This window comes from Lycium ferocissimum, unplaced genomic scaffold (assembly GCF_029784015.1).
Source record: "Lycium ferocissimum isolate CSIRO_LF1 unplaced genomic scaffold, AGI_CSIRO_Lferr_CH_V1 ctg7645, whole genome shotgun sequence".
Taxonomy (NCBI): domain Eukaryota; kingdom Viridiplantae; phylum Streptophyta; class Magnoliopsida; order Solanales; family Solanaceae; genus Lycium; species Lycium ferocissimum.
Window position 1 is genome coordinate 1 of NW_026726883.1, and position 52,532 is coordinate 52,532.

Here is a 52,532-nt window from a genome sequence, read left to right on the forward strand (position 1 = left end):
GCGGCTTGATGGTGGCACGCGCGGGGGAGGCCGGGCCGAGCCGAGACACCGTGCCCCCTTATATATGCTTTAAAAAGAAAAGTCCAAGTTTTAGCACTGGACATGATTCGCCCCCAAGAATCACAATTGGCCTTTCTCAATGATTCGAACTCCAAATGAGGCGCCGTCTGTTCCTAACTCTTTCTCTTGACTTCCTTCACTCCTCCATGAAGTTTCATCTCATCCCCATGCTCGTGGAACGAGATATGGCCTTAGGGAGCTTTGACACTGACACTGCTCCTAGGCTAAATCAAGCCCTTAGGTAAATGATGTTCAAGTGACGCCAAACTTGGTAAGCACATTCAATAACATCCTAGGAAGGGTGTGTTCACCCGAAATCCCAAGATTCCATCCATAGCTCGAAAACGCTCGGGACTGACACTCAGGCTCGCACGGGGGTCGTGCGTCGACGACCCGTGGGCTCATCTCAGATCCTTGCTAAACTTCCTTGCTACACTTAAGATATGCAATGGAACATATCTATGATGATTGTGGGCTCCCGTCCGTCGGCACCCATGTTGGTGCACGTCGCCCGCACGGCTGACACTGCCTGCGAGGCTGACACTGCCTGTGGGCTGGCACTGCCTGTGCGGCTGGCACTGCCTGTGCGGCTGGTGACTGTGGGCTGGCACTGCCTGCGCGCTGGCACTCGTTTGGCCCGCTCGGGGCGTGCGGGGTGTCACGGGCCGCCTCCTTTATAGTGTCAGCGGTACACTAATGGCCCGTGCGGCGCCCGTAGTCCAGGCGGACTACGAGCCAGCCTAATGATAGTCCCAGGACTCATGGCACGACCTTGTGCCCATGGCATTGGAGGCTTAGCGTCAGCAGTGCCGCTGGGTCGATGTCAAGGCCTTGGCCTTGCCTTGCTTGTATGCCCCTGTGGCATGTTTCATATGTTGGGTCTTTGCCTGCACACACACCTGGGGTCGGCTATGGACATGGCAGTCCCTCGCCTGGTGCTGAGCGTCGCTGGTGCGCGCACAGTCCAATCCTCAAGCTTGACACTGGCCTGGTGCCGGCGCACCTGGCTGGTGCGACGCCCGAGTAAGGCAACTCCTGAATCCTTGGCCTGTGTCATGAGTGTCCTTTGTAGTATGCCTACGATGAGGCTTCGCTAAATGTGGCCCTCGAGGCATACTCCCATCTTGCATGGTGCAGCGTCGCCCTATGGTGCACGTCTAGGCCAACGGACCCTTGCTCGCTAGGCTGAACCTGAGCCAAGCTCACAAGTCAACACACGAGGCTCTCAGGAGAGGTGCCTCGAGTGTTCAATCGGCACGGAGGGTTTTCTTATTCTCAAGGATAGCCCGCAGGGCATGGTCGGTCCATACGTCAAGCCTCCGGCCCTCGTTGGGTGCCCAACGCTGGCCTGTGGCCGAGCGCCGCCCATAGAGTTGCGTAACTCGTATGGGTACCTAGGACCCTTTGGGGATGCCTAGGCAGGCCCTTGAGGTTGGCCCCCGGTTGCTCACTTGGTGCGGCTTGATGGTGGCACGCGCGGGGGAGGCCGGGTGAGCTGAGACACCTGTGCCCCCCTTATATATGCTTTAAAAAGAAAAGCCCAAGTTTTAGCACTGGACATGATTCTGCCCGAGAATCACAATTGGGCTTTCTCAATGATTCGAACTCCAAATGAAGCGCCGTCTGTTCCTAACTCTTTCTCTTGACTTCCTTCACTCCTCCATGAAGTTTCATCTCATTCCCATGCTCGTGGAACGAGATATGGCCTTAGGGAGCTTTGACACTGACACTGCTCCTTGGCTAAGTCACGCCCTTAGGTAAATGATGTTCCACTGACGCCAAACTTGGTAAGCACATTCAATAACATCCTAGGAAGGATGTGTTCACCCGAAATCCCAAGATTCCATCCATAGCTCGAAAACGCTCGGGACTGACACTCAGGCTCGCACGGGGGTCGTGCGTCGACGACCCGTGGGCTCATCTCAGATCCTTGCTAAACTTCCTTGCTGCTCTTAGGATATGCAATGGAGTCAATAAGCATCTAGAGATGCTCTATGGCATATTATAAGAGTGCCAAGGAAGATTAGCAAGGATCTGGGATGAGCCCATGGGCCGTCGGCGGACGAGGCCACGCGCGAGCCTGAGTGTCAGTCCTGTGCGTTTCCGAGCTATGTATGGAATCTTGGGATTTAGGGTGAGAGGACCCTTCCTAGGATGTTAAGGAATGTGCTTACCAAGTTTGACGTCATTTGAAGATCGTTTACCTAAGGGCTTGACTTAGCCAAGGAGCAGTGTCTGTATCAAAGCTCCCTAAGGCTATATCTCGTTCCACGAGTATGGAGATGAGATGAAACTTCATGGAGGAGTGAAGGAAGTCAAGAGAAAGAGTTAGGAACAGACGGCGCCTCATTTGGAGTTCGGGAGAGTGAGAAAGGCCTATTGTGATTCTCTGGCAAAATGATATCCAGTGCTAAAACTTGGGTTTTTCTTTTTAAAGCATATATAAGGGGGGCAGAGGTGTCTACAGCTCAGCCAGCCTCCCCCGTGCGTGCTGTCGGCCAGTCGCACCAAGTGAGCAACCTTGAGGGAGGACCTCAAGGGCCTGCCTAGGCATCTCATAGGAGTGTCCTAGGTATCCATACGAGTTAGGGGACTCTATGGACGACGTCGTGCCTGCGGCCCCGCGTTGGGCGCACAATGAGTGCCGGAGGCTTGACGTAGGAACTGATTATGCCCCGCGGGCTATCTTTATGGATGTTAAAGACCTCCGTGCCGATTGAGTACTCGAGGCACCACTCAAGAGCCTCGTGTATTGACTTGTGAGCTTGGCTTGGGTTCAGCCTTGCAAGCAAGGTTCCGTTGGCCTAGACGTGCAGTCGTGGGGTGACGCTGCACTACGAGGGATGGAAGTATGTTGCGAGGGCTATGTTTGCCAATGCCATGGGACAACCATAGGCACAGGAAAGAGGACCGCACCAGACAAAGGCCAAGGATTGAAAGTTGCCCTACTCGGGCGCGACACAAGGCAAGTGTCAAGCTTGAGGATAGGACTGTGCGCGCAGGAGCGACGCTCAGTGCCAGGCGAGGGACATGTATGTTCAGAGCCAACCCAAGGGGTGCGCATAGACGAGACCCAGCATATGAAATGCGCCACAAAAGTATGATAGCAAGACAAGGCTGAAGCCTTGACATCAAACGGGCGGCAGAAGGAAAGCTAAGCCTCTGAGGCAAAGCTTCACCATAGGCATGGGGTCGTGCCAAGAAAACCTGGGATAAGGAAAGGCTGGCTTGTAGTCAGGTGGGACTACGAGCGCCGCACGGGCTATTTGTGTGCCGCTGCTGCTTAGGAGGAGTCGGCCCGTGATATGAAACATGCCACAGGGGCATACAAGCAAGGCAAGGCAAGGCCAAGGCCTTGACATCGACCCAGCGGCACTGCTGACGCTAAGCCTCCAAAGCCATGAGCACAAGGTCGTGCCATGAGTCCTGGGACTATCATTAGGCTGGCTCGTAGTCTGCCTGGACTACGGGCACCGCACGGGCCATTAGTGTACCGCTGACACTATAAAGGAGGCGGCCCGTGACACCATGCTCGTGGAACGAGATATGGCCTTAGGGAGCTTTGACACCGACACTGTTCCTTGGCTAAGTCAAGCCCTTAGGTAAATGATGTTCAAGTGATGCCAAACTTGGTAAAAACATTCAATAACATCCTAGGAAGGGTGTGTTCACCCGAAATCCCAAGATTCCATCCATAGCTCAGAAACGCTCGGGACTGACACTCAGGCTAGCACGGGCTGCTCGTGTGTCGATGACCCGTGGGCTCATCTCAGATCCTTGCTAAACTTCCTTGCTACTTTTAGGATATGCAATGTAGCATATCTAAGATGATTGTGGACTCCCGTCCGACGGAACCCATGTTGGTGCAGGTCGCCTGCACGGCTGACGCTGCCTGCGGGGCTGACACTGCCTGTGGGCTGGCACTGCCTGTGGGCTGGCACTGCCTGTGCGGCTGACACTCGTTTGTCCTGCTCGGGGCGCGCGAGGTTACGGCAGCCAAGGCACAATGAAGGCAGCCCGTAACACACCATGCGTTGGGCTATGTCGCCGGGCGTATGCCACTATGTTACGGGCTGCCTTCATTGTGCCTTAGCGCCCGTAACCCCGCACGCCCCGAGCGGGCCAAACGAGTGCCAGCGCGCAGGCAGTGCCAGCCCACAGGCACCAGCCGCACAGGCAGTGCCAGCCGCACAGGCAGTGCCAGCCCACAGGCACCAGCCGCACAGGCAGTGCCAGCCCACAGGCAGTGTCAGCCCCGCAGGCAGTGTCAGCCGTGCGGGCGACGTGCACCAACATGGGTGCCGACGGACGGGAGCCCACAATCATCATAGATATGTTCCATTGCATATCCTAAGAGTAGCAAGGATCTGAGATGAGCCCACGGGTCGTCGACGCACGACCCCCGTGCGAGCCTGAGTGTCAGTCCCGAGCGTTTTCGAGCTATGGATGGAATCTTGGGATTTCGGGTGAACACACCCTTCCTAGGATGTTATTGAATGTGCTTACCAAGTTTGGCGTCACTTGAACATCATTTACCTAAGGGCTTGACTTAGCCAAGGAGCAGTGTCAGTGTCAAAGCTCCCTAAGGCCATATCTCGTTCCACGAGCATGGGGATGAGATGAAACTTCATGGAGGAGTGAAGGAAGTCAAGAGAAAGAGTTAGGAACAGACGGCGCCTCATTTGGAGTTCGAATCATTGAGAAAGGCCAATTGTGATTCTCGGGCAGAATCATGTCCAGTGCTAAAACTTGGGCTTTTCTTTTTAAAGCATATATAAGGGGGGCACAGGTGTCTCAGCTCAGCCAGCCTCCCCCGTGCGTGCCACCATCAAGCCGCACCAAGTGAGCAACCTTGGGGGCCAACCTCAAGGGCCTGCCTAGGCATCCCCAAAGGGTCCTAGGTACCCATACGAGTTACGCAACTCTATGGGCGGCGCCCGGCCACAGGCCAGCGTTGGGCGCCCAACGAGGGCCGGAGGCTTGACGTATGGACCGACCATGCCCTGCGGGCTATCCTTGAGAATAAGCGAACCCTCCGTGCCGATTGAACACTCGAGGCACCTCTCCTGAGAGCCTCGTGTGTTGACTTGTGAGCTTGGCTCAGGTTCAGCCTAGCGAGCAAGGGTCCGTTGGCCTAGACGTGCAGCCATAGGGCGACGCTGCACCATGCAAGATGGGAGTATGCCTCGAGGGCCACATTTAGCGAAGCCTCATCATAGGCATACTACAAAGGACACACATGACACAGGCCAAGGATTCAGGAGTTGCCCTACTCGGGCGTCGCACCAGCCAGGTGCACCGGCACCAGGCCAGTGTCAAGCTTGAGGATTGGACTGTGCGCGCACCAGCCGCTCGGCACGGACGAGGCATCATTTTTCACCCCGCCATGTCCATAGCCGACCCCTGTGTGTGTGTGCGGGCAAAGACCCAACATATGAAACATGCCCGGGGGCATTTTGTGTAAATATCTCTTTTGTTGTAAATATAGAATAGTTTACTTTATGTGTGCAGCAATCTTGAAACATGCCACAGGGGCATACAAGCAAGGCAAGGCCAAGGCCTTGACATCGACCCAGCGGCACTGCTGACGCTAAGCCTCCAATGCCATGGGCACAAGGTCGTGCCATGAGCTATCCAAGCTGCGGAATGCCTTGGTGACTACCAAGTGGAAGCTCGAAGGGATAGACCTCACCCACCAGTCCGTGGGGGATTCAAGGGGGGCCAAGCTCACCAGCGGCGGCCCCCGACGAAGTGGAGGAGGAGATCGTAGTGCAACCAAATCTAAAGGTTCCTCCTCAGGCAGCAATAGTCTTTGCGTCTCATAATAATGATCGGGGGCGGAAGCCCCCCGCAGGGTGTCGTCATTGCGGCGGACCACATTGGAACAACGAATGCCCACAGGCACAGATGAACGCCCATTAAATTCTGGATGATGGGACGGACGATGATGAGGATGATGCGGATCAGACAGAACCAATAGGTGCTTTCAATGCACTTGTTTGTTCCATTTCCAATGCTGTAGAGGGCACCAGTGCCGGCATATGCAAAGAGAAAGACCCAAGCTCAACTGCCAAGAAAGGAAAGACAAAGGCAGGCAACGGGCCTCCTCCCAGAAAGGAGAAGACCCTGATGTTTGTCGACTTGAGGGTAAATGGCAAACCTATTAAGGCCATGATAGACACAGGTGCTACGCATAACTATCTGGCCACCACAGAAGTAGAACGCCTTGGCCTAGTTGTGGGCAAGGGCAAGGGTCGTGTCAAAGCTATCAACTCACCGCCCCAATTGGTGGGTGGGATAGCCAAAGGAGTGCCGTGAAGATGGGTCCATATGAAGGCAAGTTCGACTTGCGGGTAGTGATCATTGACGACTTCGACTTGATAGTGGGGTTGGAATTCATGAGACAAACTAACATCATTCCCATACCCTATGCGGATGTCTTTGTGATGATGGGAGCAAACGGGGCCAAACCCTGCATTGTCCCATGCACAACCATAAAGATGGCCTCAGGAAATATCTCTGCACTGCAGCTGAAGAAGGGGGTCCATCGACAAGAACCCACGTTCCTAGCTACCCTCTGCATTGAAGAGATTGAGCGCTCCTCAGGCCCCATTCCAACGCCTGTGAAGGAGCTTATGAAGGAGTTTGAGGATGTCATGCCGCAAGACATGCCAAAGCGACTCCCGCCTAGGCGGACAGTCGATCATGAAATTGAACTGGTGCCGGGTGCGAAGCCACCTGCCCGAGCACCCTACAGAATGTCACAGCCCGAACTCACCGAGCTTCGGAGACAGTTGACGGAGATGCTGGACACGGGGATCATTGTGCCCTCCAAATCGCCTTATGGGTCACCTGTGCTATTCCAAAAGAAGCATGATGGTACCCTAAGGCTCTGTGTTGACTATCGGGCTCTCAACAAGATCACCGTGAAGAACAAATACCCCATACCATTGATGGCGGACTTGTTTGACAGATTGGGCGGTGCCACAGTGTTCACCAAAATAGACCTGAAGACAGGTTATTGGCAAGTCCGCATTGCTGAAGGAGACGAGTCCAAGACGACATGTGTGACAAGATATGGCTCGTTCGACTTCCTAGTCATGCCGTTCGGCTTGACCAATGCTCCAGCCACGTTTTGCACCCTAATGAACCAAGTCTTTCGAGAATACATTGATGAATTTGTGGTGGTATACCTAGATGACATTGTGGTGTACAGCAAAACGTTGGGCGAACACCTGGAGCACCTAAGGAAAGTCCTAACTCGGTTGCGAGAGCATGAATTGTACGTGAAGTTATCTAAATGCTCCTTTGCCCAAAAACAGATTGACTTCCTTGGGCATGTTGTTGAAGAGGGTCGCATCAAGATGGACCAACAAAAGATCAAGGCTGTCACAGATTGGCCGCCACCCAAGGACATCCATGCCTTGAGGGCGTTCCTTGGCCTATGCAACTTTTATCGACGGTTCGTCAAGAACTACTCCCTCATTGCATTACCGCTGACAGAGCTCCTCAAGAAGATCACACCTTGGGACTGGTCGCCAAAGAGAGCAGACGCCTTCAACTCACTAAAAGTGGCTATGTCTAGTAGCCCTGTTTTGGCCTTGCCCGACCTGGCCAAGCCATTCGAAGTGCAAACAGACGCCTCTGACTACGCCTTGGGCGGAGTCTTGCTACAAGAGGGGCACCCGGTGGCATACGAGAGTCGAAAGCTGAAGGATGCGGAACGGCGCTATGCCGCCCACGAGAAAGAATTATTGGCTGTCGTCCATTGCTTGCGCATTTGGAGGCACTATCTTCTGGGGTCCCCATTCGTGGTGAAGACGGACAACACGGCTGTCAGTCACTTCATGACCCAGCCAAAACTAAATGGCCGCCAGGCCAGATGGCAGGAACTCCTAGCGGAATTTCACTTCAATCTAGAATACCGAAGCGGGAAGACCAACCATGTTGCGGATGCATTAAGTCGAAGGGCTGATCTAGCATCGGTATGCCTGCTTGCCACCCTTAGGGGAAGTGAGGTGGCTACCACCATAAAAGATCAAATCCAGGACCTACTCACCAAGGACCCTTCTGCTCAGTACTTGGTCGACTTAGCAGGTCAAGGAAAAACCCGCCAGTTCTACATGGAGGATGGGTTCCTGAAGGCAAAAGGAAACCGCCTTTATGTTCCTAAGGGAGGAGATCTGCGGAGGACTCTCCTGATGGAATGTCACGACACTCTATGGGCAGGCCACCCAGGAGAAGAACGTACCATGGCACTGCTACGCCGTGCGTATTATTGGCCCCAGATGGCAGATGATGTTGCTCAGTATGTGAAGACGTGCCTAGTATGCCAGAAAGACAAGTCTGACCGCTTAACACAAGCGGGCCTGCTGGAGCCATTACCTGTCCCAAAGAGGCCTTGGGAAAGCGTTTCATTGGATTTCATCACCGGCTTGCCCAAGGTTGGAGATCTCACGACAATCTTGGTCGTGGTTGATCGGTTCTCTAAGTACGCCACTTTGATTGCGGCACCCAAGTATATATCAGCAGAGGAGACAGCTCGACTCTTCTTCGCCCATGTTGTCAAATATTGGGGTCTGCCCAAGGACATTGTTAGTGATCGCGACTCTCGCTTCACCAGCAACTTTTGGACCCAGCTCTTTAAGTGCTTAGGGTCTAAACTGAGTCACAGCTCGAGTTTTCACCCGCAATCTGATGGTCAGACGGAGCGGTTCAATGGCATGTTGGAGGAATATCTGCGGCACTTTGTTACCGGCTCGCAGAAGAATTGGGTGAAGCTATTGGATGCGGCCCAACTGTGTTTCAACTCTCAGAAGAGCTCTAGCACAAACAAGAGCGCTTTTGAAATTGTTACCGGACAGCAACCGCTACTCCCACACACTGTGAATGCCCCAAACATGGCAAAATCTCCACGAGCAGCTAGCTTCTCGAAAGAATGGAAGCAGAATTTGGAGATAGTGCGGAGCTATCTGGTGAAGGCACAAAAGCGGATGAAGAGACATGCCGATCAGAATCGTCGCTTTGTGGAATATCAGGTTGGGGACAAGGTGATGGTGAAGATCCCAAAGAGATATCTATTTGCAGGGGTCCATGACCCCCGCCTGTTACAGAAATATATTGGACCTCTGTCCATTGAGAGGCGCATTGGAAAGGTAGCATACCGGGTGGATACCCCAGCTTGGTGGAAGATTCATCTTGTGTTCCATGTCAGTCTTTTAAAGTCTTTTCGAGAAGACACAGAAGACCCTTCACGAAGCCAACTCACAATACCCAGCATTCGAGGCCCACAAGCAACTGGGAAAAGGGTAGTAGAAGCCATCCTCAACGATCGAATCATACATGCCTCAAGGAAAGATCACCAAGAGTTCCTAGTGAAATGGTTGGGATGTGATGCAGAAGAGAATACGTGGGAGAGGGGCACCAGCCTCAAAGCCTACAAGCACCTGATCGATGACTATCTTGCAAGTAAGGCGCCGAGGACGTCGCCAACTCAGGTGGGGGAGAATGTCATGGGCGGCTTTCCAGCCATGCCCCATGACCCTTTGGACGCGGCGCCCCATGGTGCCATGACAAGCCTCTTAGCGCCTAACGCCATAGACGGCCCCGTGGTCTCGGATGCCCCAAGTGACAAGGTTGCTTCTGCCTATGTCACCCCATCAATGTCCCTCGCTCGCGCCCCTGCGCTGGCCGTGCCCCAACGCGTGCCCAGCGCCCAGTGACAGTGCAGCCCTGCTACAGTGCCAGCGCCCAGCGCCCAGTGCCCGCGCCCCAGTGTGCGCGCGCCCTGTGCCCTGCGCGCCAGCGCCCAGTGCCTGCACCCCAGTGTGCGCGCGCCCTGTGCCCTGCGCGCACGACAGTGCCACGACCGAGGGTGCACATGGACCTGCTCTAGTTAGGTCTCTTTTGTTGTAAATATCTCTTTTGTTGTAAATATAGAATAGTTTACTTTATGTATTTTTGGTTGTGATTCTCTAGCAAAGTTATGTCTAGTCCTGTAACTTGGGTTTTTATTTTTAAAGCATTATTAGGGGGGATCAAGCAATCAAAACTTTCAAGCAAGCAATCAATTCTCTGTACTGGTGTCTCTCCCCCTCGACACCGCTTGCTCTCATTGTAATAGCTTTCATTAATGCAAACAAGCTCTCTTTCTTTCTCATTCTCAATTCACTTTTCTGTTCTCTCAATTGCTTTTGACATCGGTTTTCCCGCACGGCACTGACAGTCTCGTCTAGCGTGCGGAGGGGACCCCGGTTGGCGGACAGTAACCTTGGAATCATCGGTTGCTTAGCCTTACGTCGCCCTTCCAAGAAGTCTCAGGAAGGCGCCGCGTAACAGTTATTGTGCAACTTCATTAGTACCACACAACACACATCGTAAGAGAAATGTTACTATAAAATTAGTTTGTTGAAGTGTGCAAACATATTTAAATTTTGTAGTTTGTGACATATTGCTTGTGTTAATATTTGGTTGATGCTTTTAATTATTTTTCTTTTTAAACAAATAACGAGACTCTTATTTTAGAATGAAATACCATTAATGTTTTGATTTAATTTGCTATTTTTATATTTTATTGTTAATTTTTAGCTTGATTAATCGTCAAGTCTGAAAAATCAATTTTATAGATCATTATTATAGATGTTCTTCTCAGTACCACATGGTACCAAACATACGAGTTGCCGAAGATGCCATAGTGCAGCATGGTCATTCTAGAGGCCATATTATATGCAGATTGGTTTAGAGCTGAGCTTCAAGCAGCCACCAATGCTAGGGAATAAGCAAGTCGTTATGTCAGTCACAATTTGTCCACCAGGACATTGGCTTAAATTGCAAGTCACTCCGAGTCATAATATCAGTACTTGACCTTGCTTCTATATCCAACAAGGTGAGTTGTCCACAAGAAGGGGTCCCTAACAGCATGGTTGGCGAGAGAGCCACACCAAGGGATACCCACAATGGCCATCAGGCTGTCATCAACCACACAAGCCATCAGGCTATCATCACGATATTGGTGCCACACCAAGGGATGCTCATATGGGTCACTGTATAGTCGTTCTCAATCTAGGTTGGCAACCGTCATCAGATCATTAACAGACATATGATCATCAGATCATCGGCAGACATATGGTCATCAGGTCATCGGCCAATATGCCGTTCTCACATCATCGGCCAGCAGGTCGTCCTCACATCATCGGCCATCAGGCCGCCATCATCTTTCATCGCCCACTAAGGGCGCCATTGCTAGTGTGTCTCCAAGAGATGAGGACATCTTGGAACATCGGCATCAGCATCTCAGTACTGCCGCCACCCATGTGGGGGAGTATTCGCCCTTTGCGACAGCATTGGGTCCATGCATTTCCAATTAGAGAAAAATCTTCGACAAGCAAAGCAAAGAGACTGCACCAAACATAGTGGGGTTGAAAGAAACATAGAAAGGTAAGGGAGATGCAAGAAGATGATAATTGGGTATTAAACTTTAATGGAAGCGTTGAGAATAAACTCGGGGACTAGAAGATGCATATGCCCTAAGGTCTTGGTTGGACACATTTAAACCAAGAAACATGGCTTGATTTTCCGTAGCGTATGTTCTGTTACAGGCTGCCTTTGTTGTGCCTTGGTGCCCATAATCCCTGCGCCCCAGAGGGCCAAGCGAGTGTCAATCGAGCAGGATACATGCGCAGATGAGTGTCAGCCGCGCGCAGGCAGTGTCAGCCGCGCGCGAGCGACATGCATTGACAAGGGGCTCCGGCGGGCGAGAGTCAATAAGCATCTAGAGATGCTCTATGGCATATTATAAGAGTGCCAAGGAAGTTTAGCAAGGATCTGGGATGAGCCCATGGTCCGTCGGCGGACGAGGCCACGCGCGAGCCTTGTTACGGGCTACCTTCATTGTGCCTTGGCACCCGTAACCTCACGCGCCCCGAGCGGGCCAAACGAGTGTCAACCGCACATGCAGTGCCAGCCCACAGGCAGTGCCAGCCGCACAGGCAGTGCCAGCCCACAGGCAGTGTTAGCCCCGCAAGCAGTGTCAGCCGTGCGGGCGACGTGCACCAACACGGGTTCCGACGTACGGGAGTCCACAATCTTCTTAGATATGCTCCATTGCATATCCTAAGAGTAGCAAGGAAGTTTACCAAGGATCTGAGATGAGCCCACGGGTTGTAGACGCACGAGCGGCCCCGTGCGAGCCTGAGTGTCAGTCTCGAGCGTTTCCGAGCTATGGATGGAATCTTGGGATTTCGGGTGAACACACCCTTCGTAGGATGTTATTGAATGTGCTCGCCAAGGAGCAGTGTCAGTGTCAAAGCTCCCTAAGGTCATATCTCGTTCCACGAGCATGGGGATGAGATGAAACTTCATGGAGGAGTGAAGGAAGTCAAGAGAAAGAGTTAAGAACAGACGGCGCCTCATTTGGAGTTCGAATCATTGAGAAAAGCCAAGTGTGATTCTCGGGCAGAATCATGTCCAGTGCTAAAACTTGGGCTTTTCTTTTTAAAGCATATATAAGGGGGGCACAGGTATCTCAGCTCAGCCAGCCTCCCCCCGTGCGTGCCACCATCAAGCCGCCCCAAGTGAGCAGCCTTGGGGGCCAACCTCAAGGGCCTACCTAGACATCCCCAAAGGGTTCTAGGTACCCATACGAGTTATGCAACTCTATGGGTGGCGCTCGGCCACAGGCCAGCGTTGGGCGCCCAACGAGGGCCGACCATGCCCTGCGGGCTATCCTTGAGAATGAGAAAGTCCTCCGTGCTGATTGAACACTCGAGGCACCTCTCCTAAAAGCCTCGTGTGTTGACTTGTGAGCTTGGCTCAAGTTCAGCCTAGCGAGCAAGGGTCCGTTGGCCTAGACGTGCAGTCGTAGGGCGACGCTGCACCATGCAAGATGGAAGTATGTCGGGAGGGCTACATTTAGCAAAGCCTCATCATAGGCATACTACAAAGGACAAACATGACACAGGCCAAGGATTCAGGAGTTGCCCTACTCAAGCGTCGCACTAGTCAGGTGCACAGGCACCAGACCAGTGTCAAGCCTGAGGAATGGACTGTGCGTGCACCAGCGACGCTCAGCACCAGGCAAGGGATTGTCATGTCCGTAGCCAACCCCAGGTGTGTGTGCAGGAAAAGACCCAACATATGAAACATGCCACAGGGGCATACCAGCAAGGCAAGGCCAAGGCCTTGACATCAACCCAGCGGCACCGCTGAAGCTAACCCTCCAAATCTAAGGGTACAAAGTCGTGCCATGAGTCCTGGGACTATCATTAGGCTGGCTCGTAGTCCGCCTGGACTACGGGCGCCGCACGAGCCATTAGTGTACCGCTGACACTATGAAGGAGGCGGCCCGTGACAGCCTGCGTGTCAGTGTCTGAGCTATGGATGGAATCTTGGGATTTAGGGTGAGAGGACCCTTCCCAGGATGTTATGGAATGTGCTTGCCAAGTTTGGCGTCATTTGAAGATCGTTCACTTAAGGGCTTGATCCCGAAGGCTATATCTCGATCCACGAGTATGGGAATGAGATGAAACTTCATTGAGGAGTGAAGGAAGTCAAAAGAAAGAGTTAGGAACAGATGGCGCCTCATTTGGAGTTCCGAAGAGTGAGAAAGGCCAAGTCCGATTCTCTAGAAAAATGATGTCCAGTCCTAGAACTTGGGTTGTTCTTTTTAAAGCATATATAAGGGGGGCAGAGGTGTCTACAACTCAGCCAGCCTCCCCCGTGCGTGCTGTCGGCCAGTCGCACTAAGTGAGCAACCTTGAGGGAGGACCTCAGGGGCCTGCCTAGGCATCTCATAGGAGTGTCCTAGGTATCCATACGAGTTAGGGGACTCTATGGACGGCGCCGTGCCTGCAGGCCCGCGTTGGGCGCGCAACGAGTGCCAGAGGCTTGACGTAGGAACTGATTATGCCCCGCGGGCTATCTTTATGGATGTTAAAGACCTCCGTGCTGATTGAGTACTCGAGGCACCACACAAGAGCCTCGTGTATTGACTTGTGAGCTTGGCCTGGGTTCAGCCTTGCAAGCAAGGGTCCGTTGGCCTAGTTGTGCAGTCGTGGGGTGACGCTGCACTACGAGGGATAGAAGTATGTTACGAGGGCTATGTTTTCCAATGCCATGGAACAACCATAGGTACATAGAAGAGGACTGCACCTGACGAAGGCTAAGGATTGGAAGTTGCCCTACTCGGGCACGACACAAGGCAAGTGTTAAGCTTGAGGAGAGGACTGTGCGCGCAGGAGCGACGCACAGTGCCAGGATATGGACATGCATGTCCGTAGCCAACCTAAGGGGTGTCCATAGACGAGACCCAGCATATGAAATGTGCCACGAGGGGATGCTAGCAAGAGAAGGTTGAAGCCTTGACATCAAACGGGCGCCACAAGGAACGCTAAGCCTCTGAGGCAAAGCTTCATCATAGGCATGGGGTCGTTCCAAGAAAACCTGGGATAAGGAAAGGCTGGCTTGTAGTCAGGTGGGACTACGGGCGCCGCAAGGGCTATTTGTGTGCCGCTGCCGCTTAGGAGGAGTCGGCCCGTGACAGTTCTTTTGAGTTTTTTGCATGGAATGAGTGAATGTATGTTGTCAACCCGAGGACACGTGCATTGGTACATCGACGGATGGTGATGTGGTGCGCGACCCATGGTGAAGTGGTGCAAACCGGATGGTCCCGTGCCATGCCATGTGTTAGCCCCGTGCATTGCCTTGCCCTTGCCTTGTCATGACCATGCCTATGCCCCATGGTCTTGCTATGTCTTTATACCTAAGCCACACGCCATAGTGCCGCACCCCATGTCTTGCCCGCACACGCCAGCGCCCATGACGGGCAGTGTGGCCACACGCCTACGCCCATGTCGGCCAATCTGGCTTCATGCCCACGCCCGTGTCGGCCAATCTGGCCATACGCCCATGAGCGTGTCGGGCAGTCTGGCCACATGCCCATACTGGTGTCGGGCAGCCTGGCCGCTACATGATCCTAAAACCGTCATAGCGTCATGCAAGGGTCCATCATGTAAATCCCTTAACACGCCCATCCCATGTTTGATCAACTAAGCCGAGGGGCTATGTCGCTGGACGTGGCCTAGTGTCCTTGGGTGCTGGCCGATGTCGCTGGGCAGTGGCCTAAGCCACTGTCCATTGGGGAATGCCGATGGGCGGTGACCTCTGTGCGTTGGGCTATGTCCTTTGGGCAGTGGTCTAAGCCACTGTCCGTTGGGGTATGTCGACAGACGGTGACCTTTATGCGTTGGGCTATGTCGCTGCGCAGTGGCCTATGCCACTGTACCCTTGGGCTATGTCGCTAGACGGTGGCCACTGTGCGTTGGGCTATGTGGCTGAGCAGTGGCCTATGCAACTGTGCGTTGGGCTATGTCGCTGGGCAAAGGCTTATGCCACTGTTCGTTGGCCTATGTCGCTGGGCGATGGCCACTGTGCGTTGGGCTATATCGCTGGGCAGTGGCCTATGCCACCTGTCACGGGCTGCCTCCTTCATAGTGTCAGTGGTACACTAATGGCCCGTGCGGCTCCCGTAGTCCAGGCGGACTACGAGCCAGCCTAGTGATAGTCGCAGGACTCATGGCACGACCTTGTGCCCGTGGCTTTGGAGGCTTAGCTTCAGCGGCGCCACTGGGTCGATGTCAAGGCCTTGGCCTTGCCTTGCTAGTATGCCCCTGTGGCATGTTTCATATGTTGTGTCTTTGCCTGCACACACACCTGGGGTGTCTTTGCCTGCACACACACCTGGGGTTGGCTACGGACATGACAGTCCCTCGCCTGTTGCTGAGCGTCGCTGGTGCGCGCACAGTCCAATCCTCAGGCTTGACACTGGTCTGGTGCCTGTGCACCTGACCAGTGCGACACTCGAGTACAGTGTTGCTGGGTCGATGTCAAGGCCTTAGACTTGCCTTGCTTGTATGCCCCTGTGGCATGTTTCATATGTTGGGTCTTTGCCTGCACACACACCTGGGGTCGGCTATGGACATGATAGTCCCTCGCCTGGTGCTGAGCGTCGCTGGCGCGCGCACAGTCCAATCCTCAAGCTTGACACTGGCCTGGTGCCGGTGCACCTGGCTGGTGCGACGCCCGAGTAGGGAAACTGCTGAATCCTTGGCCTGTGTCATGTGCGTCATGTTACGGGCTCCTTCATTGTGCCTTAGCGCCCGTAACCCCGCACGCCCCGAGCGGGCCAAACGAGTGCCAGCGCGCAGGCAGTGCCAGCCCACAGGCACCAGCCGCACAGGCAGTGCCAGCCCACAGGCAGTGTCAGCCCCGCAGGCAGTGTCAGCCGTGCGGGCGACGTGCACCAACATGGGTGCCGACGGACGGGTGCCCACAATCATCATAGATATGTTCCATTGCATATCTTAAGTGTAGCAAGGAAGTTTAGCAAGGATCTGAGATGATCCCACGGGTCGTCGACGCACGACCCCCGTGCGAGCCTGAGTGTCAGTCCCGAGCGTTTTCGAGCTATGGATGGAATCTTGGGATTTCGGGTGAGCACACCCTTCCTAGGATGTTATTGAATGTGCTTACCAATTTTGGCGTCACTTGAACATCATTTACCTAAGGGCTTGACTTAGCCAAGGAGCAGTGTCAGTGTCAAAGCTCCCTAAGGCCATATCTCGTTCCACGAGCATGGGGATGAGATGAAACTTCATGGAGGAGTGAAGGAAGTCAAGAGAAAGAGTTAGGAACAGACGGCGCCTCATTTGGAGTTCGAATCATTGAGAAAGGCCAATTGTGATTCTCGGGCAGAATCATGTCCAGTGCTAAAACTTGGGCTTTTCTTTTTTAAAGCATATATAAGGGGGGCACAGGTGTCTCAGCTCAGCCAGCCTCCCCCGTGCGTGCCACCATCAAGCCGCACCAAGTGAGCAACCTTGGGGGCCAACCTCAAGGGCCTGCCTAGGCATCCCCAAAGGGTCCTAGGTACCCATACGAGTTACGCAACTCTATGGGCGGCGCTCGGCCACAGGCCAGCGTTGGGCGCCCAACGAGGGCCGGAGGCTTGACATATGGACCGACTATGCCCTGCGGGCTATCCTTGAGAATAAGAAAGCCCTCCGTGCCGATTGAACACTCGAGGCACCCCTCCTAAGAGCCTCGTGTGTTGACTTGTGAGCTTGGCTCAGGTTCAGCCTAGCGAGCAAGGGTCCGTTGGCCTAGACGTGCAGCCATAGGGCGACGCTGCACCATGCAAGATGGGAGTATGCCTCGAGGGCCACATTTAGCGAAGCCTCATCATAGGCATACTACAAAGGACACACGTGACACAGGCCAAGGATTCAGGAGTTGCCCTACTCGGGCGTCGCACCAGCCAGGTGCACCGGCACCAGGCCAGTGTCAAGCTTGAGGATTGGACTGTGCGCGCACCAGCGACGCTCAGCACCAGGCGAGGGACTGCCATGTCCATAGCCGACCCCAGGTGTGTGTGCAGGCAAAGACCCAACATATGAAACATGCCACAGGGGCATACAAGCAAGGCAAGGCCAAGGCCTTGACATCGACCCAGCGGCACTGCTGACGCTAAGCCTCCAATGCCATGGGCACAAGGTCGTGCCATGAGTCCTGGGACTATCATTAGGCTGGCTCGTAGTCCGCCTGGACTACGGGCGCCGCACGGGCCATTAGTGTACCGCTGACACTATAAAGGAGGCGGCCCGTGACAGTTGGTATCAGAGCACAGAGATCATATCATCAGTGCATTATTGAATGTCAGTGCAGAGTTCCTATCAAGGAAGGAAGCGATGTTCTTAATGCCAATCAAGTCAGCGAACCAGATGCCACTGACTAAAAAGGATTGGTTGTATTCAGTTTCCGCTAAAATTTTCTTCATCAACCATGAACCACATTTTTCATAATCATGTCATGCCACAACCGTTGTTTCCGCCATCGGTTGCATAGGGTGATTTCAGGTTGAAACATTTGAATCCATCGACGTACTTTCAAGGATGGCTCTCACACAAGAAGCACCAACCTCAGAGGGATTCTATTGAGACGCGTCTGGTCAACAGGCAGCACCATTGGGCTATGCTACTGGGGATATGTCCACAATCCATCAGTGTTATAAACACCCTGTTGGCAGTCGGTTAGCAGCTTTATTCAGCGAATCATGGACTCGCTAAATCATCAGAAGGTAGAGATGGTGAGTGCATCAAAACTTGCCAGTCAAGGTCTCTGGTCCATGTACACAACAGCTGCATCTTTTCGAGTATCCTCCCTGAAGGGTAGACCCCAAGCATTGCCTGAAGGCACACAATTGCGGGAATTATTACATTGGACGTCTAGCCATCATAAAGGTCGCAAGCAATAGAAGGCGAGTTCCTCAACAACCATGTCTACATCCAGTGGGCTTATACTTCCCAAAGCAAGGGGCAAGTTCTAGCGTGCGATCATCAAGGCTACGTGTTACGAGAGGCGAGCTACCGCCAATAATCTACCATCATACCTATCATCATGGAGGGAGAGCAATCTCCAGTTTTGAGCTCTAGCCATTGGGTGATACCGAGCTAGAGCGAGGCGCGCCAATGAGCCGCGACAACGTAAGGAAGGACCTGTGAGCAGGCTTCTTTGCGGGGAGTTCATATGTCACAATCAGCAGGTGGAACCATCCACCACATTTGTAATGGAATGCCAAACCAGTTAAATGGGGAGGCAGAATCAGGAAGCAGCCGACCTACCACGTAGGGAGGCAATGTCATTAAAGAGCCGAACCACTGAACGTGGGGAGGCCCATGTCGCATACTTGTGTTGTTAAGCCAGCACACGAAACAACACCAAAATCAGGCTGATCGCATGGCGATAAAATCATCGATCCATGACGCGTGGGTTAGGCATTTCATCATACTGAATCACCGAGGTGAGGAGGCAAAGATCAAGGTTAAACATAAGAGTGGGGAATAGTTAAGCTCCAAGTTCGAGAATGTGATCTATACAAAGGGATACCGAACAACCAGGACGGTAACACAGGTACCCACCTCTGGAGAATCAGGCATCAAGCATGGGAGGATCAATTTGAGAACAAAGACCTAGGGTCACACATGTATGAAGCTATCTCCCTTCGAGCAGAAAAATCAAGTACCCACCAGGTGTGAGTTCTAAGAGTTCTTCTCAGTACCACATGGTACCAAGCATAACAGTTACCGAAGATGCCATGGTGCAGCATGGTCTTCCAGAGGCCATATTCGTTGCAGCTTGGGTTAGAGTTGAACTTCAAGCAACCACCAATGCCAGGGAATAAACAACGTCATGTCAGTCGCAATTTGCCACCCGGGCATCGGCTCAAATTGCAAGTCACTCTGAGTCATCACATTGGTACTTGACCTTGCTTATACACCCACCAAGGCGAGTTGCCCAAAAGAGAAAAGGGGCCCTTAACAGCATGGTTGGCGAGAGAGCCACAACCAGGGATGCCCACAATAGCCATCAGGCTATCATCACGATATTGGCGCCACAACAAGGGATGCCCACAATAGCCATCAGGCTATCATCACGATATTGGTGCCACACCAAGGGATGCGCACACGATATGGGTGCCATACCAAGGGATGCGCTTATGAATCATCAGATCATCAGCAGACATATGGTCATCAGGTCATAGGTAAACATGCCGTTCTCACATCATGGACCAGCAGGTCGTCTTCACATCATCGGCCATAAGGCCGTCCTCACATCATCGGCCATCAGGCCGCCATCATCTTTCATCGCCCACCAAGGGCGCCATGCTAGCGTGTCGCCGAGAGATGAGGACATCTTGGAACATCGACATCAGCACTTCAGTACTGCCGCCACCCATGTGGGGGAGTACTCATCCATTGCGACAGCATTGGGTCCATGCATTTCCAATTGGAGAAAAATCTTCCACAAGCAAAGCAAAGAGACCGCACCATACATAGTGAGGGTTGCGTGTGCCACACCAGGGTGTGCCAATCCTAAACCGGGCCAAAGATACAAAGGGAGCAGTACATCAACTGGCTGTAAACTAAGTGCCTTAGTCGGGCAATGAGTCTCAGATGTGAACTACCAGTCGGAAGCAGACCTCCAAAACGGATTTGCCATTTGCTACAATCATCATGTGGCAAGCAAGAATGCCACCACTCAAAGTTAGGCCACCAGAGGGTGCATCAGTTGCCGTGAGGATCATGGCGTGGTTGACAACGAGGTCACCACGAAGTTAGCCACCAAAGGGTGCAAGCGCGGAGGCGCTTTCCAAGTGAACACCGGGAGGTGAAGTGCAGAGGCACGCTTGGAGGAAACTTGGGGGAGCAGTGCACGGGCACGACTCCATTTTCAAGAAGAACACACATGGGTTGCCAACCCACAGGAATTGGGGCCGCGATGTAAAACCCCGAGGGATCAAACTCCGGGTTGTCGTTGGCGTTATGAGGCATCGAGGACGATGCCTAGCTTGAGTGGGGGAGAATTGACCAAGGAAAATTATTTTCTCCTAGTCTTCCTACTAAATGGAAGGTCCTTTACAACGTGGTATAATTGTTTCGGGAGATAGGCCATCCGTTTCGTCGTTTCCGCATTCTAGCCAAGTGAAGAAGTTGAAGAGGAAAGGTAAGATTTAATCCCCTTTTATATGTTGTGAAGGGTTTACTTGTGTTGTGGTGTGTGGAAGTAAATGAAATTCATGAAATATATATGTATGGTGTGTTTGGCCGTGCATGAGTGTGTATGTAAGGTTGTGTTGGAGTAATGAATCAATGGTACTCAACATGTTTGTGTGTTGTGGTAATATGTAGAAAATGAATGGAATTCATGGAATGATGAATAATGAGGAATGGCCGTGTAGGGGCTGCTTGGTATGCAAGAAATGAATCAATGTTTCTTATTATTTTAGTCGTCGTTGCTAAGAATTATGTGATGAAAATGGAAATTATGAAATCATCCATGTTGGAGTGTAGTTGTATATACATGGTGTTGGCCGAATGGAGTAGGTGTTGGGTAGAAATGATGAATTAATTTTATTTTAGTAGTTTGATTGTTATGTTGTTGTTATATTGTATAGAGATGGATGAAAATGCATGAAGACATGTAAGGAGTGATTATGGTTGAAATAGGTGTTTTGGTAAGTTAGTGTAAATTGATGTAATTTGATATTCTAGTCGTTGTCGATATGGATCATGTAATGTGTAGTGAAGGTTGTTGTTGAAGTTAATGCGTACGAATGATCATGAAATACATGGTTGTGTGGAATTGGAAGGTTTCGGGTAAAGTAAGATGTTGATTGAGTTGTTGAAAGATTATGTGAATTAAATTGAATTGAATTGAATTGAATTGAATATGAATGGAATGTTGTTAGTAAGATTGTTGGCATTGTTGTTGGTTTGGCCGAGTTGAATTCTCGGATTGTTGTTAATGGATAAATTGGGCCGAGCCATATTCTCGGGGTGGTATATTTATAGGGGAGATGCTGCCGAAATTTCGGCAGACCATAAGTGAATGTACTTGAAAGGTTAAGACAAGTATATGTCGATGAATCTAACGATAGTGTCGATCTTCTTGAATGTAGACTAACAAGTTGGACGAATAAGCGTAGCTAGTAAGGCGCGGCGCGCAGTATGTTAAGGCTCGTCCCTTTTCTTTCTATGGCATGAATCATACATTGCGACTTTATGAATGCTCCCATAACGTCCTTGTTTCCAAAAGTTAGAAATTATGATTTCAAAGCATGATTTTCTTCTTAAAAGTTTATAAATGTTTTCAAAAATATTCATTTTTCTCCAAAATCCAAGTTTTACGTTTTTGATAGTTTTTATGACTAAAACGACGACTATGGCTTTATGATGACAATGATGATGCCCGATATGAAGAAACGTCTATGATGAACATGCCAAGGATATGTCTTTACCATGAATACGACGATATGAAATGTTAAGCTATTTTTGGATAATGACTATTTTAAAGGTTTCGTACTTCAAACGCTCATAACTTTCTTATGCCGAACCGGATTGACCCGAAATTTGTTTTGCGTGCCCAAGTGATGACTCGGTATTATATTTCCTTGACGGTCTCACCTTATAATGCTCGTTCCTCCAAGGTGGGACACGATGATCCCGATTATTCCATAATGCGATCGGATGTTACCGACCTTATGTCGCTCCGGTTGATACATGACTTTTCTTGGAATCTCATGCATATTGCTTATACGATAAATATATATGATACGTGATATTGATGAATGTATATGTATATGGGGAATGGGGAAGGGCAACTGTTATATAACCATCCCGATTCGACGCGGATTCAGCCGCACGCCCGACGTGATGGATGCCTCGTTGGGGACGCGGGATATGGGAGAGTAAAAAGCCGTTTTCCGAAAGGTACGGTACAAGAATAAGAAACACCGAATGTGCATTGTATGACATGTTGGGATACTGTGGGGAAGGGGGAGGGAGAGCCGATGTATTCGGCGTCTGTACAGATGATTAAAGGATACCGTTTATCCGAAATGTTCTGTCTCTGCATATGTGAATAAGGAACACCGTTTTTTCGAAAAAGTCTAAGCATACATGGCAATTGCCAAGAAGGCATTCATATGTACAAAGTTACTTCTATCCCATGACAAGTTCTAAATGTCCGAGATGTTATTATTCATACGTTATATCTCTTTACTATGCTACTATTCATGCCTTACATACTCGGACATTGCTCGCATCGACCCCCTTTCTTCTCGGGGCCGCGTTTCATGCCGCGCAGTACATCCAAGCGAGTAGGAGCCATTATAGAAGATGACCCAACAATGTTGGCAAGCTCCATTCGCCCGGAGAGTTGCCGAGTCAGCGTACATGTGCTATGATTTCGATCGCGATTAGAGACTTTGCGAGACAAAGTGTCGTGGGTATAAGATGTCGGTCGTGAGCGGCTCCATAAGCCGTTGTATTGTTGTGCATTGTATTAAAAGTATTACACGTTGCGCTTTTGTTTGATTTGGAAAAGTATGAAAAGCATGTTTGTCTTTCCGGAAAAAAAAAAAAAAAAAACTATCGCTATGTATTTATGATTTGGCTAAAGGCCCAAGATAGCTACGAGTGTTACGATAGTAAGAGGGTTCGCTCGGCCCTAAGTAAGGGTCGGGTGCCCATCACACCCTAGAAGATTGGGGTGTGACAAAGTGGTATCGAATGTGTCGGTCCAAGGGTTGTCTGCAAAGTCGTGTCCGGTAGAGTCCTGTTTATGGGTGTGAAGCCGGCCACATCTATAGACAGGAGGCTGCGGGGCATCTAGGAATGGTTGACCTTCTTTCTGTCATTAGATCGTGCGATAGAACCAAGACATAGGAAATAAGATTCCTTATACTAATCGTGGAATTCCGCAGGCATCCAGTATCGGCGGAAAAAGGGCGAGGGATGACGATATGGAAGTCGAAAGAGGTAAGACCGGACTGATATATTTGTTCTGTTACGTGGAGCGGGGAGCCGACGGGAGATAGTCATGCACGGGCGCAGAGTAAAGTGAATATCGAGAAGAGAAAAAGGGTAAAACGGTAAATGTAAAAGAAAGGACGTATTACGAAAATGTTTCGGAAGCTGTGAGGCCTCGACTGGCTTTAAACCATGTAATAAAGGTCATATGAGAAAGTGGACGCGATTATATCGGCATTAAGGCACCGAATCCCACCAGAGTTTCGAGGTTAAGCGTGCTAAGGTGGGAGGATGGGTGACCCCCCTGGGAAGTATGAAGGAATTCCATAAATTTAAGTATAAGAGACGAATGAGAGATTAAAGTAACCTAAGGAAAACCAGAGTGTATGGAATGGCTAGAAACCTTAAGAGGTTGCGTGAGACGAGGCAGACTAGCTCGGTGAGGAGACAAAAAGTGTATCCTAACCCGGAAAAGTCGGATAGGCTTGAACAATGTTTGAAAGTATTTTGTGGGTTAGTGAATAATGTATATATATATATACATGAATGTGTAGAATATTTTACATATGATTATATTGATAGATATGGGAGTCCCAGCAACCGGCGCTACGGTAAGGAAGGCATTAGTCAAGTGAGGGAATCGAAGCCCAAGTGACAGCGAAAGTGGACGGTATAAGTGCTACAAGGAAAGCTGTCATTATTTTGTTATGGACTAAGGCTGGAGGGTCTAATGTGGTGATAGTTGGGAAGGAAAGAGAGTGTGTTAGTAGAAAACAAAGAGAACAAAGTGTTGAAGGGAGGCGAAAGGTAAGAAACCTCAGTAAAGGAGGCTCCCGAGAGAAATTACCGGCAAAGCGCGAGATTATTTGGGTAAGGACTCAAAGTAGACATGTAAAAAGGAATAGAAAGTGATAAAAGGAAACAGGAAAGGAGTGTACGGGGTTTGAAGACTGATTTTGATAAGCAAGGCGGAAAGAACAGTGACTAAGACAGGGGAATGTGAAGTAAGAAAAAGAGTGATTAAGCCTAGCGACAATGCAATAAGACTTTGACCTTGAAAGATATATGAAGGAGTAAATGAATGGCTATACTAGTATGGTTACCATAGGCGTGGAAGAATCGTTCTGAGAGGGTGATCTAGGAAAGGACGAGATCTATGTGTTAGAAAGGAATAGTTCACGAGCTTTAGGACCCGTATGAAGAAATAGCAAGAGAAGGGAGGTACTCGAAGGCGGTTAGCATATAAGGAGCCCCCAAAAGGGGGGGAGACCATATTATATTAGACCTAAAAAGGAATCGCAACACTATCAAGTACCAGAAAAGGAAATCTATTAGCTTGGAATCAGAGTACAAAAATATGTCGGTGTGTCGCAAGAATACTTGGGAGAAAAGTAGAAACGAAGTAACAATGAGTGTACCAAGAGACGGATATGAGAGTAAGGAAGTAGCCTATAGCCGATCGTTAAGTAAAGACTGCGTACCAAGACATGGCTTTCGCTAAGATGCGGTGACGATCAATAACGGGGAAAGAAATGTCCCGGAAAGGATAGGGATAACAAAGTTGATATGGCGAAGTAGGAAAACATATGACGTGGAGCAAGGACTCATGAAAAGGTCAAGGAGTTTGAGTATAAGAAAAATGAGGCAAAGGATAAGAAACGGGCATAAAGGAAGGAACAACTATAAACGGAACCCTCCCGTAGTACTGTGATGCCCGTAAGATCAATTGAACATTCGAGGACGAATGTTCTAAAGGAGGGGAGGATGTTATAACCCGTACTTCGTACGTGCGGACGTTGGGAGAAGTTAAGGACAAGACTATGTTCTAAAATTATTTTAATGCATTAGTAGGTTATGAGCATTATTTACGGACGTTGGTAGTATGGAAATAATGAGAAAGGTTAAGGGTAAAAAGGAAAATTCGGAAAAGGGTTCATGGAAAATATTGCGGAGGACTAAGGGTAAAATGGGAATTTCATAAGAGTCTTGGAAGTTCATGAAAAATTCATGTTGGCCATGTGACATAAAAATATGTCCACATTTCATTATTTAATGGGGGCTAGTTGTAGATTATAAAAAAAAATTATGGGCCAAAGCTTGCATGAGAAGCTAAAGGATCATTTTTGTCCATTTTCAAGAAATTTCAAGAAAAGAGAAGAAAAATCTAGAAAAGAAAGAAGAGAGGCATGTGACCAAACTTGAGGGACCTAAGCATAAATATGGATAAGTAGTGGAAGACATATGTATATATATGTGGTCATCTTTTTAATTTAAGAGAGCTAGAACAAAAAAAAAAAAAAAAAAGATGAAGAGAGAATATAGTAGTTTCGGCCATGGCTCTCAAAATTGAGCCATGGGAAATTGACCAAGGAAAATTATTTTCTCCTAGTCTTCCTACTAAATGGAAGGTCCTTTACAACGTGGTATAATTGTTTCGGGAGATAGGCCATCCGTTTCGTCGTTTCCGCATTCTAGCCAAGTGAAGAAGTTGAAGAGGAAAGGTAAGATTTAATCCCCTTTTATATGTTGTGAAGGGTTTACTTGTGTTGTGGTGTGTGGAAGTAAATGAAATTCATGAAATATATATGTATGGTGTGTTTGGCCGTGCATGAGTGTGTATGTAAGGTTGTGTTGGAGTAATGAATCAATGGTACTCAACATGTTTGTGTGTTGTGGTAATATGTAGAAAATGAATGGAATTCATGGAATGATGAATAATGAGGAATGGCCGTGTAGGGGCTGCTTGGTATGCAAGAAATGAATCAATGTTTCTTATTATTTTAGTCGTCGTTGCTAAGAATTATGTGATGAAAATGGAAATTATGAAATCATCCATGTTGGTGTGTAGTTGTATATACATGGTGTTGGCCGAATGGAGTAGGTGTTGGGTAGAAATGATGAATTAATTTTATTTTAGTAGTTTGATTGTTATGTTGTTGTTATATTGTATAGAGATGGATGAAAATGCATGAAGACATGTAAGGAGTGATTATGGTTGAAATAGGTGTTTTGGTAAGTTAGTGTAAATTGATGTAATTTGATATTCTAGTCGTTGTCGATATGGATCATGTAATGTGTAGTGAAGGTTGTTGTTGAAGTTAATGCGTACGAATGATCATGAAATACATGGTTGTGTGGAATTGGAAGGTTTCGGGTAAAGTAAGATGTTGATTGAGTTGTTGAAAGATTATGTGAATTAAATTGAATTGAATTGAATTGAATATGAATGGAATGTTGTTAGTAAGATTGTTGGCATTGTTGTTGGTTTGGCCGAGTTGAATTCTCGGATTGTTGTTAATGGATAAATTGGGCCGAGCCATATTCTCGGGGGTGGTATATATTTACGGGGGAGATGCCGCCGAAATTTCGGCACATAAGTGAATGTACTTGAAAGGTTAAGACAAGTATATGTCGATGAATCTAACGATAGTGTCGATCTTCTTGAATGTAGACTAACAAGTTGGACGAATAAGCGTAGCTAGTAAGGCGCGCGTGGTATGTTAAGGCTCGTCCTTTTTCTTTCTATGGCATGAATCATACATTGCGACTTTATGAATGCTCCCATAACGTCCTTGTTTCCAAAAGTTAGAAATTATGATTTCAAAGCATGATTTTCTTCTTAAAAGTTTATAAATGTTTTCAAAAATATTCATTTTTCTCCAAAATCCAAGTTTTACGTTTTTGATAGTTTTTATGACTAAAACGACGACTATGGCTTTATGATGACAATGATGATGCCCGATATGAAGAAACGTCTATGATGAACATGCCAAGGATATGTCTTTACCATGAATACGACGATATGAAATGTTAAGCTATTTTTGGATAATGACTATTTTAAAGGTTCGTACTTCAAACGCTCATAACTTTCTTATCTTGAACCGGATTGACCCGAAATTTGTTTTGCGTGCCCAAGTGATGATCGGTATTATATTTCCTTGACGGTCTCACCTTATAATGCTCGTTCCTCCAAGGTGGGACACGATGATCCCGATTATTCCATAATGCGATCGGATGTTACCGACCTTATGTCGCTCCGGTTGATACATGACTTTTCTTGGAATCTCATGCATATTGCTTATACGATAAATGTATATGATACATGATATTGATGAATGTATATGTATATGGGGAATGGGGAAGGGCAAGCGTTATATAACCCACCGATTCCATCCCGGATTCATCCGGACGCGGGGACGCCGCACGCGACGTTCGTTTACGTGATGTATATATATATGGATATGGGGGAGAGCCGGATACGTACAAGAATAAGAAACACCGAATGTGCATTGTATGACATGTTGGGATACCGTGGGAAGGGGGAGGGAGAGCCGATGTATTCGGCGTCCGTACGATGATTAAAGGATACCGTTTATCCGAAATGTTCGTCTCCGCATATGTGAATAAGGAACACCGTTTTTCGAAAAAGTCTAAGCATACATGGCAATTGCCAAGAAGGCATTCATATGTACAAGTTACTTCTATCCCATGACAAGTTTTAAATGTCTGAGATGTTATTATTCATACGTTATATCTCTTTACTATGCTACTATTCATGCCTTACATACTCAGTACATTGCTCGTACTGACCCCCTCTTCTTCGGGGGCTGCGTTTCATGCCGCGCAGGTACAGCCAAGCGAGTAGGAGCCATTATAGAAGATGACCCAGCAATGTTGGCAAGCTCCATTCGCCCTGGAGGGTTGCCGAGTCAGCGTACATGTGCTATGATTTCGATCGCGCAAGTTAGAGACTTTGCGTACGTTGTCGTGGGTATAAGATGTCGGTCGTGAGCGGCTCCATAAGCCGTTGTATTGTTGTGCATTGTATTAAAAGTATTACACGTTGCGCTTTTTGTTTGATTTGGAAAAGTATGAAAAGCATGTTTGTCTTTCCGGAAAAAAAAAAAAAAAAAAAAACTATCGCTATGTATTTATGATTTGGCTAAAGGCCCAAAAGATAGCTACGAGTGTTACGATAGTAAGAGGGTTCGCTCGGCCTAAGTAAGGGTCGGGTGCCCATCACACCCTAGAAAGACACTACCTTCATTGCGCAGCCTCGCGTGCCCCGAGCGGCCAAACCATGCCCGAGCGGCGCGCCGCACGCACGCGGGCCAAACGAGTGTCAACCGCTCGCATAGATATGTTCCATTGCATATCTTAAGTGTAGCAAGGGTGTCGGATCCGATATGCACGGGGTGTCGGCGCCCCGCATGCAGTGTCAGCCGTGCGGGCGTTGTGCACCATGTCACGGGCCGCCTCCTTTATAGTGTCAGCGGTACACTAATGGCCCGTGCGGCGCCCGTAGTCCAGGCGAACTACGAGCCAGTCTATAATGATAGTCCCAGGACTCATGGCACGACCTTGTGCCTATGGCGTTGGAGGCTTAGCGTCAACAGTGCTGCTGGGTCGATGTCAAGGCCTTGGCCTTGCTTGTATGCCCCTGTGGCATGTTTCATATGTTGGGTCTTTGCCTGCACACACACCTAAGGTCGGCTATGGACATGACAGTCCCTGGCCTGGTGCTGAGCGTCGCTGGGGCGCGCACAGTCCAATCCTCAAGCTTGACACTTGTCGGGTGCCTGTGCACTTAACCGGTGCGACGCCTGAGTAGGGCAATTCTTGAATCCTTGGCCTGTGTCATGAGTGTCCTTTGTGGTATGCCTATGATGAGGCTTTGCTAAATATCCGTCCTTTGACATACTATGCCTTGCATGGTGCGTCCTTTGCCAACGTACACGTCTGGACCGACCTTGCTCGCAGGGTCGAACCCGAGCCAAGCTCACAAGTCAACACACGAGGCTCTAGAGAGAGGTGCCTCGAGTGTTCAATCGGCATGGAGGTTTTCTTATTCTCAAGGATAACCCGCGGGCATGTCGGTCCATACGTGAGCGTGGCCCTCGTTGGGCGCCCATAGGCCATACTATGGCCGAGCGCCGCCCATGAGTTGCGTAACTCGTATGGGTACCTAGGACCCATTGGGGATGCCTAGGCAGGCCCTTGAGGTTGGCCCCCAAGGTTGCTCACTTGGTGCGGCTTGATGGTGGCACGCACGGGGGAGTATGTCTCGAGCCGAGGCCCTTATATATGCTTTAAAAGTAAAAGCCCAAGTTTTAGCACTGGACATGATTCTGCCCGATAATCACAATTGACCTTTCTCAATAATTCGAACTCCAAATGCGGCGCCGTCTATTTCTAACTCTTTCTCTTAAGTTCCTTCACTCCTCCATGAAGTTTCATCTCATTCCCACGCTCGCGGAACGAGATATGGCCAAGGTCGTCGACATTGCTCCGGGCTAGTCAAGCCCTTAGGTAAATGATGTTCAGATGATGCCAAATTTGGTAAGCACATTCAATAGCATCCTAGGAAGGGTGTGTTCACCCGAAATCCCAAGATTCCATCCATAGCTCGGAGGCGGCCCGCTCAAGGTGCGTGCTCGACGACCCGTGGGCTCATCAAGCAAAACTTCCTTGGGATATGCAATGGAACATATCTATGTCCGTGGGCGTCGACGCACCCGTGGGCTGTGTGTGCAAAACTTCTTTGCTACTCTTAGGATATGCAATGGAGCATATCTAAGATAATTGTTGTCACGGGCCGCCTCCTTTATAGTGTCAGCGGTACACTAATGGCCCGTGCGGCGCCCGTAGTCCAGGCGGACTACGAGCCAGCCTAATGATAGTCCCAGGACTCATGGCACGACCTTGTGCCCATGGCATCGAGGCTTGGAGGCTTAGCGTCGGCGGTGTGCCGGGTCGATGTCAAGGCCTTGGCCTTGCCTTGCTTGTATGCCCCCGTGGCATGTTTCATATGTTGGGTCTTTGCCTGCACACACACACTGGGGTCGGCTATGGACATGGCAGTCCCTCGCCTGGTGCTGAGCGTCGCTGGTGCGCGCACAGTCCAATCCTCAAGCTTGACACTGGCCTGGTGCCGGTGCACCTGGCTGGTGCGACGCCCGAGTAAGGCAACTCCTGAATCCTTGGCCTGTGTCATGTGTGTCCTTTGTAGTATGCCTATGATGAGGCTTCGCTAAATGTGGCCCTCGAGGCATACTCCCATCTTGCATGGTGCAGCGTTGCCCTATGGCTGCACGTCTAGGCCAACGGACCCTTGCTCGCTAGGCCCGAACCTGAGCCAAGCTCACAAGTCAACACACGAGGCTCTCAGGAGAGGTGCCTCGAGTGTTCAATCGGCACGGAGGGTTTTCTTATTCTCAAGGATAGCCCGCAGGGCATGGTCGGTCCATACGTCAAGCCTCCGGCCCTCGTTGGGCGCCCAACGCTGGCCTGTGGCCGAGCGCCGCCCATAGAGTTGCGTAACTCGTATGGGTACCTAGGACCCTTTGGGGATGCCTAGGCAGCCCTTGAGGTTGGCCCCCAAGGTTGCTCACTTGGTGCGGCTTGATGGTGGCACGCACGGGGGAGGCTGGCTGAGCTGAGACACCTGTGCCCCCCTTATATATGCTTTAAAAAGAAAAGCCCAAGTTTTAGCACTGGACATGATTCTGCCCGAGAATCACAATTGGCCTTTCTCAATGATTCGAACTCCAAATGAGGCGCCGTCTGTTCCTAACTCTTTCTCTTGACTTCCTTCACTCCTCCATGAAGTTTCATCTCATCCCCATGCTCGTGGAACGAGATATGGCCTTAGGGAGCTTTGACACTGACATCGCTCCTTGGCTAAGTCAAGCCCTTAGGTAAATGATGTTCAAGTGACGCCAAACTTGGTAAGCACATTCAATAACATCCTAGGAAGGGTGTGTTCACCCGAAATCCCAAGATTCCATCCATAGCTCGAAAACGCTCGGGACTGACACTCAGGCTCGCACGGGGGTCGTGCGTCGACGACCCGTGGGCTCATCTCAGATCCTTGCTAAACTTCCTTGCTACACTTAAGATATGCAATGGAACATATCTATGATGATTGTGGGCTCCCGTCCGTCGGCACCCATGTTGGTGCACGTCGCCCGCACGGCCGACACCGCCCGCGGGGGGACACTGCCGTGGGCCGGCACTGCCTGTGCGGCTGGCACTGCCTGTGCGGCTGGTGCCTGTGGGCTGGCACTGCCTGCGCGCTGGCACTCGTTTGGCCCGCTCGGGGCGTGCGGGGTTACGGGCGCTAAGGCACAATGAAGGCAGCCCGTAACATTCTCCCCCACTCAAGCTAGGCATCGTCCTCGATGCCTCATAACGCCAACGACAACCCGGAGTTTGATCCCTCGGGGTTTTACATCGCGGCCCCAAATCCTGTGGGTTGGCAACCCATGTGTGTTCTTCTTGAAAATGGAGTCGTGCCCGTGCACTGCTCCCCCAAGTTTCTTCCAAGCGTGCCTCTGCACTTCACCTCCCGGTGTTCACTTGGAAAGCGCCTCCGCGCTTGCACCCTCTGGTGGCTAACTTCGTGGTGACCTCGTTGTCAACCACGCCATGATCCTCACGGCAACTGATGCACCCTCTGGTGGCCTAACTTTGAGTGGTGGCATTCTTGCTTGCCACATGATGATTGTAGCAAATGGCAAATCTGTTTTGGAGGTCTGCTTCCGACTGGTAGTTTACATCTGAGACTCATTGCCCGACTAAGGCACTTGGTTTACAGCCAGTTGATGTACTGCTCCCTTTGTATCTTTAGCCCGGTTTAGGATTGGCACACCCTGGTGTGGCACACGCAACCCCCACTATGTATGGTGCGGTCTCTTTGCTTTGCTTGTGGAAGATTTTTCTCCAATTGGAAATGCATGGACCCAATGCTGTCGCAATGGGTGAGTACTCCCTCACATGGGTGGCGGCAGTACTGATGTGCTGATGTCGATGTTCCAAGATGTCCTCATCTCTTGGCGACAAGCTAGCAATGGCGCCCTTGGTGGGCGATGAAAGATGATGGCGGCCTGATGGCCGATGATGTGAGGACGACCTGCTGGCCGATGATGTGAAGACGATGTTGGTCCGATGATGCGAGAACCATATGAACGCCGCGATCCGTTTGTCCCTTGGTATGGCACCGATGATCGTGTGCGCATCCCCGATCCGGACTCTATATGCCTGCTGATGATCTGATGATTCATATGCGCATCCCTTGGTATGGCACCAATGTCGTGATGATAGCCTGATGGCTATTGTGGGCATCCCTTGTTGTGGCGCTCTCGCCAACCATGCTGTTAGGGACCCCTTTTCTATTTTGGGCAACTCGCCTTGATGGGTGTGTAAGCAAGGTCAAGTACCAATATGATGACTCAGAGTGACTTGCAATTTGAGCCGATGCCCGGGTGGCAAGTTGTGACTGACATGACGTTGTTTATTCCCTGGCATTGGTGGTTGCTTGAAGTTCAACTCTAACCCAAGCTGCAACGAATATGGCCTCTGGAAGACCATGCTGCACCATGGCATCTTCGGTAACTGTTATGCTTGGTCCCATGTGGTACTGAGAAGAACTCTTAGAACTCACACCTGGTGGGTACTTGATTTTTCTGCTCGAAGGGAGATAGCTTCATACATGCGTGACCCTAGGTCTTTGTTCTCAAATTGATCCTCCCATGCTTGATGCCCGATTCTCCAGTGTGGTACCTGTGTTACCGTCCTGGTTGTTCGGTATCCCTTTGTATAGATCACATTCTCGAACTTGGAGCTTAACTATTCCCCACTCTTATGTTTAACCTTGATCTTTGCCTCCTCACTTCGGTGATTCAGCATGATGAAATGCCTAACCCACGCGTCGTGGATCGATGATTTTATCGCCATGTTTCTCGCCATGCGATCAGCCTGATCTTGGTGTTGTTTCGTGTGTTTGGCTTAACAACACAGGTATGCGACATGGGCCTCCCCACGTTCAGTGGTTCGGCTCTTTAATGACATTGCCTCCCTACGTGGTAGGTCGGCTGCTTCCTGATTCTTCCTCCCCATTTAACTGGTTTGGCATTCCATTACAAATGTGGTGGATGGTTCCACCTGCTGATTGTGACATATGAACTCCCCGCAAAGAAGCCTGCTCACAGGTCCTTCCTTACGTTGTCGCGGCTCATTGGCGCGCCTCGCTCTAGCTCGGTATCACCCAATGGCTAGAGCTCAAAACGGGAGATTGCTCTCCCTCCATGATGATAGGTATGATGGTAGATTATTGGCGGTAGCTCGCCTCTCGTAACACGTAGCCTTGATGATCGCACGCTAGAGCTTGCCCCTTGCTTTGGGAAGTATAAGCCCACTGGATGTAGACATGGTTGTTGAGGAACTCGCCTTCTATTGCTTGCGACCTTTATGATGGCTAGACGTCCAATGTAATAATTCCCGCAATTGTGTGCCCTCAGGCAATGCTTGGGGTCTACCCTTTAGGGAGGATAGTCGAAAAGATGCAGCTATTGTGTACATAGACCAGAGACCTTGACTGGCAAGTTTTGATGCACTCACCGTCTCTACCTTCTGATGATTTAGCGAGTCCATGATTCGCTGAATAAAGTTGCTAACCGACTGCCAACAGAGTGTTTATAACACTGATGGATTGTGGACATATCCCCAGTAGCATAGCCCAATGGTGCTGCCTGTTGACCAGACGCGTCTCAATGGAATCCCTCTGAAATTAGTGCTCATTGTGTGAAAGCCATCCTTGAAAGTGCGTCGATGGAATTCAGATGTTTCAACATGAAATCACCTTATGCAACCGATGGCGGAAACAACGGTTGTGGCATGACATGATTATGAAAAATGTGGTTCATGGCTGATGAAGAAAATTTTAACGGAAACTGAGTACAACCAATCCCCTTTAGTCAGTGGCATCTGGTTTGCTGACTTGATTGGCATTAAGAACATCGCTTCCTGCCTTGATAGGAACTCTGCACTGACATTCAATAATGCACTGATGATATGATCTCTGTGCTCTGATACCAACTGTCACGGGCCGCCTCCTTTATAGTGTCAGCGGTACACTAATGGCCCGTGCGGCGCCCGTAGTCCAGGCGGACTACGAGCCAGCCTAATGATAGTCCCAGGACTCATGGCACGACCTTGTGCCCATGGCATTGGAGGCTTAGCGTCAGCAGTGCCGCTGGGTCGATGTCAAGGCCTTGGCCTTGCCTTGCTTGTATGCCCCTGTGGCATGTTTCATATGTTGGGTCTTTGCCTGCACACACACCTGGGGTCGGCTATGGACATGGCAGTCCCTCGCCTGGTGCTGAGCGTCGCTGGTGCGCGCACAGTCCAATCCTCAAGCTTGACACTGGCCTGGTGCCGGTGCACCTGGCTGGTGCGACGCCCGAGTAAGGCAACTCCTGAATCCTTGGCCTGTGTCATGTGTGTCCTTTGTAGTATGCCTATGATGAGGCTTCGCTAAATGTGGCCCTCGAGGCATACTCCCATCTTGCATGGTGCAGCGTTGCCCTATGGCTGCACGTCTAGGCCAACGGACCCTTGCTCGCTAGGCTGAACCTGAGCCAAGCTCACAAGTCAACACACGAGGCTCTTAGGAGAGGTGCCTCGAGTGTTCAATCGGCACGGAGGGTTTTCTTATTCTCAAGGATAGCCCGCAGGGCATGGTCGGTCCATACGTCAAGCCTCCGGCCCTCGTTGGGCGCCCAACGCTGGCTCGTGGCCGAGCGCCGCCCATAGAGTTGCGTAACTCGTATGGGTACCTAGGACCCTTTGGGGATGCCTAGGCAGCCCTCGAGGTTGGCCCCCAAGGTTGCTCACTTGGTGCGGCTTGATGGTGGCACGCACGGGGGAGGCTGGCTGAGCTGAGACACCTGTGCCCCCCTTATATATGCTTTAAAAAAGAAAAGCCCAAGTTTTAGCACTGGACATGATTCTGCCCGAGAATCACAATTGGCCTTTCTCAATGATTCGAACTCCAAATGAGGCGCCGTCTGTTCCTAACTCTTTCTCTTGACTTCCTTCACTCCTCCATGAAGTTTCATCTCATCCCCATGCTCGTGGAACGAGATATGGCCTTAGGGAGCTTTGACACTGACATCGCTCCTGGCTAAGTCAAGCCCTTAGGTAAATGATGTTCAAGTGACGCCAAACTTGGTAAGCACATTCAATAACATCCTAGGAAGGGTGTGTTCACCCGAAATCCCAAGATTCCATCCATAGCTCGAAAACGCTCGGGACTGACACTCAGTGCTCGCACGGGGTCGCGTGCGTCGACGACCCGTGGGCTCATCTCGCATCCTTGCTAAACTTCCTTGCTACACTTAAGATATGCAATGGAACATATCTATGATGATTGTGGGCTCCCGTCCGTCGGCACCCATGTTGGTGCACGTCGCCCGCACGGCCGACACTGCCGGGCCGGCATCGCTCGCGGGCCGGGGCTGCGTGCGCTGCGCGGGCTGGCCGTGACATTGTGCATCCGCGCTGTGCGGCTGGCACTGTGGCCCGGCTGGTGCGGGGTGGGCTGGCACAATGAAGGCGCGCGCTGGCACTCGTTTGGCCCGCTCGGGGCGTAGGGTTCCTTGAGTGGTGGCATTCTTGCTTGCCTTGCCAAATGATGATTGTAGCAAATGGCAAATCCGTTTTGGAGGTCCGCTTCCGACCGGTAGTTTACATCTCGAGACCATTGCCCGATTAAGGCACTTAGTTTACGACCGCCGATGTCTTGCTCCCTTTGTATCTTTAGCTCGATTTAAGATTGGCACACCCTGATGTGGCACATGCAACCCCCACTATGTATGGTGCGGTCTCTTTGCTTTGCTTGTGGAAGATTTTCCTCCAGTTGGAAATGCATGGACCCAATGCGCCGTCGCAATGGGTGACCTCATACTCCACATGGTGGCGGCAAAGATGTGCCGATGCCGATGTTCCAAGATGTCCTCATCTCTTGGCGACACACGCTAGCAATGGCGCCTTGGCGGGCGATGAAAGATGATGGCGGCTGGCACACGCGATAAAGACGACGGCCCGCTCACGAAGATTTTCTCCGACGATGTGAAGACGACGATGGGTCGATGATGTGAGAACGCATAAGATAGCCGATGACTCGGTCGGCGACACGCCGACGATGTGAGAACGGCATATTGGCCGATGACCGACCATATGTATGTCACCGATATCGATGCATATGTCGCCGATGATCCGATGATTCAATATGCGCAGAACCTATACAATGACCCATATAAGCATCCTGCGTGGCACCAATATCGTGATGATAGCCCGACGGCTTGTGTGGGCTATTGTGGGCATCCCTTGTTGGGCTCTCTCGCCAACCATGCTGTTAGGGACCCCTTTTCTCTTTTTGGGCAACTCACCTTGGTGGGTGTGTAAGCAAGGTTAAGTACCAATCATGACGAGTGGCTTTTGATTTCGAGCCGATGCCCGGTGGCAAATTGCGACCGATAATGACGTTGTTTATTCCCCGGCATTGGTGGTTGCTCGAAGTTCAACTCTAACCCAAGCCGCAACGAATATGGCCTCGGAAGACCATGCCGCACCATGGCATCTTCGGAACTCGTTATGCTTGGTGCCACGTGGTACCGAGAAGAACTCTTAGAACTCACACCCGGTGGGTACTTGATTTTTCTCCGCTCGGGGAGATAGCTTCATACATGCGTGACCTAGGTCTTTGTTCTCAAATTGATCCTCCCATGCTTGATGCCCGATTCTCCAAAGCCGTGGTACCTGTGTTACCGTCCTGGTTGTTCGGTATCCCTTTGTATAGATCACATTCTCGAACTTGGAGCTTAACTATTCCCCACTCTTATGTTTAATGATCTTTGCCTCCTCACTTCGGTGATTCAGCATGATGAAATGCCTAACCCACGCGTCGTGGATCGATGATTTTATCGCCATGTTTCTCGCCATGCGATCAGCCTGATCTTGGTGTTGTTTCGTGTGCTGGCTTAACAACACAGGTATGCGACATGGGCCTCCCCACGTTCAGTGGTTCGGCTCTTTAATGACATTGCCTCCCTACGTGGTAGGTCGGCTGCTTTCGATTCTCGCCTCCCCATTTAACCGGTTTGGCATTCCATTACAAATGTGGTGGATGGTTCCACCGCCGATTGTGACATATGAACTCCCCGCAAAGCCCTGCTCACGTGTTCTTCCTTACGTTGTCGCAGCTCCTTGGCGTGCCACGCTCTAGCTCGGTATCACCCAATGTCTAGAGCTCAAAATTGGAGATTGCTCTCCCTCCATGGTGATAGGTATGATGATAGATTATTGGCGACAGCTCGCCTCTCGTAACACGTAGCCCTGATGATCACAAGCTGGAGCTTGCCCCTTGCTTCAGGCGTATAAGCCCACTGGATGTTGACATGGTTGTTGACGAACTCGCCTTTCATTGCTTGCAATCTTTTTGATGGCTAGGCGTTTAATGTTGTAGTTTTCGCAATTGTGCGCCCTCAGGCAATGCTTGTGGTCCACCCTTCATCGAGGACACTCGAAAAGATGCAGCTGTTTTGTACATCGACAAGAGACCTTGACTGGGCAAGTTTTTGGTGCACTCACCGTCTCTACCTGATGTTTTAGAGAGTCCATGATTCGCTGAATGAAGCTGCTAACCGATCGCCAACGTGGTAGTTTTACAACACTGACGGATGTGGACGCATCCCCAGCAGCATAACCCAATGGTGCTACCTGCTGACCAGATGCGTCTCAATGGAATCCCTCTGAAATTAGTGCTCATTGTGTGAAAGCCATCCTTGAAGGTACGTCGATGAAATTCGGATGCTTCAACATGAAATCACCTTATGCAACCGATGGCGGAAACAACGGTTGTGGCATGACATGATTCTGAAAATGTGGTTCATGGTTGATGAAGAAAATTTTAACGAAAACTGAGTACAACCAACTCTCCTTTAGTCGGTGGCATACGGTTCGCCGACTTGATTGGCATTAAGAACATCGCTTCCTGCCTTGATAGGAACTCTGCACTGACATTCAATAATGCACTAATGATATGATCTTTGTGCTCTGATACCAATTATGGGCACACCAGCAACGCTCAGCACCAGGCGAGGGGCTGTCATGTCCGTAGCCAACCCCAGGTGTGTGTGCAGGCAAAGACCCAACATATGAAACATGCCACAGGGGCATACAAACAAGGCAAGGCCAAGGCCTTGACATCGACCCAGTGGCACCGCTGAAGCTAAGCCTCCAAAGACAAGGGTAAAAGTCGTGCCATGAGTCCTGGGACTATCATTAGGCTGGCTCGTAGTCCGCCTAGACTACGAGCGCCGCACGGGCCATTAGTGTACCGCTGACACAATGAAGGAGGCGGCCCGTGACAATTGACTTGTGAGATTGGCTTGGGTTCAGCCTTGCAAGCAGGGGTCCGTTGGCCTGGACGTGCAGTCGTGGGGTGACGCTGCACTACGAGGGATGGAAGTATGTTGCGAGGGCCATGTTTGCCAATGCCATGGGACAACCATATGCACATAAAAGAGGTCAGCGCATGACGAAGGCCAAGGATTGGAAGTTGCCCTACTCGGGCGCGAGATAAGGCAAGTGTAAAGCTTGAGGATAGGACTGTGCGCGAGGAGCGATGGTCAGTGCCAGGCAAGGGACATGTATGTCCGTAGCCAACCCAAGGGGTGCGCATAGACGAGACCCAGCATATGTAATGCGCCACGAGAGTATGCTAGCAAGACAAGGCTGAATCCTTGACATCAAACGGGCGGCAAGGAACGCTAAGCCTCTGAGGCAAGCTTCATCATAGGCATGGGGTCGTGCCGAGAAAACCTGGGATAAGGAAAGGCTGGCTTGCAGTCAGGTGGGACTATAGGTGCCGCACGGGCTATTTGTGTGCCGCTGCCGCTTAGGAGGAGTCGGCCCATGACAGTCCACATGCTTTGGCAGCGCGCGCCGAACACAGGCCCCAGCGCACGACATCAGATGCCGCGCGCTGCTGCCCATGCCGGCGTCACAAGGCCAAAGCAAGCCCCGCTAGACACGAAAAACCCTCGCCCGCCCGAGCGTCCGAACCCACTGAGGCGAAGAAGGCCCCCCAAGCTGCCTGCACGGGCACAGCCCGCGATGGACCGACGGCGCCTGACGGGTCGCTGGCTTAGCCCCGTGCACGCGGCTCGCCCCGGGAGCCGGCCCCAAGGGCCAGCACGCAGAACTCGCCGCACGACACGAAGGCACCGCCTTGTCCCGTCATTGGCGGACAGCCCCCCATGACCTGTGCCACCGCCAGCCTACTACGGGCGCGCAGCGGGTCGTCGTCTGCGTTTTTCTTGAGAACACGCCGGTGTCGTAGCACGGACTAGCCATGCAATGACGCCATGTGCCCACACTACTACACGCCCCCGCGCCTCGCCCAGCGTCAGTCACCTTGAAGTGCCCTCAACACCTCTACCCCCTTTATATATTCTTTAAAAAAAAAAAAAAACTAAGTGTCAGTAGTAGACATGTTTTTGCCAGAGAATCATACAAAACCCGTACAACCCCAATGTGCACATTCTAGTGTACAACTCATCTAATGTATTCTCAAATGACTTATAGGCATTGCAAATAATAGTTTTCATAAAAAAATATTTTTTTTGAATATTAATTTATTAATTCAAAAAATATATAATAAATAGATAAAATAATAGAAAAATGTACGAAAAATATAAAAACTTTAGAAAAAAATTCCCAATGCATCAAGAAACCTTCAAATACATAATGCACTACAAATTTGTACAAACAATGTTACATATGATATATTAAAATCCAAGAATTGCTAGCCATCGTTGTCTTACGGTCCAGGTCATCCATCCTTTCAACCATCGGCCCCTCGCAGCGGGCACAAGATTTCGTATCCTCTGGTCCCTCGACGATCGCTTCGAGGTCCGCAATGCGTTCCCCTTGAGTCTTCACCATGGCTGGTGACAAAACCCGTCAAAACTTTTTCCTTCGTTTGCTAGCCAATCCAAAACTTGGCTCTGATACCAACTGTTACGCGGCGCCTTCTTGAGATGTTTAGAAGGGCGACGTAAGGCTAAGTAATCCGACTTCCGTGTGATCACTATCCGCCAACCTGAGGTCCCCTCTACACGCTAGACTAGATTGTCGGTGCGGGTGTAGGAAAACCATGTCGTCAACAATTTGCAATGAGAGAATTGAAAACGAAAATGCTTGCTTGTATTAATAAAGAATTGATTACAAAGAGCTGGGGTGTTCGGGGGGAGAGAACACCTTTGCGTAAGATTTGAATGCTTTTTGATTTCACCAACTATATCCCCCCTAATAATGCTTTAAAAAAAAACCCAAGTTACGGAGGTAGACATAAAAAGCTAGAGAATCATACTACAAGAACGGAAGTAAACTACTATATATTTACATCAAAAAGTGACCTAATCAGAGCGGTGTCCATTACAAGAAACTTCGGATCATGGCACTGCCGTGCGCACCGGGGCGCGGGTAGGGTCGGGCGCGCGATGGGCGCTGGCTGACGTGTGCGCGCCCGGGGCGCCGGCGCGCCGTGCGCGCGCCGCCGGTGCCGGTCCGGCGCGCAGCGCCGGGCTGTCGGCGAGCCGGGCGGCCGCCCATCGACCGCGCGCGCGGGCTCGGCATGGGCGCATGGGCGCCGCTGGCCGACGGCGCTTTGGGCACGGGCCGGGGTGGGCACGGTCCACGAGCGACGATGGGGCGACATTAGCATAGGCGTTCTTGTCGTTTGGCGCGACCGAGACCACGGGGTCGTTCATGACGGGGCCGTGGGGGTGCGACCAAGGGGTCATTGGGCATGGCGGTAAAGCCACCCATGACATTCTCCCCCACCTGATTTGGCGACGTCCTCGGAGCCTTCTTTGCAAGATAATCATCAATCAAATCCTGGAAGGCTTTCAAGTCTTTCACCCTTTCCCATGTGTTCTCCTCAGCATCGCATCCTATTCATTTCACCAAGAACTCCTGGTGGTCTTTCAGTGATGCATGAATCACCCGATCATCAAGTATGGCTTCTCTTTGCTCTTTTGCCAGATGATTTGTTTGCTCGAATACCGGGTATTGTGAGCTGGCTCCTTGAGGGATCATCCTTGTCTTCTTGAAAAGGTTTCAATAGGCTGACATGGAAAACTGGATGGATCTTCCACTAAGCTGGGACATCAATTCGGTAAGCCACTTCCCCAATGCGACGATGGGGCGACATTAGCATAGGCGTTCTTGTCGCTTAGTGCGACCGAGACCACGGGGTCGTTCATGACACTGGGGCCATGGGGTGCGACCAAGGGGTCATTGGGCATGGCGGTAAAGCCACCCATGACATTCTCCCCCACCTGATTTGGCGACGTCCTCGGAGCCTTCTTTGCAAGATAATCATCAATCAAATCCTGGAAGGCTTTCAAGTCTTTCACCCTTTCCCATGTGTTCTCCTCGGATCGCATCCTATTCATTTCACCAAGAACTCCCGGTGGTCTTTGATGACGAATCACCCGATCATCAAGTATGGCTTCTACTCTTGCTTTTTGCCCGGATGATTTGTTTGCTCGAATACCGGGTATTGTGAGCTGGCTCCTTGAGGGATCATCCTTGTCTTCTTGAAAAGGTTTCAATAGGCTGACATGGAAAACTGGATGGATCTTCCACTAAGCTGGGACATCAATCCGGTAAGCCACTTCCCCAATGCGTTTCACAATGGACAAAGGTCCAATATATTTTTGCAACAGGCGAGGGTCACTAGTCCCCACAAATAGGTACTGCTTTGGGATTTTCACCATCACTTTGTCACCAACTTGATACTCCACCAAACGACGATTTTGGTCAGCATGTTTCTTCATCCGCTTCTGGTCCTTCTCAAGGTAGCTCCGCACTATCTCTAGGTTCTGCTTCCATTCCTTAGAGAAGCTAGCAGCTCTAGGAGATTTAGACACATTTGGGGCATCAACAGTATGTGGGAGGAGTGGTTGCTGCCCGGTAACAATTTCAAAAGCGCTCTTGTTGGTACTCGAGCTCTTTTGGGCATTGAAACACAACTGAGCAGCATCCAAGAGCTTCACCCAATTCCTCTGAGAACCAGTCACAAAGTGCCGAAGATAGTCCTCCAGCATGCCATTGAACCGTTCCGTCTGGCCGTCAGATTGGGGATGAAAACTCGAACTATAGCTCAACTTGGAACCCATGCATCTGAAGAGCTGGGTCCAAAAATTGCTAGTGAAGCGAGAATCGCGATCACTAACAATATCCCTGGGCAGACCCCAATATTTAACAATGTGAGCAAAGAAGAGTCGAGCCGTCTCTTCCGCTGAAACATATTTAGGGGCCGCAATGAAAGTAGCATATTTGAAAAACCGATCCACCACAACCGATGTTATATCCCGTATTTTGTACATTGGGACAATCCGAGCTAACCATGATAAGTTAAGGACAAGACTATTCCGGGATACGAGGTTGAGACTTTTAATTTCCGATATTGTTCTAAGGCATAAGTTGCTTATGATTTTATTGGCATGGAATATTAAGGAAAAGTTGGGGTTAAAAGTTAATTTTGAAAAGTTAAAATTCATGAACAAAAGGGGCCATGTGGCCGTGTATTATGTGTGGGCCATAGGGCCACATGTGTTAATTATATATGTGTATTAGATGACCAAATTAATCATTTTCATCATCTTCCACCCCTTAGAAAATTCAAGAAACTTGGAGAAATACAAAAGAGGCCATTCGGCCATGGTAAGGAAAAATTGAGGTCCAAAAATAGTGATCAAAAAAATATTTTCTTCTAGGTTTGCAACCAATTGGAAGGTCCTAATTAACGTGGAGTGGTTGTTAGAGTAAGCCCACCATTCGTTTTTAAGTAGAGACACACCTAGCCAAGTTGAAGAACTAAGTGAAAAAGGTAAGGTTCAATCTTCTTCTTTTATATGTTATGGATGGTTTGTATGTTGTAGTATGTAGAAATGAATGAAATTCATGATAATATGGATGTTGATGTTGAACCGTGTATGTTGATACTTGGCCGTGTATATGTGATGTTGTGTAGGAGTGGTGAATTAATTGTATTTAGCATGTTTGGGTGTTGTTGTAGTGTGTGGAAATGGATGAAAATCATGGAATTTGTGTGTTGTGTTGTGGCCGAATATGGGCTGATTTGGTGAAGGCATGTTGAACTAATTTTATGTAGTATTTTGGTTGTTCTTGTTGTGGATTCTATGACGATAACGAAAGTTTAATGATTCATGTTGAAGTTGTATTTGTTGTGGGCTGTTTTGGAAGTTAATATGATGCTAATATAGTTCTTGTATTTATGAGAATAATGTTGTTAACGTGTGGATTGTTGGCGTAGTTCATGAATTTGGAAGAAAGAAATGTGTTGTTGTTGTTCTTATTGCATTTGGAAGTTTTCGGGTGGATTGGAGTTTTGGTTTGGTTGTTTTGAATATTATGCGGATTGTTTGAAGTGTTCTTGAATCGTGTTTGAATGCTCTCGGATTAGTACTTGAACATGTAAGCGTTGATGTTGGTTTGAACGTATATAGTTGAACATAATTGGAATGTTGTCGAAACATGTGGAGAAGAGTTATTAGTGTTATAATGCGTTTTGAATTGATTGTTGATGTTGTTAGAATGATTGTTGGTATTGTTGTTGAAGATTTGGCCGAGTTGAATTCTCGGGGTTGTTGTATTATAGGGAAGTCTTTGCCCAAATTTCTGTAGAATTAAGTGCTAGTTTGGGATTGGAGTTGTAAGTATCTATAGCTAATGTTTGGTATATAACGATATTGTTGTAGATCGTGGGCAGCCCAAGACTTAAGTTTGGATTAGCTTAGGAAGCAGACGAGGTATGTAAAGCTTACTCTTTCTTTCTTTTGGCATGTCGTAGACGTAAAAGTAAGATTTGACACGATATGAGCCTTGGGGAACTCCATTCTTAAGTTATGAGCATGTTTACGATTCTTATTCGCTTCTTGATGCTGACATTCTCAACATGGTCGGACTATGGACCTAAAGTCTTTTGTATGATTGAATTTCAAATGTGCATAAAAAGTTTGTTCTAAAGGATTCTATGTCTAGAAATGTCCGTAACTTTCATAGACGGAACCGGATTGCTTTGATATGCTCACAAATGATTCTATAATGTATAATGCCCGTAACTTTCATGGGCGGGCTCGGATTGGTTTGATACTTGTCCGTGGGCCCCGAGACTTTTCTATATTTGGTTCTAACGGCATTTTGAAAGAACTTAGCATGACTATTGTTTGATAATCGAGTGTTGATTTGTCTACTTATCTATCGAGTCTAAAAGATGATTTATGTGCATATGGTTTCTCACTACTCCGCTCGTGCGTACTGTCGTTACATCTTTCACCGAGTCCCGGGCCGGGTATGTATTCGTGCACAGTTTACTGCATTGTTCATCGAGTCCCTCCCTGGAGGGCCGGGTACAGTATGTGTATGATGATGGCGCCAGCCCACAGGATGGGCCGAGTATGATATACATGATGGAGACAGGATCTCCCCCACCGAGTCCCGAAAGGGCCGGGTACGTTATTCACTGAGTCCCTCACTAGAGGGACGGGTACGGTATATATATGTATGTATGATGACATGATATGATGATGACATGATGATTTGATGATTCTATTTATCGAGTCCCTCACTAGAGGGTCGGGTACGGTAGATATATGATGACGACATGATGATATGATGATTTTAATCACCGAGTCCCTTACTATAGGGTCGGGACACGCTATATATGCATATGTACACGATGATGATTTGCCTAGGTTTCTAAGTCCTATGATGAATTGGATATGACATTGACATGCATGCTTTATGTTTCAAAGGCAAGCCTTGTGGTTTCTGGTTACTGTACTGATTTTCTATACTCCTTACTTCAATACGATTCTGTTTACTGTATTCCATGCTTTACATGCTCGCACATATTCGTCCGACCCCCCTTTCTTCGGGGTCGCGTTTCGTATGCCCGGCAGGGTACGATCGATTTGGTGACCCGCCGCCCTAGGCTACCGATTCGCTACTTTGGAGCGCTCCTTGTCCGGAGCCCATATTTGGTACGGACTTCTTTGTTGTACATGTATATGTTCATTCAGGGGTACGGCGGGGCCCTGTCCCGTCATATGATTCTGTTATTACTCTTAGAGGTCTGTAGACACATGTGTGGGTTATGAATAGTTACTATTCGGCTATGTTTGTGTGATTTATGTGTAACACCCCGTATCTTAGAACTAAGGTTAGACTCATATCATTAGAGTTTTAGCGGAAAAATTGAAGGTTTGAACGTTTTGCGAAAATGGTTGATAGGCCTACTTCGGGCAGTGATAACTCTTTGATTAGTTGAGAATTTAGGAAAGTACCCTCAATGAAAGTTGTAGTACGTAAAAATAGCTTTCTAACGATATAAGGACCAGGCCAATCGAGCAGATCGGAGCAAGGAGATATGATCGTCTCAATATGGCTAATAGTAAGGCATTTAAAAGTCTATAGAATCGGCTAAGTTTTTGATACGTACGCTTCCGGTCGAATTTCGTGAAAGTCCGTTGGAAATTTGAGGAAACTTAAAACATGAAAGTTGTATCCCTTCGAAATAGCTTTTCAACGGTATATTATGGGTCTCAAACAGAGCTGTGTACAAGAAGTTATGCCTATTTTACCGAACGCTGTTCAGAACCGACACCCGTCGCTTGTGCAGGCGCGTGCGGGCGCGTGCGATGGACCCATGCCACACTCTAATCGCACAAAAACCCCTACTCTGAATAATGATCTGAGTATGGTCGTGCGCTGCATGTGCGTTGCGCGACCATCGCATAACAGGGTCAGTTTCGGGTCAAAAGCCGGGTTTTCGCGTTTTAAGCTATATTTAGGACTTGGGGTTTATTTCCCCAGCCTCCCCATTCACGAAAATTCTCTCCAAACTCATAGAGAACAAGTCCCAAACCTCAAGATATTCCAAGAGTTTTCAAGGAAACCCATCTCAAGGTTCAAGAATTCAAGATTTTGGAAATCTTCTTCGAAGCTCAAGTCTTTAATTCAAGTTTTTGAGTGACTAAGGTATGTAGAGTTACTATCTACGTGTGGAAACATCATTGTTTCTTCCCCACGCCTCATAATCCATAAATTATGATTCTCTACTAAAACTAGGGTTTCTATACCATGCTCATGATAACCCTAGGTCCATGTCCATGATTATATTATGTATGAATTGTTATAATTCCATCATTGAGTTCTTAATATTTCTTTATGATTATTGAGAATAATCCGTCCGTAATCCATGAAAACCCATATCTTGTATTCCATGGGTTCTTGCATGCATGTTTTTAAATAAAAATGCTTATTTCATGAATATCCTATACGTCTACAAGTTTTCATGCAATTGTATTTTATAACTATGTTCATACCGTGACTCAAGGTACATACATACTATTTACAAGTTATTTCATGAAACCATGTTTACAAGTTATTTCATGAAACCATGTTTACAAGTTATTTCGTGAAATCATGATTACAAGACAAGTACAAGTTAATTCACGAAAATCATGGGCTTCTTAGCCAATTATATCATGTTCATGTTTTGGGAGTTGCACGAATTACCGAGAAGGCTCGGTATAGCCCGAAACTACGTAGCCACCGTAAGAAGAAAAGGATCGCTCCGCCCGCTAGGACGATACCTTAATTTTACACTGAATGGATCCATCGAGCACGTTACCACCTCATACCCTGGCAAGGTATGGGGGCTCTGCTGGTCCGGCGAGGTACCAGACTCCACGTACCCACGTGGTGATATCATGTTGTCGGTTTATGAAATGCTCTCCCTACTTATCATGTTTTACTTATGTTATGTATATATGTACTCATGCTCATGTTCATATCCAGGTTTTCAGTTTCAGTTCTTATCATGTTATTTCATGTCCCACGTTATTTCATTCGGTTGCTTTACATACCAAGACATTCAATGTGCCGACGTCCCCTTTATTTGCCGGGGCCTGCATTTCACGATGCAGGTACTGATATACAGGACGACATATCTGCTCAGTAGGACAGCATTCGTATCAGCTTATTGGTGAGCCCCATCTCATTCGGGGTTTAGTCAACTTGTGTTTTATGATTAGTTATGCATCTAAGGTATCCGGGGGCCTTGTCCCGGTAAGTATGTTTTCCGGTCGACTCATGATAGAGGTTTCATAAACTAGACAAGTCGTTATGTTATGTCGGACATTCGTAGTCGTATAGCCATTTTGGCTCATTCATGTTATTTCCGCACTCATGTTTAAACAAGTATTTTTATTAAGTATTATGACTTACTACGTTTTATAAAGGCTCATCATGCATTCACGTTATATTCCGCTCATATATGCCTCATGATGATTCAGCAAGCCATGTAGTTCGCTCGGTCACATGCAGTATCGCACCGAGTGCCGTGTTTCGCCCAGGCCATGGTTCGGGGCGTGACATTATGTTTGGGTGGTCCCATCCGCAATGGCGCCCTTGTCGAGTCGCGCGTATATATATATATATATATATATATATATATGTTTTTTTGAGATGTCGTGGTTATTGTGATAGCCTTGCCGCATACGCGATATGTATACATATGTTTGTATGCGACAGTTTGAGATGAAGACTGACCTGTGTATGTACATAAGTTTTTTGTATGCCGATTATGGTTAATAGGTGTATGGGTGTCCAGCTCAGGCACTAGTCATGGCCCACGGGGTTGGGTCGTGACAACCAGAGTGGTGGTCAGATCTCCGACCTTGGGCAAGCCAGTGATAAAATCTAGTGAGAAACTTTCCCAAGGCCTCGTTGGGACAGCTAGAGGCTGCAGCAGACCCGCCTGGGTCAAGCGATCGGACTTGTCCTTCTGACACACTAAGCAAGTTCTCACATACTGAGCGACATCATCTGCTATCTGGGGCCAATAATATGCACGACGCAGCAGCGCCATGGTCCTCTCCTCTCCCGGATGGCCTGCACAAAGAGTATCGTGGCATTCCTTCAGAAGGGTCCTCCGCAAGTCCCCTCCTTTAGGCACATAGAGACGGTTTCCTTTGACTCTGAGAAACCCATCCTCCATATAAAACTGGCAAGTTTTTCCCTGCTCTGTGAGGCTAATCAAGTGTTGAGCCGCAAGGTTTTTAGGGAGCCACTCCCTTATCAAATCTTTTATCGGGGTGGATACTTCGCTTCCCCTAAGGGCGGCGAGTAAACACACTGACGCTAAGTCAGCCCTTTGACTCTGAGCTTCAGCAACCTGGTGGGTCTTCCCGCTTTTGTACTCCAAGTTAAAATTAAACTCTGCGAGAAGTTCCTGCCATCTGGCCTGTCGCCCGTTCAGCTTTAGCTGGGTCATGAAATAACTGACAGCCGTGTTGTCCGTCTTCACAACGAACGGGGTCCCTAACAAGTAATGCCTCCAAAGGCGTAGATAATGGACGACAGCCAATAGCTCTTTCTCGTGGGCAGCATAGCGACGCTCTGTATCCTTTAGTTTTCGGCTCTCATAAGCAACCGGGTGCCCATCTTGCAACAGCACCCCACCCAAGGCGAAGTCTGAGGCATCAGTCTGTACTTCAAAAGGCCTGGCCAAATCAGGAAGGGCCAGGACTGGGCTACTAGACATAGCCCTCTTCAGCAAATCAAAGGCCTCCTGGCGCCTGGGAGACCAATCCCATGGCGTGACCTTCTTCAAAAGTTATGTCAACGGCATAGCAATAAGTGAGTAACCTTTTACGAATCGGCGATAGAAATTGCACAAACCAAGGAATGACCTCAAGCCATGAATATCCTTGGGCGGCGGCCAGGCCGCAATCGCCTGAATTTTCTACTGGTCCATCTTGATCCGCCCCTCTTCAATGACGTGACCAAGAAAGTCAATCTGCTTCTGGGCAAAGGAGCACTTAAACAGCTTCACATACAATTCGTGCTCCCTTAGCCGAGTTAACACTAGATTACAATATCGTCCAGGTAGACCACCATAAATTCATCAATATATTCGCGAACTACCTGGTTCATCAAAGTGCAAAATGTGGCAGGAGCATTCGTCAAGCCAAATGTCATGACCAAGAAGTCAAACGACCCATATCGTGTCATGCAGGTCATTTTCTGCTCATCACCTTCGGCAATCCTCACTTGCCAATACCCTGTCTTAAGATCAATTTTTGTGAACACCGTTGCACCACCCAATCTGTCAAATAGATCAGCCATCAGCGGGATAGGGTACTTGTTCTTCACTGTGATCTTGTTTAGGGCTCGATAATCAACACAGAGCCTTAAGGTACCATCATGCTTCTTTTGGAACAACACTGGTGAACCATATGGATATTTTGATGGCACTATAATCCCTGAGTCCAACATTTCCGTCAATTGCCTCCGAAGCTCGGTGAGCTCGGGTTGTGACATTCTGTAAGGTGCACGAGCAGGTGGCTTCGCACCCGGCACCAGCTCGATCTCATGATCCACATTCCTCCTTAGCGGCAAGCGCTTTGGCAGCTCATGTGGCATTACGTCTTCGAACTCCTTCAAGAGCTTCCTCACGGCCATAGGCATTGGGCCAGAAGAACGCTCCACCTCCTCATTACACAAGGTAGCCAAAAACGTGTGTTCTTGTCTCTTGACCCCCTTGTTCAGTTGAAATGCTGAGATGTTCCCGTCCTTCATCTTCCCTGGTAGTGCAGGGATGAGGCAAGTCTTGGCCCCATTTATTCCCAACACCAACAGTGCATCCGCAAATGGAAATGGGATGACATAATTTTCCCTCATAAATTTCAATCCCAGTATCAGCTTGAAATCGTCCATGATGACAATGGACATATTCATCTTGCCTTCTAGAGAACTCAACTTGAACGGCACTTCCTTTGATGCTCCCCCAACTAGAATAGCTGGAGAGTTGATTGCCTTGACACGACCCCGGCCTTTCTCCACAACGAGACCAAAATGCTCCACCTCAGTGGAAGCTAGATAGTTGTGGGTGGCACCTGTGTCCACCATGCCCCTAACGGGCTTACCATTCACTCGCATATCAACGAACATCAAGGTTTTGCTTTTGCTAACATAGCGTTGGAGCCTCTCTTTTGGGGCCTTCTTTGTGGCAGCAGGAGTAGGATCTTTCTTCTTTCGAAGGCTAGCACTAGGCTCGCCCTCCTCATGACATATAGAATTGAGAAATTGAGTGAAGGCACCCATGGGTTCCTCAATTTCCTCTATTTCTTCGATCTCCTCCTCTGCCTGACTCTGCTGGGCAGCATTCAACTTTCTAATCCGAGGACAGTCAGCCCTCATGTGCGGTCCACCGCACTCGAAACATCTGCCTTTTGGAACGTAGGACGTTTTCCCATGATTTTTATTTGGAGACGCAACACTGGCACTGCTAGACGAGGAAGTCCTAGAATAGTTGGACCCTCGGTCTCCCCCACTTCTACTAGGACCACCCCTGCTATTGTTGTTATAGTTGTTGTGTTGGCCTCCTCTTATATTCCCACCTCAAGGAAGTTGTTGTGGCTTGTCCTTTCGAGGCTCCACCTGACAGTCGACAAGGCACTCAGCAGCTTGCATGGCCCTTGTCACTGTGTCCACCCGTTGCCTTTGCAATTCTGCACGGGCATAAGGCTTTAGTCCTTCCATGAAGGTGAAAAGCTAGTCTTTCTCGCTCATGTCTCGAATATTCAGCATGAGTACAGAATACTCACGCACATCATCCCTAGCGACTTGGTCAACCAGCGCGCCCTCCCCGAGCTTTACGTGCGCGTGTACTCAACATTTTCTGGAAAGAATTGCAAGCGGATAGCCGCCTTTAGTTCCTCCCATGTCGTCAGATTCTCTTCCCCGGCCCTGATGGCTTCAAACTTTACCCGCCACCAAAGCTTAGCATCGCCTTGCAAATACATAGTAGCAGTTGCTACCTTCTTTGGTTCCTCCAACTCCCCCACGGCCTCAAAGTATTGTTCAACGTCAAAAATGAAATTTTCAACTTCCTTGGCATTTCGAGCACCGTGGTAGGCCTTTGGCTCCGGTATCTTGATTTTCTGGGGCATAGGCGCATGATTTCCAGCGCCCCCACCCTGATTTCCTCCTCCTCGGAGCACTCCATTTAGGGCCGCTTGAAAGATATTAAGCTGGCCCGTCAACTGATCAATAGTTTGTTGCATTGCAGCTATGTTAGCTGCATCCTCAGCCCTTCCTTGTCGTAACTCCTCCACAATGAGTCATGTTCCCTCAAAATCACGACTCATGTGCACGATGTCGTTGCTAGCCATCGTTGTCTTACGGTCCAGGTCATCCATCCTTTCAACCATACTGGCCCTCAGAGCGGGCACAGTATCATTTAGCTGTCTCAGTCCCTCGACAGCTGCTTCGAGGTCCGTAATACGTTCCCCTTGAGTCCTCACCATGGCTGGTGATAAAACCCGTCAAAACTTTTTCCTTCGTTTGCTAGCCAATCCAAAACTTGGCTCTAATACCAACTGTTACGCGGCGCCTTCTTGAGATGTTTAGAAAGGCGACGTAAAGGCTGGCAATCCGACGTCCGCGTGTGATCACTATCCGCCAACCGAGGTCCCCTCTACACGCTGGGGACTAGATTGTCGGTTGCGCGTGTGAAAACCGTGTCGTCGACAATTTTGCAATGAGAGAATTGAAAACGAAAATGCTTGCTTGTATTAATAGAGAATTGATTATAAGTGAGAGCCGGGGTGTTCGAGGGGGAGAGAACACCTTGCAAAGAAGATTTGAATGCTTTTTTATTTCACCAACTATATCCCCCACTAATAATGCTTTAAAAAAAAAAAAACCCAAGTTACGTGAGTGTATACATAAAAAAGCTAGAGAATCATACCGTTATACCCCCGTTTTCGCAGCATGAGTTTGACATGTACCTCATCATAGTATATGTGGAGTTTTAAGGTGTTTCAAAATCCTAAAAATGAAGTTCGTCGAGTCTAGTTTGTAATGCAACAAACCGTTCATTGATAGGACATCGGAGTAGAGAATTATAGACATTACAAATCAATCGCCGATTTTAAAACGGCCTTTCCCGGGTGCCGCCATAAAGATCACATGCAAGACCGCTTGGCGCATCGTAGCTACGAGAAAACCGACTTCGAAGCTGCTTTTAAGGGACAAAAATCTCATTTTTTTCAGCCAAAAGTTCCAAAACTTTCCAAAAATTCAAGAACAAAAAGGGAGCAAATTTATGTTCTTCAAGTATTTATACCAATTCAAGTGTCCTCTCCAACATGGTATAACTATTGA

At 49.2% G+C, this 52,532-nt stretch overlaps 3 long non-coding RNA genes across 3 annotated transcripts; 1 reads left to right on the top strand and 2 right to left on the bottom strand.

Moving 5' to 3' along the window:
• Nucleotides 1-1,396: 1,396 nt before the first annotated feature.
• Nucleotides 1,397-29,481, bottom strand: LOC132045685 (uncharacterized). Its single transcript, XR_009412507.1, has 2 exons — nt 29,396-29,481; nt 1,397-1,462 (listed from the first exon to the last, which is right to left on the bottom strand). It is a non-coding gene; the product is annotated as an uncharacterized LOC132045685 (long non-coding RNA).
• Nucleotides 11,997-17,041, top strand: LOC132045684 (uncharacterized). The gene is made up of 2 exons (XR_009412506.1): nt 11,997-12,094; nt 16,273-17,041. It is a non-coding gene; the product is annotated as an uncharacterized LOC132045684 (long non-coding RNA).
• A 714-nt stretch (nt 29,482-30,195) lies between the features above and the next one.
• LOC132045686 (uncharacterized) lies at nt 30,196-31,809 on the bottom strand. The gene is made up of 3 exons (XR_009412508.1): nt 31,506-31,809; nt 30,345-31,474; nt 30,196-30,269 (listed from the first exon to the last, which is right to left on the bottom strand). It is a non-coding gene; the product is annotated as an uncharacterized LOC132045686 (long non-coding RNA).
• Nucleotides 31,810-52,532: the final 20,723 nt, after the last annotated feature.